General features: G+C 36.9%; 2 protein-coding genes and 1 long non-coding RNA gene across 10 annotated transcripts; 1 reads left to right on the plus strand and 2 right to left on the minus strand.

The window, feature by feature from the left end:
- Window positions 1–23674: 23674 nt before the first annotated feature.
- CEP44 (centrosomal protein 44) lies at window positions 23675–38938 on the minus strand. 7 transcript variants are annotated; one of them, XM_074822796.1, is made up of 11 exons: window positions 38808–38938; window positions 35353–35502; window positions 34613–34760; window positions 33489–33635; window positions 32297–32404; window positions 30726–30857; window positions 30166–30375; window positions 27104–27173; window positions 24939–25066; window positions 24640–24677; window positions 23675–23877 (listed from the first exon to the last, which is right to left on the minus strand). In XM_074822796.1, exons 2-11 carry the CDS (start codon window positions 35439–35441, stop codon window positions 23820–23822), a joined length of 1128 nt encoding a protein of 375 aa, XP_074678897.1. In that variant the 5' UTR covers window positions 35442–35502; window positions 38808–38938; the 3' UTR covers window positions 23675–23819. The 7 variants fall into 7 exon arrangements, with proteins under 7 accessions (XP_074678897.1, XP_074678899.1, XP_074678894.1 ...); XM_074822798.1 differs by lacking the exon at window positions 38808–38938 and adding an exon at window positions 38580–38702 and having other exon boundaries at window positions 30726–30854; XM_074822793.1 differs by lacking the exon at window positions 38808–38938 and adding an exon at window positions 38580–38702.
- On the plus strand, window positions 38766–57288 carry FBXO8 (F-box protein 8). Of its 2 annotated transcripts, none has more exons than XM_074822801.1 (6): window positions 38766–38988; window positions 43871–44207; window positions 46428–46554; window positions 53962–54080; window positions 55694–55890; window positions 56642–57288. In XM_074822801.1, the coding sequence occupies exons 2-6, from the start codon at window positions 43879–43881 to the stop codon at window positions 56827–56829; spliced, it is 960 nt and encodes a 319-aa protein (XP_074678902.1). In that variant the 5' UTR covers window positions 38766–38988; window positions 43871–43878; the 3' UTR covers window positions 56830–57288. The 2 variants fall into 2 exon arrangements, with proteins under 2 accessions (XP_074678902.1, XP_074678903.1); XM_074822802.1 differs by lacking the exon at window positions 38766–38988 and adding an exon at window positions 39167–39446.
- Window positions 57289–58826: 1538 nt separating this feature from the next.
- LOC141922834 (uncharacterized) lies at window positions 58827–64121 on the minus strand. Its single transcript, XR_012623106.1, has 2 exons — window positions 63902–64121; window positions 58827–59218 (listed from the first exon to the last, which is right to left on the minus strand). It is a non-coding gene; the product is annotated as an uncharacterized LOC141922834 (long non-coding RNA).
- Between the last annotated feature and the right edge of the window lie 7968 nt (window positions 64122–72089).

Genomic DNA, 72089 nt, shown 5'->3' on the forward strand with positions numbered 1-72089 from the left:
CAGCAGAGCTAGTTTGAACTTTATAAAGGCATATATTCAGCAAGAGGAAAGGAAGTGCAGTCTAACAAGAACAGCAGTTTCACAAGCCCCCACCAAACTGACTTTCACTACTGTCCTGCTCTGTCTCTGTACAGGCAAGGGACACTAGATTGCACAACAAAAAGATGTGTGGTTTTCAAGAGGTCTATGGGATAGAAAGTAGAGGACCCTGTAGCTGAGTTCCAGAAAGAAAATGAGCCATATTGAACACAGACAGATCAATTCAGTCAGCGCCACAAACTACAAAACTCCTTTGAACATACACCAGTATTGACTGCAGAAATGCTATTGATCAATTTAGCTGGAAAAAAAACCCCTGTGACTATTTGCTGGAGTGCTGCATTTCACTTCACGTGGATAGGGGAAAGGGGACAGAAAAAAGCAAGGAGACCAAAGTAGTTTTTCTGTCTGTACTCTTCAGTACAGAACTGGGGATGTATTCTCTATGCTGCTGACTGAGACAGTCAGATCACATGTCCTTGAAAAAGCTTCTAAAAAGATGCTTGTCTCTATAACTTATTTCACTGCCCAGCATTGTACTGGAAAGCACTGTAGGACATGTAGGCAGAACTTAAAAAAAGATTTGTCAGTTTGGTTTCATTTAAGTGTTCTAACTTAACAGAATCATGCTAGTGTGCCACGGAGATGGTCCTTCTACCATGAGTTTACAGTCCAACTATATTATTACAACCAACAAATGGAGATTAAGATCACAGTGAAGAATGTAACTCATTTTATTATCTCAAATCACCTATTAGATTGTAAGCTTGTTTTGATAGCATCTGCTTTCATTTTTGTATCCCCAAAATACATGAGGGAACAAAGCTTGGTACATTTAATGGGATCTGAGAACACTCCTAGAAGGAAAGGAATGCACATAAAATTATGATTTCTGGAGTCCTTATTTTTGTAACCAAATCAAAACTTCTCTGCACCCTATTTAAAGCCATCTTGCCCAGAAGTTTCTTCACACATCTAGAAAAATCTCTGTAAATACAATTCTCACATGTGGAATATGTCAGAGAACAACAAGCATCAATTTCTTTCAAAAACATTTTTGAAGAAAGATAAATGCCATTTCTTTTGCTCTCAAGTTTACACATAGGATCATGGTATTTTCAATAGGTATTTTATGTCTCAGAGTACCACACCTCAGACTCAAAACACTGCATAAAATTCATTTGCCAAATGGCATTTCCTCCTTTCTTCTCCAAATGCATTTTGTTTATATAGGAAAACAAACCAACAAACTCCTAGTCCTTTGGTGCTGTCCTCACCAAGCTGACATGCACCCTTCCACACCAGATTCTCACAAGCTGGAATGATTCCAGAGAGTCTCCAAGGACAAACTTTAGAAGGAGGCCCTAGTTAAAATATTGGCAGCACATAAATTTGTCTTTTTAATGGCAACCACTTTACATTGTTTAGCACATCTAGCAGGATTCAAACATGAATCTAATATAGTCACAAACTCCCAGAAAAGTCCTGTGAGGTGGAGGAAAAAAAAAAATGGTGAGAGATGAAATACATAGTCACTGCTAACAGGTCTTGAGCAAGCACTGCATGAGCAGGTGAAAAAAAATCTAGTGACTGTGAAGAGCTTGATGACAGCTCCAGGTCTGCTTCCCTTATTCAACTGTTTCCACTTATATTCACTTCTGCATCTGTTACATATTTAGGGGTGTTTTTATTAGTAGCTTTGGATCCATTGAAGCAGGTGAGCATGTGTTCAAAAGACAACTAAAAAAAAAAAAGAGAATTTAAGAAAACTGAAACAGTTCAGAGAAAAGGAGATGAACAAAGTATTCTTTCTGCAAATAAAGGCATCCACATTTTAATTGGGTCTATGTCATTTGAATGGAGACAAAATGAATAAAACAGTTTAATTTTAAAGTAAACCAGGGAAAAGTAATTTGATGCAAATAATCTCTCTTGGCAAGGACTGACCAATACGGGTAACTACAAATATACACACATTCCACATGCAAGTATCTATAACATAATGATCTTCCTTAAGCAGCTTTTCCCCATCTTCCCACCTTTCTACTTTAAGATACTATTTAAAACTCAGTTTATAATCTTACCTGTTTTCCTCCATATTTATGTGTTGACAGGGGTCCTAAATCAGGAAAGCACCTGGCATGCACTTGAGATCCAAGTGCATAGTGTCAGGGAGATGAGTTAATTCCCCACAAAATGCTTTTCCTAAATAGAAATTCTTTGACCAAGGGTGATGTATTTATGCTTTTGTTTTCAAGCTATTCTTGGGAGGAAAAGTGGCAGGAAGAGGAAAAAGAAAAAAAAAAAAAAAAGGAAAAAAACCAACTAACACAGACTTATCTCCAAAGTACATCTTTTGGTTATATATAAAGGGTTACAGGGGGTTTTTTACATATAACCTTCTTTTAATACCTCAACTGCTGATTAGGATAACATGCAGCTTTACGTTTGGGTCTATATGCAAAAGTATTAAAAAAATTATAACAATTAATTTCCTTTGTACTGCTGAGAGTACTTAATTCTGATAGGAACTGTGAAGGACTCCACACTCCAATAAATTACAATTTCATGTCTAAAGTTTAAAGGTGCTGCAGAACTGCTTAAGCACTTGACCAGCTCCTCCCTTAAAGGAACACAAAGGAATCCAAACATCTGCATTAAGGCATAGTTACATGATACGTTGTCTTGTCTTCAGTCAAAGCTAGTTTAAGATGTTCTCATGCCTTTCTTGCCTGACCACAGCCACTACTTCCTTCCTTTAACCTGCTCCCTGAAATAAGACAGTTATAGAAAACTCTTATAAAAAAAATAATCTTCTTTGGGGCTTAAATGTTTTGCCTACAGTAAGATACCTCCCTCTATGTGGGATCACAGATGAAAACACTCTCCAAATTACAAGTACCCACGTATTATTGGAAGGAAGACATTTTTCTCTTTTAAAACACACATGTTTATAAAGTAAGCCAGCGGAAATTGTCTGGGCCACAATGACATAAAACCCATGAAACTCTGGTCTAGCCATCAGGGAGCTCACAGAGAGACAGTTTACATTCCACTTGCTTTTCCCGAGACTGCTTACCTTATAACTATACGACAGTGCAATAAAGAGCGAAAAGTTTTGTGAAGCAGGAAAAAACCCCAATCTCCTTATGTGAGCTATTCTACAGATTGGTGGTTAGGACAATCCCCGAAAGTGAAGACATGTATTTGTATTCCCACTGCTGAGGAAACTACTACATGTCCTAAGCTGTAATACAAAAGGCAAGTCCTCCACTGATCTTGAAAGAAGATCAGTGCAGTAAGCGGGCTCCAAGAACACCTATCAGATCAAGTCCCAAGAAAATTAGTGTAAATGAGCTGGCTGGTTTTGGATTCTGAGTGGATGAAATGCTTCTCAGAACTTGTTAGGACTGGACACAAATGGATGTACAATTCTGTGGAGCTCTGGACTATCTGAATTTTAATTTTAATATTTATTTTGAATTCTCGTGGCCTTTGAGAGACAGCTTTGTACTGAGGCATCCTAATTTAAATTGATGTCAACTTTCTTCAAATTTGGTTTAATAGTTCTTTTATATCCTCCTGCCATTCTAATTTATAAGGCAACATCTTTGTTCATATCCCAAAAAGGAACTAAGACACACCTGATGTTACTAAAAAAAAAAGTAATGGATGCTTTCTTAAAAATAATCTTCATATGTAAGAGAACATATCATGATTTAATTTAATCGGTGAAAACAAATCAGTTCTTGAAGGATATAAGAATAATAAATACACACACAAAGAAGAGCAAGGCATCTATAAGCACAAAATTTTGAGAAATAACAGAAAATATTTCCCTCTGAAAATGTTTTATATTAGTCTTCAATCCTGCAAATTAGGCCGATGCTCATCATTTTGTCCAAGCTACAGTCACAGTGTGAAATTAAAAGTACAAACCATAAGAAGATGATACACATATGAAATTAACTTGCCACTCACTGCTTGCTAGCCTCACAAGAAGAATTAGATTTGTTTCCATTTTTTCTTACATATTTGGCAAATTTACAGATATCTCTGGAATGTTAAATCAGTCAGATTTAACAAAAACAAGTTTGCCAACTGTTGGTGGTGGAACAGCTAAAATATTCAAACTACAGATAGATATTCAGTCTATGGGGCCAGATCAGGTCTAACCCAAATCAAAACAGGCAAAGTATATATGGTAGGCAACACTGAGTCCACATTACCAACTGTTTCACCTTAAAGATCTAGTCTTACAGTGCTGCAACGCTTACCAAGACAGACATAGCCTTACAAATATTGCCCCTCCCCTCATCACAAGACTTAATTTTTGTTGTAACATACTTTCTGAGACCCATTCACTTTTCATTTCGTGACAATTGCCTCTGCCCAGGGCACCTGCACTCATCTTACATGTTCCAGTCCTAGACCAAATGACCAGGTAAAAGCCGCTACAAAATACTTGCCTCAGGCACAAAATCAGTCATCCTGCAATCCACTAATCAATATTTATTCAAAATTGAGTGTGAAATCATCAACAAACCACTTCTCTGAACTGTGACCAAATGAAGCTTTTCAATAGGTTTTGAATTGATGCCCTGAAGAGGGTAAAAATGAGCATTGAGGGTTTTTTTAAATGCAACAGGACCTGAAGATGTAAGTTTTTACAAAATGTTACAATATTACTGAAATATTTAATATTACAAAAAGCACGTAAAAAAAATTTCTTCAGTGAATAAGGCTTAAAACATATATCAACTCTTTAAGCTGGAAAGAGAACTAATGTCTGCAAAAGAATAAGACCTAACTCATAGCACAAACGAGACTAAGTGAAGAAAAGGATACAGGGAGGGGAAACAACAGAATGTATAAATTAGTCCTGGGGATTTAGGCAGGAGAAAAGAAGAGAGCATGATCTATTTAGAGACAGATTTGTCAACTTCTGTCAGTTTCCTCTAATACCTGAAGAAATTTGGTTTTCTGCAGAACATATTTAGGGAGGCAGACAAAAATAATGCAATATCATTATAAAAATAAATGAAAAATAAAATATATAGTTTTCATTTATTTTGTAGTGATATTTACCAGAAAAAGTTTTACCTTCTTCAAGGAAGTTACAAAAACAACTTTTGCTGACAGTCTTAATAGAACTTGCTTGCTCTTTTTGTGAAACCATAATTGACCACCTATACCCTTATGTGCAAAGCATTTCACACAGCTGTAGAAATACTGGAAACACTTGTTGCTTTCAAGTTCTTGAAGGTATTTTAAACAGGTATGTCTCAAAATCCCATTTCATAGAGAAAATGGGATAATCTCTTCTAGTCAAGCTAAGACATACATGTTTCTCATTCAGGAAGCAACCCCTCTCTCTTGGATAAAATATCCAAATACATGAATGGACACCTCTAAATGGTGTTGTTATGGTTAAACCTTCAACATTCTGCTGCATGGAAAGACTAACATTATATTCTTAACAGATGTAGTGTCAGAACGGTTTTATACTCTTCAGAGAAATTGCATAGTATGATTTATCACCCTAACTCAAGTGAAACGATACTGAATGGAGTGCTGTCAGTGATGAACAATTCCAGCAGATTGACATTTACTAAAGAAAGCAAAAGATGGCATCACTGCACTATTTTAAAGCTTGGAAAAGCAGCCTGGACTGCTGAAACCTGCCAGAATTTCTATAACCAGTGGCCTTCCGCTACCTACTTTAAGCAAGGGAATTACCAGTGTAGACTATGGAGCCTGAGGCCACACACAGTGTAATTTTCATCTTCTCTGGAGCAGGATTTAAATATCAGTATAGCTTTATGCAAACACAAATTTTCCAATTGATATAGCATTACTATACAAAAAACACTCAAAGTTGGATATTTTCAAATTCTTCCAACTTGAAACCTAGATTTCCAAAATATTGGGCCTGAATCTCTCTGCTACAAGAGAAAGCTAAGCACAAGGTAACTTCCAGTAAGAATGAGATATTTCAATTCTTTGAGAAATAAATCAGTTTCTAAGTCTCTGAGTGGTGTACATAATCTGTGAGGATTTAAAATCTCCACAAACTTATTCCAGTGAAATAACTTTCAGGAGGACTTGAGGTCTTGTTTTCAATACCAGATCAACAGAAAACAAAGTAGCAAGCCTATACTATTACTGTAATGATCCTCAAATGTCTTAAAACATGACTGATTTTTTTTCAAAAGGAGAAAAAGTAATTTCCTTCATTAAAGATCAAATATTTAAACTCATTCCCCCCCCCCCTTTTTTTTAACATTTTAACATTAATATTTGGGTTTTTGAAGTTCTAGTCAGCATTGCATTAACTGTTGTTCTAACAAGTGTTAATGCAGTTCCTGCCTTTCCTCTGAAGAGCTATAAAAACATAGTGCTTTCAGAATTTAGGTAAGGATATAAATCTTGGCTCCAGGTGTTTCTGAATCACTTTCCATAATCTGAAATGAAACTGGTCTTGACCAACTCTGAATAAAGTTTGAATGCAGTACAGGTTTGTACTAAGTTAAACTATCTTAAGAATGACTATGTAAAATAAACCAAAACTTACTGACTTATTTACTTTCTGGAAGGCATGTTAAATGAACTTTAAAACCAGATTTGAAAATCCAGCTGTAAAAGGGATATGCAGAAGTGATAAATGAGGGCTGAACACCATCCAAATCACATACTTAGTTGTAAGAACTACAGTAAGCAAGTAAAACTCCACCCTGAAGTAACAATTCAGTTTAAATTAGAACTTGCAGTTACTCTTCCAATTTAAGTCAATAGCTATTCTGTGGTTGCCATCTATCAGAAAAACATGCTTAGTGAAAGTATAAAACAGCTCAGTGTAACAAATATAAACAATGAACTTTTCAAACATCATTCCTGAGTGCAAAGTGCAAAACATCACTAACACAAATCCCAAGCCTGTACCCACTAATCATGTTTCTACTTTCAATGAGGTTCTGAATGTCTCCCCTATCCCCTCCCACTACTCCCTAGAAAATTCTCCCTCATTATCTTGACTGATTGCTTCGATTAGCAAGCAACTCAGTCACTCACATTATGTTCTATGTTTCAATTCCAGGAAGGTAAAGGTTCAGTGATATATTTCAGGTTTACTTAATTGGAAGGAAAATTAACTTCAGTGCTCTATGTACACAGTGCTGGGGTAGACTGCCTGAATAATGCTCATATGCTATTTGCACCAGCCAAGACCTTCCTTGTTCACAGATTACTTTCTCTATATATTTATAGACACATATATTTCTCTTTATATGTACCTCAGAAAAACAGATGAGTAAGGAAGAGTTTCACTAGAAATGCTGGGAGTGTAAGATTTGGAGCCAGTAAAACATCCATTATTAGGTAACTCATTGAATCAAAATAGTCCACTTTTAGAGTGATTATTTTCTGATCATTGCAATTTAGTTTCAATAGGTATTCAATGATATTTGCTTTAGTAAAACTAATGATTCTTCAAATTTTCCTTTTTTTAAGTACTTAAAAACAAACACTAATTTGGACTTTTCCTTTAAATTATATGAAATATTGTTTACATTTTATCTGCCTACACACTTTTGTTAGTTACAACTGGTTCTGTTGCATTTAGCCTATCAAATTCTAAATCTAGAGGTCAAATAATTTATTCATCCAATTTTCTCACTGTATTTCCAATTTTTATATCAGTTCAGGTTTTCTAGCTCTGGAAAATGGACTGGGGTGCATATGCATACATGAACAGGCAGCAGTACTTTCCGAAGTTTCCTCTTTCTTTACAATTCTGAAAACTAGTCAGCAAGATTGAGACTTGCTGTATGCTTGACATCCGTTATTCACATAATTCAATCATGGGTGTGTACCACAAGGTGAATAATGTCTTCCAAATCTATGGTAAATATGTAAAATATACTCTTGAGAAGATAATAAGAATACTACTAAACATTAAAGGGAGAAAAACACGTTGAAGTACTGCACATCAGTAATTTGGCTGGCTATTACCAGTCTGGTTATTCTTCTGAAGAGAAAAACAGAGGAGAAAAACAGAAAAAAGGATTGGGGGTAGGCTGTGTGTTGTTTTTTAAATTGTACATTAGATTAGGTAACAAAACTACATCAACATGTTTATTGTAGCCAATTTTGGGTCTTCAATCTGTTCTGTATTTAGAAATGGATTTACACACCCCTCAGCAATTACCAGAAATGGAACATTTTTAGTGAGAAAAAAGTAACATTTTTTCCACCGCTTAATATATAACTTTACTAACATGTGTGAGGAAGATAACAAAACTTACATGTTACTAAACTTGTTATGCATCAGCAAAGATATACTGCACCATCTACAGACACAGCCATTCAAAAAAGAATTTTGCCAGACACATCACAGTTATGAACTATTTTCTTTTCTGAATATAAGGAACACTTGCAGTAGCTCTTCTGTCATTAGCAATTCAGTCAGTAAATGCTAGCAATTTTTGAATAACAACCCAGTATAAGAGGTCACTGTTAAACTAAGGGCTGGTGTAGTTCAAGCTACTTCATCAATAGCAGAACATTGCAAAACCCCTCAGCACACAGAACTACAATTCATACATAGTTTAAATCTCATGTAGCTTTCAAGCACAAAAGCCATACAGAAAACCTAATTAAAATTACAGTGAAGTCAAAAGTCTGCATAAAATCCATAGAGGTTTTTAAAACACTTCTAGAGTTTGTTACAAAAAACAAGGGGAGAGAAGAGAAAAAAAAAAATACCCAAAGATATATCTTACAGCATACTTCAGGTTTTTAGCAGAAGTCATATTCACATATGCTAGGAAGGGTAAAGGTAACCTAAAACAATACCTGGAGATATGAAAATATGAACATAGGGTTAGAGGTATTGAAAAAAACAAAAACAAAACCAAAAATTCATCTATCTACAACACAGTCAGTCAACAAGTCCTAGGGCTACTTCTCCATCAGGGCCTCAGAACCAAGAACATGGCCCTGCTGTAGCCAAGTCACCTTCAAACACAGAATATCTTAGTGTGGATACACATGAAAAAAAATCCCTGAAATGATCAGGTATTACTCAGCATTATACAAGATTTTCCACACCAACTAACCACTCTCCACCTCAGAAACTTTCTACACCTTCTTGAGGGAGGTGACAGTTTTATGCAATACAGCTAACCCCGATTCTAGTTTCATCAGGATTTCTAACTACAAGGTTGAGAAAGTTAAGGACTCTGGTTGTATATACTCACGTTCCAAAAATTATCCTGCCTCATGATACCACGAGAGAGATTCGCTCTTTAAGCAATTAGCAATTTGAACTTAACAGTTTCTAGATAGCGTTTGAAACAGAACCAGAGACCCTTACAGGAAAGTTACAAAAGAGAAAACACAGGGTTTTTGCAATGTAAGTAATCCATAAAAGTCAAATTGTAAAAGTCAAACTGTAAAATGAGCTGTGTAAAAAAAAAACTTCAGGTTCAGCAATAGCTTTAACTATTAGGTATTTATTTTTAAGATTCTTAACAGTAACACCATTTAAAAGTAGAAAAAAAAAAAATGAGGAGACAAAGATCCTGTTTTCTGTAGGATTCAGACTTTTTTTTCCCCCCAAGACAGCACTAAGCTTCAGGTTATTACTAGTAGAATAGCAGTAATTATAAGATGCTGTCATGCACTATAAACAATTGTTAATGGCCCTACTTATGCTTTTTCCAAGTAAATGAACTATCCCATCTCTAGTAAACAGCATCAGTTAAACTCTCTGTTGAAGTGACAACGATTATCCACTATTTTGTTAAAAACAGCCCTTCACCTTTCCCCTTTTACTCCAGCTAGAAATGCAATGTGAAATCTTAGTTTTTCTTAGCTTTCAACTTTTAGATCACCCTGAACTTTGAAAAACCTCTGGAAGTATCCAAGTACCTAAACAGAAGGTGAATCTAAAGGAAACAAACCTGGCCCTTTGATAAGAGGTTGGATTAGCAAGTGTGCACATTAAAATAGAGAAGAGAGAAGCCTCAGGGAATATTATGGATAAATAGTGGAATATTTACCATTTTATAAAAGGGAGGAAGTGGGTTCTGCTGGCTCGCTACAGGACAGGGATATAGAAACAAGATCAGAAGGCTTCTGCTTATCTCAGAAATTATGAAGAAATTATTACAAGTAAAATCTAGCACAGCAAGTTGGAGCAGTTTTAAAGACATGATACATTCAGATGCAGAGCATTTTAAGAATCTGAAGATAAATAACAAAGTAGATTAATGAAGAAAAATTAAACAGACTGAATAAATTATATTGGACAGATTATTTCTAGAAAATTATATTGTCATAAATGTGACCTACCTATACAACAAAGAAGTGCTGAAGCCTCGCGTAAGCAGAAACAGTTTGTACCAGCTGTCCTTCATTACAGGTTTCTAGCCTAGCTGAGGGTTAGACCCTCAAGTCGCTGCTGACAGATGTTTGAATAATACTTTAGTTGGTTGCTTTTGCAAGAAAGGGCTGAAATGATTGCCTTTGCTGACAGGAATCTTAACAGTAACTTGAATTTGCAATGGTACCTGTTTCTCACAGGTCATCTGATACAATTTTAGCTATGTAACTAGCTTTGAATCTTCCTCAATTTCACCAGAGACTTCTGAGTAGCCTTAAGGCCTCAGGCAGACAAGTTGTTAAAGCTTAGTGCCAGACATAGGGACTCAGAAACCCGAAAGAAAGAGCAAAAAATGCATAATCTTTCATACTAAACAGACACTAAGGTTAAGTGAGCCGAGTGGTCAGTTTAAAGGTCTTTATCTTTTTAATGAGAGCTTAAATGTAAAATTGTTACCCCTAAATTAAAGTGGTTATTAAGTACCAAGCAATAAGTTATGTTACACCATTGACAGTATGAAATTAAGTTTCCTTTGAAGGGTGCTGCACTCAGTTTAAAGTTGCACTTTATGCAACTGTGTGAGGTACGTGCAAGAGGTACACCCAATTCCTAAGAATCCATCAAGTTTACCTATATTGTCTTTTTGCACTTTTTCCGTGAAAATGTCTAATTCTCTTCATGTCATATAAACATTAGATATGCAATACCCTCAAAGGACTCAAAAGGAGAAGAAGCAACCTTCTTCAGCATTTTCACTATAAAGGGATATTTAGATGAAATTTTCTGTTTAATACTATGCTTCCAATATTCTCCATTAAGGATCACGGTTCACATAGAGCTATCATGCCAAAAAGAACCCAATGTTTGACCTAAGAAAGGTAAAAATGAAATGAAAATTGTTTTGCCTGGATAAATCAGGGGGACCAGGTAAAGAAATAGAAATATATGGATATACAAGGCTGTGATTTGGAAAAGGTATTGAAGATAATAGACATTCCTGAATTTGGGGAATTTTTCTTTCAGACAATGCTCTGTAATTTCTAGAGTGACATCTTGTTAAGGGTCAGAAAACAAAAAGCTGAAGTAAACTTACAAGAAGGCTGTTAGGACAGAAGCAATGAGCTTTCTTCTCTCTTCTCCCAGATATGTATTCCAGACATTAAATGCAAGAAGCAGTTTCTGAAACTTCAACTTGAAATTTCAATTCTGAAACCTCAATAGCTTCAATTTGTAAAGAAGGAAAACATTAGCAGACGGAGTATGATGAAAGGAGAAGAAAGGGGAGTAAAACTGCCTTTAAAATAGTTCTAACATGATAAGGACTATATGACATACCTGCTAATAATGATAATAAGAGAGCTGGAACTAACTAGGCCTATCTAACATTAGGTACAATAACGTATTAGTCATTGATATCAGGAAAATCTTTCTTATCAAGGGAGTAGATACACATTTAGAGATGCAAGAAATGCAAAACAACAATTTCTATAGAGATTTGAAGGAAATATTCTTGGGTATCTTTTCTTAGAAGTTAGAAAAAATTAAATTATAGGGATTATATCTGCAACACAGGCTCAGTCTTACAAATAAGGGCCCACATGAAGCTTAAAAATGGAACATAAAATTGAAATTATCTTAAAAAGAAAACCCCATAATTTTGAAATATTCTCTATATTGCAGACATCCTTATAATTTTAAAGTTTAAGAACTTAAGCTTTTTATAATGACCTATATAATTTAACAAGTTTATCTGAAGGTAGATCTTTCTAAGCTATTAAGAATCTTTATGCAAGAGCTGATTTTGTCAGTTTATTGGGAAGTCCTTTAGTCTTTAATCTTTTCCCAAACACAAAGGCCTTGCTGCAAATTCGCACCATTGCTCCATTATTCAAAGCTGTTCTTATCTTTACTATGACTTACAGAACTGCAGCTAACCTTTTTCCTGACAAGACAACATTGGCTACTGTTATTTGAAAAAAGCAGCAAATGTCAATCTTTTATGAATAAAATGTAGCTTAAAGACTAAATTGTTTATATTATAGTAGACAAGTCTGTCTACATTTGCCAATAAACTACACTGAAATAGAAAATATATCATACTTTATATGCTTTATTTAGATGAACATGCTATAGGTTCTATTTGCAGTAAGAGTCAACTTTTTATTTTGTATAATGACTAACACTAGAGCAAAAAAAAAGAATGATCCTCTAGTAAACATAAAAAATGTAAATGTAAACCCATTATTTTTTTAAGAACATCTAACACTAGAGCAACAAAAAAGAATTATCCTGTAGTAAACATAAAAAAATGTAAATGTAAAGCCATTATTTTTGCATGAATAGTGGGCTTACTTTACATGGAACAGGATATTGTTCCTTGAATTACTCCAAATACAACTTCCATTTTTAACAGGAAAGCACTAACCCATTTTAAAATAGAAATCTTGAGTTCAAGTAAGTTCAAGCTTAGCAAAAAACTTATTAGTTTTAAGGCGTTATGGAAAAACTCAAAGGTAAGCAAGGATTACTCCTTACTTGATTTTACATTCCTGTTAAAAACCACTATTAAATAAATTATGTTTTGAACCTTTTTATTCATATTTTTAAACATATTTTTCCCTTTAGTTCCTACAGGAAAACACATAAAAATACACACAACAATCATTGTGGGATACGTAGGATATTACAAATGCATAACATGAACTACTGAGAACACCATCTAACTTTATATCCCACATTCAGTTAATGATGTAAATGCTTCTGTCCCAAGTTGTTAAGACTAGAGTTATCAAACTAGCCCATTTATCAGCAAGAGCAATTACAGCAACAGATTGCCGTGTTCTGGACAACTGACTTCCCAGGTCTGGTAGCCTGTGCTGACCTCAACATTACAGCCCTGGTAACAAGTCAGGACCTGCGCAACTCAATTTACTGATAACTTAAATCTGCTTACACAGGTTAGTTACAATTTTATTTAAATGGACATAGAGTGAAAAGACCAAAGATTACCTGAGCTAGTTTACGCTGCTGAGTACACAGCGTTTTAAGTGTCCAGATTAAAGCTCACTCAGGTAGACAACAAAAAACTTCCAATCATTCTTCCCCCCTCCAAACATGTGAGAAAAAAATGCAGAAGGCACTGCAAATGAAGAGCTAAATGAGTAATCCAGACAACTTAACCGAGGTAGACTTCCTTAAAGTTAGCTATGTGCTGAAGTGTGCTGCTGAGGGTCAGCACAGGTCTGACAGGTCTATTACCTAAAGCCCAAAAAACCCTTTCTGACATCTATGCAATTTTAAATAACCTGTCAAATTGTCTTCTCTCATTTACAGGTCTGTGACTTGTACAAGATTCAAGATATCAACTGCCACATTCCATCCTCACAATGACTAAAGGTCTATGAAATAATTTGCTGAGCAATATTACTGTCTTAGTACTGGGACAGTACATGTTAAAAGCCTGCAAGAAAACACAGAATTACACAGTAGATAAGGTTGGAGTAGAATAAAGTATACAAACAATGAGATCTGAAAATGAGAAGACATACAACAGATTCGCTGAGAAGCTGCAGTGATGTAGTTTGACTATCTGGTAAGCCAATCTGGTCCCCATTCTCCTGCTTTTCTCAGGGAACTCCTGCCATTCCTGCACAGGTGCTCAGCTATAGCAGTTCCCTGCAGGGTCAAAACACTAATTTTAAAGACAAAACATGGAACTCTGGAACAGTTCTCTTGAGGCAAGAAAAGGCTTAGGACAGTGAGTGAAAACTTGCAGTCAACAGTGAGGAAAGGACTAGGATCTTTAAGCAGTATGCATCTGTTACATCAGTTCAACCATACAGCCACAATCACCTAAGTAAGGAACGACTGGAACTCCTTTTGATGTATTTCAGAGGCTTGCAAATAATTCATTTTGTGTAGTAATTACTATTTTAGCAGTGAGCTTCTTACTATGCCACTGTTTGGTTTTCTTAACAATCTTTATTTTTCCTTTTTCACCCCATTACAAAATGAAATAGTTTAGAAAGCATTGGAAGATATTTAACAATTAATGAAAGTGACTGAACGGTACTAATTCACTGATCAAAGGAAAGTGTTTTGTGTGCTTTAGAGTTAGGAACAATGACAGCATTTATTGTTACACTTACTACTACAATGCTTTATTATTACATAGCCATGTAGTTATGGCTGTCTTCTTAAGACAGGAAAAGAAAAATATAGACATATACTGGAACACACAACTCCAGCTGGCCAGCAACACCTAAAAAAAGAAAAAAAAAAAAAGAAAAAAGAACACTGCTTTAGTTTTCATTGTACTCAATGTGACTGTGATACTCGGCCTAACCTCACATATATCCTAAAATGTTACAGCCCTCAAAAATATTCACAGCAGACCTAAAGAAGATTGGGAAGAGCCTCTCTGAGGAGATACTATAATAGGAGACAAAGTACCAAAGTATTCACTCACCTCAAAAATCATAAAAGAGGCAAATTAACCCGTGCAGTCAACCTAATAACTAGGAAGTCCCTGATAGTGAAAGGATTTTGAGTCCCCATAAAACTGAGGGTGATGTGCAATAAATATTGTAACGCAACAGTATCACAGCCTGGTACTGCCAAAGAGGATACCAACCCCAAGCTCGCTTCAGGGTACCCCCAACTGCTTACTCCCATTTTCTCCCTCCAGTGTTGACTTGACTTTGTGCCTAGCCAATCCAGTTGGACTGAAATTTTCTTCTTTCTTGCATCTGGTCTCTCTACAGCTGAAACCAGTTCACACTGTTCTGCATGCACAGCTTCCTGATAGATAAACCAGTTCATTAAGAGGGACAGACACAGGGTCAGGGCAGAACCTCATGGGAAAGTAGAGGACTGCTGGTTTTGGCTTATCAAAAATTATGTGCTTCCAAAAAGCTTCTGCAACAGTGGCTGTCTGATTAGCCGAGATATGCCCAAACAAGGCTAGAAAGCAGAAATCAACTCCATGCAGCAGAAAAACACCTGAGAACTCTGACACTCCATCTATGAGTCAGAAGGGACCTTGATCCTGAATAGCTGTCCATATGGCTGTCAGCAAAGGAGGAAAAACATATCAATAAAGAATTTATATTGAAATTTACATTAGTCAATATTAGCATAAATTAATATTAGCAACGAACATTGGACCATATGTTTTTGTAGACAAACAAAATTTCCATTCCATCACCCACAAGCCCTCAATACACCTCACCAACCATGCATGCACTGGACACAAATTCCTCCTTGATCTTGATGACTATGTTCTGACGCATGAGATTTTGATAATTTTGTTTTAATAGAGAGTTAAAAGTGTTCTGATGAAAACATGAAGAATGCAGAGGGGATTACCTAAATCTTGGAAGCAGAACAACATCCTAAAAAAGATTTTGAACAGAAACATCAATTCAGAGTCGAAGTCCAACCACCTCCCTCCAAAGGGATATAGCCTCATGCTTTTTCCACACATATAAAACAGAATTACGTCAAACATTTTCATTTTTAGACTACCGCTCGCCACTCTCCCAGTTTCACAGGGGTTCCAGGGTGGAAAGTTTGCTGAACTTCTGAGAAGTCTAGGAGTCCGAACTATTTCCTCTCTTTTGCACACCACCTTCGAAGATTAAGTCGAATAATCATGTCGCCTTGGTCATGAAAAGAGCTATTCCATTGTATTATCAGTAGGACCATCATACTACAGTGTATTTTTCCTACTCATTTGAGCCATTTTAATTTCAAATGGTTCTCAATATTAGTATTCTTTTAATTAAATACACCCCCTTTGTATTTCATGTTGCTTGATCATCAGACACATTACCTCATGAGCCTAACTTTTTAAGCATTATTTAAATACAGTATGTCCTGCTGACACCTGCTTTTGGTTCATGCAGAGCATTTTTCCTGCTTCCCTTGTAGTTGCATTTTTATCTCATCCAGAAGAGTCTCCTGCTATGTGGACCTTATTTCAATAACCAGGAAAGACCTCCACATTCTGGGCATAGATTTTTCAAGGCCATAAACATCTCTACTAGGACTCCAGTTTGCTCTTCACTCAAGACAGCTTCTGTCCTTAAGCAAGGAGTGATTCATGGGTCATGATGATTTATACAATTTGCTGCTAAGGTAAAACCGTACCTGTACAGCAAAACTCACAAACCTTTCCAGAACACCACAGCTTCTTGCTGCTCTAAACCAGTATTGGTCAGTACATATTTATGTCAATCTTTTAATCTTTTAAGTTGGGGGCAAGACCATCAGAAAGCTCACTAAAATCCAAGAGTGTATCAAAGCCATGCCTGTAACAAAATACTTTAACTCACGGCCAGAATCAAGAAATCAACTATGACATTACAGACATTAATCTCCTTTAGCACCCTCCCAATCACTTAGAACAATTGGGGGTTTTTTAATGCTAAAATACCATAATGATTGTATCCCTTCCCTCTGTAGAGGTAAGAGGATATTTTATACTGAAGACAATTTACGATCAGTGCATCAATGCAGTATTATGCGAGTTAAAGTCAGCTTCAAATGAAAAGTTTTAACAGTTTTTAATATGACATTCAATCACAAAATACTTAGAGCAATAAACTGTTTGCCGGTACATCTTCATGAAAAAGGTTGCATGTAATATAGAGAATGCAGAAACGTTACACAGTGATGTATGAAAAAACCTACTGAAAACTTGGGTCACTGGTCTTAAATTGTTATATCACAGCTTAAAAAGGAATTTGATAAAGTATTCAGGCTAGCAATCTCCCACCATATCAGCACCTATTTTTCTGTAGTTCACACAAAAGCACAACTACTTTATCTGAAATTATCACAGCTGTCAACTACTTTTATAACTACAAGAAGCTGAAGCTTAAGTTACTACTAATACGTAAACTCAAGTAAGTTCATGAACTTACCCTTTAGTTCCTTCTATAGATTCCAATGGAATGGTTTCAATTAAGGGAACTCTTAAAACCAGACTACATTTTTTTCCATTAGCTTTTTTCCTAAGTAATACTTAAAGTGGGCATAAACAATGAACCAAAGTGCATAATACTCTCAGGAGGAAAACAAGGAGGATCACTTAATTTTACAGTTGGAGAAAGCAGACAAAGAAGTTACTATAAATGACTTATGCAACAATAGAGAAATACAGACTCTTATGTAATCCCAGATCATAAGTCAGTATGATAGGAAAGGCACAGCACATTCAGCTTGACCGCCTATGAAACAAATGAACGTGCACCGCTAAAAATAACCGGAGAGTCTTCATGTATATTAAAACTCGCTTATACTGATAGTAATGAAATACTTCGAACTACATTAATTATATTGTCTAGTTTATCACTTTACAGTTAAACTAAGGTGGAGAGGAGGATTTGTTTCATATTTTTATAATAGTGTGATCATCTATATGAAATATTATTTTAAATGCCTTACGTGTACACACATGTCTATAACACAATAGGAAAGGTTTCCAAACATATTCCTTGAGGATTGGTTTTGCGTTTGCCTGTACATTCTATGGTCATTTTACATATCATCGGGGGAGAGATTTATTTCAAAGGTTTTTTTAAACATATGAAAAATATGCCTCTAAATCCACAAAAATTGGCCGGGGGGGGGGGGGGGGGGGGGGGGAATAAAATCAGAAGTACATGTAATAAATAGAGCTATTTTAAGACTTGAAAACTGACCCAATTCTAAAACGTAGATTCCCTTTAATCCTATTTTCCATGGGTTTTCAGACACACATTTGCCCTTTCATTCAGTCAATTCAAACATAAATTAAACAAACATGCAATAAACAAGTTTTCATTAACACATTCGTTGGGACTTTGCATAGAAACTTCTTCACCTCTAGCTCACTATGGGCTCAGAGAAAAAATCCTTCAGCAGTAAAACACTAACTTGACCCATTCTCTTTCCTGCTGCCCAGTTACTTGTTGACACCACAGCATGCTGCTCCAACTGAAAGGTCAGACATGTATGTACACAATGTCATAAGCTGGATCACAGAGCTGATGTGGATGGGAAAAAAACCCAACCAAAACCCCTCATAATGTATTTTCAGAAGAGTATATTTAAGTTACATCAGTTACAAAATGCAGTTCATAGCATAGTCCGATGGGAATGAACAGCAGTGGGAGGAAATCCCTTAAACTGCCAAAAACTTCAGCTTTGTGAAACTATTCTCAGCATTCATGGAAAGTATTCAAGGCTCTCTAACTACAGGTCTCTTAATCCCAGTTCATATTTCAACATGCACTCAATGAAGTGCAGCAACACTAGGTAAAATGACAATAGACATACAAGTGTGAAAGTTTATGAAGACCTTGCAGTATGTTTTAGAAATACAATTGTGTCTTTGATGCACGATATTCTTTGATATCACTTATGCTAAAAATTAATCATTATAAACCTAACATTGGCAAAATTATATTTCTGCTGATTCCAGAGCCTATAATCAAAAGTTATTTTGCTTTATGGCATATGAAGCTTCCTTTACAATAACTGGAAAGGTAAAAGGGAGGGGAAAACTAACACTCATTGCTGTATTAGAACATCAGTGCTACACACTACTGATTATTGTTGTTAACCTATAATTAGAGCAGTTTTCTCTCATGTAGTAAAAAGCCTTACTACTTCCAAATCAAGCATCTGCTCCGGATAGAGTCTAAAGGGGATTAGTTTTGTAACCACAGACATAGCATCTTTCTCTCTTAGATAAGGTTACATTGCATAAACAGAGCTACTAAGTTTACTACACCTCGTGAAATAAGCTGTAGGATGCTCAAGTGAAGGAATATCACAGAATCACCTAGGCTGGAAAAGACCTTGAAGATCATCCTAGACCAACCATCAGTTTTAGTATGACTTATTTTCCCCATTTGGAACATGCAAGTCGCAAGTGTTTTAATTAGGACCCTTGTATTGATTGCTTGTCTGACATAGTTGACAGACTGCATCATCCTAAGTACCCTAAAAAGAACACAACACAGACCTCTATTGCACAGAAATCTGCCTAGATACCACAGAAGCAATATACTATCATTAAACAATTTTTGCAGACTTAATACCTTTCCTGAAGAAGCATATTTTGCAGTCTGAGGACTATTAAGTGAACGACTTAGACTTTCACCACATGGAGTTAAAAAAAGATCCTAGAAAGAAACTGAAAAAGAACTATAGGTGGCATAAAGGTTTTGGAAAGGTAACTGTAATGCCAAATAAAGAATTTTAAGGTGGAATATATTACAACTTCAACTGTTCAAAATGATGGCTAACTTCCCGTGTCAAAACAACTAGCGGATAGAAAAAGTTGGTTTAACCCCTGATGACTAGTAAAGAATTTTAAGCATGTCTAATAAATCTAATTCCACAAATATTAGTAGCTTCTCATACATTTTGATCTTTCCTTTCTCCAGAAAAACTAACCTCTGCGAGACAAAAATGCACATCTCAAACTTCAGTGTTTCCATATCCTTGATTTTAGTTTTTCATTACTATAATAAAATAAAAATAGATACAATAGATCAAACAAAAAAGCCAACAAGCAAGGAAAGGGGGGTAAAAAAAAATTAACAAAATAGCCATTAGAAAAAATTTGGGTTTAGCATGAGCAATAGACTTATATGCTGGTTTTATTTCAGGCTGTAATAGCAACTTTAGCAACACATAAAATTTGCTGTGAAGCCATATGGGCACCAGACAGCTATCCCCACAACTCACCACATACTCTTGTTTAAGAAATTAAAAAGAATAGCTCATTTGAAGGAACTATCACCTATTTGATCTCCCACAAGGAGAGAAGAAAAATAGCCACTGTCATTGGATATAGTTAAATTGAAGTCACAACACTACATGCTACCAGCAGCTTAAGCTAATAAAAAAAAAAAAAAAAAAAAGAAATTTTATATGAAGTTTTTTTCACATTGGAATATTTCTTCAAAACTCTGTAATAAATATACTACAATACCAGAAAAAAAAAAAAAAAAAAAGGCAACAAAACTATTTTTATATTAGAATTCAAACAAGGTGGCTCTACTAATCACTGCTAGACTAACAGGGAAGGAAAAACAAGTAATCTCCCACCCTACAGAGTCTAGATTGCAGTTCCGCAAACTCCATGGAAGATTTTCTCCTTAATGGAACTGATTTCAAGACAACAAGTACTCTGTATCAGGCAAATTTAAAAGAAAGTAAAACTTCAAAAAACATTTTAAGTCCAGGTTTCTTCTGCACTATGTTTGCTGTTGGACTAGAAACTGAACTGAGCCTGACAGGTAATATGAGACTAAACCAGGATAGAAACACATAAAAGTCGTCCAAGAATAAGTATAAGAAAATTTGATATAATAGGAGACCCTTAGTAATTATGGCTTTGAGCTTTGAATACACTTTTGATGATGCAAAACAATTCCAAGTTAGGCATAAACACCAGGATATAAACTGAACTGAGCCTGTCTCATACTTAGGTACAACCAAACTTGAGTGATCTCAATACAGTTTAAGTATCAGATCTCAAACATCAAAAGTAACATCACAAAGAATATATTCTAGTGTCAAAACTGCAATAATTTTCTTAGCATTTATGGTTTGAGCACAAGAATTACACATATAGCAGTATATAAATAAACTTAAAATATAACTAAAAGAGGTTATCAGACTGCTTTTCAATATTACAGATTTGGGGTGAGAGTATTGTGTTTTCTATAGCAAGTTTTAATTACAGTAAATGAGTTAAAGCACATACTGATGTCAGAAAAGGGAGAATAAAAAAAAATCTTAATGGGAGTCCTGTAAGTTTTGACATATTTAGAATCTTGCTAAAAAAGTAAGTATATTTTTGTAGAAGCTTCAGTTTCAGCATTCCATTTTAATGCAATTGTGCTTCGTTATCCCACGTATAACTTTCAGTCATAAAAGGTGGAATTATTCTATTGATGTTTAAGGAAAGTTATCAAAACAATTCTTAACTATAAAATTAATATTTTAAAAAAAATAATTAAACTCAGTAACTCTAAGAAATGGCAGTAGTTTAATTAATGATACATAATCATAGAACATATATCTTCAACAACAGGAATTTTTTTCCAAGTCATTGGAGGGAGCTAGGCATGATAGAAACTATAGTGAGGAATATTGTCTGGATTTATTTAATTTGTGTTTCGGAAGGTATCTAACATTTCCTGTTACTCAGCAAGATCTACCCATGCAACTATTTGCACATGTAGAATGTCAACTCTGACTGTTGTGACAATGCTCGAAGTAGCATTGCATCAGTAATTATTCAAAAACTGTTGCTGTTTTCAGTCATGACATGCATTTCCCAGCATAGCACTGCTTTGATGAAATTTTCTTGTAACATATACCATTACTAGTACTCTTTCTGATGATAGAACTGATTTTTTTTTTAAAAAAAAAAACACCTCAAACATGTAAAAAGGGTTTGAACACACTATTTCTTTTTCAAAAGATGGTACTATCTTCCAAAACCCAATTTAATTTAAAAAAAAGAAAGCAAATGTGAGAGGAAGACCTTTTAAAAAACAGCTCCACTGCCCTAACAGCGAAACAGCCATGGCTTCAGTTTGATCAAAGCGAGACCATGGTTGGTCCCAAAAACAGGAGAAGCAAAGCCTTTAATTACAAAGGCTGAATCCCTCTGTGCGGAGAGAAGTACTGCATTTAAGTTTCTGGAAGAAGGAAACAGTCAAACTCTGGATTTTCAATTACTAGCGATGATATTAAATTGCACACTTACAGCAAGTGTTAGAAAAAGTTCTTTCTGTATCAATCAGACGCATTCGGTGATAAATCCTTGTAACTTCTATAATTTATATTGACTAACACTTCTCATCTTTGCCATAACATCTACAAACAAGATTCATTGTTCTGGTTCCTGCCAAGAACATTATCCAAGTATTATACAGAATAGTTATCTTACTTAACATAGAAGTCTCTTCACTTCCAAAGCAAAGAGGAAAAAATAAAGAGGGAATATTTCAAAATATTTGATCATTACTGGTTTAAAGCAATAACTACCTGTACAGGAATATATCTTCCTCCTTTTGTAATTACTTTCCACAAGGTGGTGCTGCAGTCCTATTTTAGAAAAAAATCACCTATGGTCTGTTGAATTGGTTTAACATTTAGAAGAAAATCTCATTTCATTTCATTGTTAGGATAATGAACCGTGATTTGCAAGGTCTATTTTCAATTAAGGAGCAAAACATGTTCACATCATCTAACGTTCCTTTTTCTAATTTTTTTTTTTCCCCCCTGAAGCAACTGGAAAAGTTCTATTCCAAAAGTCCAAAACCCCTTAACTAAAGTTATATTATAACGTAATGGATCACCGTTATGTTCTTCTGTTTGTACGTAAAATAAAGTCAATTTATATTCCATATGGTCATAGAAAAAAATCATAATTATTGTTAAAACATATACATCACTTTTTACAGCATAATGTCAAACAGCTGCTTTCGCCTTAATTTGCAAACTCTGCCAAAAAAATCCACTAGTTTTGTGATAGGAAACTCCAAAAATCTTTTTAACTGGAGTATTATAGCACAAAGCAACCTTGATATGATAGGCTATCAATTCACACAGAGCAATGAATAAGTAAATCTTATCAATCCTCACACAAGTCTTGCATCTACCTACATCTCTAAAGAGAAATTTTAATATGGCTTCAAATCATTGAAGTGTTGTGTATCTTTGTATACTGGATGGTGCCCATCTATGCTGCTGGTCTTAAAACATGTCGGGTTAGAGCACTAAAACGCTCAACACATGTCTTGCAGTCAAAGCCTGTGGACTTACTTGCACATTTTAGTGTTTAGGATCAAACTGACCCTCACTTTGTCAGTGTTACTGGAAGCCATAATGTGCTGGTGCTCTCCAGCTCAGCATGAAAATTTATATTTAAAAAAACAGCAAAAGAGGTACATATTTGAAATTGTGTATTTAAGTTTTCATTAAGACTTATTCAACAGTACAGATGGTAAGACGGTATGTACGAAAGCCTCTTGGGTATAATATGCAAGTCCCAGCTGGAATGTTTCCAACAGGATGTAAACCACAGTCCTCAAGCCTGCACTTTAAAAAACATATTACTTAGCACACTGCTAACAAATGTCAACACAAAAATACACTGCTGTAACGACTTCACTTTACAGAAGTGAACAGTTTTGAAAATGAAAAAATGGGGACGGGGGAGGGAAATCAATACACAGATACATGAGAAAATATTTATTAAAAGGAATAAAAGCACTGGTGATCATTACAAATCTGATATATTAAAAATTTAATGCTGTACAAACATACATATTAGTTCTGATATCTGTAAGTCTACAGAGACCAGGTCTGAAGATCTGCGCTTTCAGGTCTTCTCAGAGGTGTTGCTTGATGTTTTCAACAATTCTGATGTTTCTTCAATTCTGAAAATAAATTTTGTTTACACACACAGAGTAAGAAATAACTGAAATACTAACAAGAAGCACGAAACCTTAAGTTTCTTCTCATCCCCCCTTTTCCTCTGCAATTGGTTTGCATTTTAAATGCCTACCACATATCAATAAACCTTAAGTATACATAAAGAAAGAAGTAACCCACAAAATAAAATAAAAATCACAAAAAGGCTACAGTTTTTCAGGCCAGGCACTTACAGAATAAAAATCTCTTGCTAAAGAAACATTATACAGCAATACATTTCTCTTCAAGTGTAATACAAATATTTCTTACAAAAAAATTTTCATTACGAATCTCAGGACTAGTATCTAATACACCTTTAATGCAGTTATCGCAATGCTTAGGCTGAAATTGGTTTTATTTCTCCTTAAATAATAAAAAATAGAGTTAAGGTATTCTAGTTATTCTTCAGGAAGAAAAGTTGCAAGTACCAGGGAATTCCTATCAGAAGTAATACTCCTATTCCTTAACAACCAGATTCTAAACACTTTAATCTCTCATTAATACTATTAAGAATGCTTTCTGTTGCTTTTTCAAAAGCAAAACAGTGACTCATCCCACAAATAGCAAACTGTAAGAGGATTTATTATCCAGTGGAGTTATAAGGAAATGCCACACCTGATGTAGAGACCTTTGAGGTTTGGAACACATATGTATGTTCTCTATATGCCTTAGTCCAGCACAACTCCCTCCTGGGAAATGAATTCCTGCTGCCCCTTCCTATTACTTACATTTTACTTATCCTTTCCATTCTTTGTCTTGTTGTCTCCTACAATTTAAAAGCAACAAAGTTAGTGGACACTTCAAAGCTAACATTCTTCAGATGGACTTTCAACCTGAAAATTTTCATAGAGAAAATGTGACTTTAAGCACTGTTTACATATCAAAAGGATTTTTATGAGACATACCTAGATGTAGTTTTGCATCGTTTCCTTGTTTTTCACTAGTAGTATATACACCTAAACTAATGCTTACTTGTTCTCTTGACCTTAGAAAGGAAATCAACTAAGCATTTGCCAGTTTCACTTACCTTTGAAATGTCTGTCAGATTATGAGAATTAATGGTCATGGCTTTGGGAGATGGGTCTGTGGATAACAGTGAACTGTATCCAGACGACTGATGAAGACTCTCTGGCATCTCCTCTTTCTTCTCTGTATCTGTGGAGAAATACTCGGTGTTGTGTCACCTTTGCCTTTTTGCTCTCTTATTGCAAGGTCAGCTATCAAATAGCTTGATTTACAGTATGTAATAACAGAAGAGAATGCATTGTTTAGAGAGGGAAAAAGAAAAGCTACCAATGAGAGTCCAAAATAGGTTTCTCATTTTCTGCACAAGGTTAAGTGCAGTATACTATGTATAACATATAAGACAAATTCTAGAAAGATTACTAGGAATGATACCTTTATCCCAATTACAGTAAAATCAACACTTAAGAAAGTCTAATTACTGGGTCAAACATTTAATAGTAATATCAAATAGTTTAGATTATTTTTACTGTAAACTGCCTGTTCAGACATGTCTTAAATTTGTGCTAAGTAACGTCTTATAAGCAACAGAAATATAAACAAGATCATCACCTTCATTGCTTAGCTTAAAATTTGTATCAAGCTCTTGCTATTTCCCTAGCTCTCCTCCTATGGGGATAGGTTTAAGCAATCATTCAGCAGAAACAGACTTTTCTTTTACATTGGGGAAGCTTTCATACTCTGCAATTTTAGAGTAGTATTGTCAGGAAGAAATGTAGTATTTAGAAGAGAAAAAGTGTTCCCATACCCTTATTTTTTAGTAAGGCCACCATCTACGGATCATGCCTTTGGAACATGTTTAGCTACACTATTCTGTATTTAAAATCATATTAAATTATTTTTAATCAATTGAAATGAAAAGTTGTTTCTTCTGTACAGCTGTGATTCCCGAAGAGCATTACAACCAAAAGGAGCATGAAAGCATTCTTAGTACCGTACATCTCAGAAGAGTTAAGACTGGCCACATAATTTGTATGCCTAAAATTTCCTGAATCAGATTTAAAAAAAAACAGGAATAACAAATTCAGAAGAATTCTAGAAGTCTGAAAATATGAAAATTCTCTTCTAAAGACCATCAGCCTGCTTGCTGACTATGAAGTCCTCAAGTGTCACTAAACTTATGAAAGGAAGTAAACATGTTGCAAGCTTTCTAAGGTCTGTAAAAAGAAGGTCCCACTTCTGAGACTTCAAAATTCAAACAAGCTTTGACATAACCAAGAAACTGCCTCCCTAATTTCCACAGAAACTGGACTGCTGAGATTCCCTTTTAATTTCAGTGCAACAGCCCAACACTGGACAATGATGCCTAATACATGAGAATGGGAAATAGAATATCATCCTTACTACTGATGGTAAGAATAACAGCTGCCATAGGAGAAACAGGCCAAATTAATAAAGAGAATGATGCAAGGTAAGGGCTAAAGAGCTATCACTGAGGAAAAGATGAGAAATACTTATGGCCTGGGGAATGCATTTAATTTCTTTCCCACTTAAGGCTGTTTTATTCACTTCTTGTACATTATCAAAAATCAGGTTGGAAATGGAAGAAAAAGATTTTGTCTTGCTCTTGAAAATAAGAAAGTTTAGCAAAAATGCTAGTTGGATAGCTGTTAAGTGCTTCAAAAGAGATGAAACTGTAGAAACTGTTCAGCAGCAATTTGAAAAACAACACAGATTATGAATGAAAAAGCCCTGATTTGTTCTGAGCCCCATTATAAAAGTAAAAAACATCACAAATGTGACACTATTTTGATTATAACAACCCAGTGGCAGCAAATATTATTCCTTTTGTGCTTAAAAATAGCTTGTTTTTAAAACATTATGATAACTGCTTTAAAGTGCAGATAACATGTTTTTTTCACAGCTTTAGCTATAGAACCTTAAACAAACTTGCATCTTCGAGATTTTTAGTAGAGTTACTTGTAACTATTAATTGCTATGCTATATATTTTCATTATTGCTTTAAAAACTATTTCAGTAAATAAAACTTCTAAAGAATAAACTACAAACTTGAATTGACTAGCAGGTTAATTTCTAATTTGCAGCGTGCATTTAAATTCAGAGGCCACTAAATCACAATTGTCTACTTAAAAACCACTATTTTAGTCAAGGTCAGCAAGAAGTGTTTAGCATATGATGTTAATTCAAAAGAAAATCATTAATACTCACCAGGAGAAACTGGAATACTACTAGAAGTACATTCTTGACTTATATTGCTGAACTCTGTAGATAAGTCTCTCTGAAATACAAGTTTACTGCATTTTAGCCATACACCCTGTTTAAATCATCTTTTGACTGAACAAAAGTATATTTAAGTACTAATTATCTATGCAAGTGCTACACCATCCAGATATGTTGATACTGCACAAATGTCTCTACAGAACTAAAAAAATCCATAATTTGCATACACACATTGCACAAAAAACCCAGCCTATTTCATGGGAACTTTTTTAGTATCAATATTGCTGTTCATAAACAGATCAAAACCAAGTGCAAATATAGTGCATATAACTTAGATACAAGCAGAATGAACAATCAGACGGTTGTTGGTCTGTGCTAACAATTACATCTTGACATTGTCTGCTGCTATCTTAACAAAAATAAATGTACTTTCCATGTCTGATTGATATTCATAGATGCAATTCCTCAGTCCTAAAAAATTAGCCTATAGCTGAACTGAAATTCATTCCACTTCAACACTTAGAGAACTCAAAAGTCTATGTTAAACTAGTTTCCCAGGCTCCTAAATGAGAGGGCTTTTTTAAGAAAGGTTCTCAGTTTAACTCAATCTAGCTTAGAAAAGGTTGTTCAAAAACAATGAAACAAAATTAATATTGTATTAACAATAAATGGTTTTGAGTGCGATTTTCTAATTTCAAAATAAAAAAAAAATCCAACACTCAACATCTAGACTTTTTTCACCAATGAGTTATCGTTATGATTTGAAATCTCAGCCTTTGGTAAAGTATATCACTTTATATATATTGGAGTAACTATATCAGTTAACAAGGGAATATTATACCCAAATAAGTGAATGAGGGAAAAACAGTAGGTATTGTGTAGGAAGAAGCTGGAAAAAAACAAAACAGTAATAACTCTTTAAAAAAAGAAATCTGCACTGACTACTGCTCAATTCCTTTCATTGAAATGGATTTGGTATCTTTCAGACTTTCCCAGAGCTAAATGCACAGCTGCTGCTACTTTGGCAACAGTGCAAGACAGATCTTAGAGTGTTGCGGCTATGTTGGCTAAATGCCAAAACTTCCCTGAAACATGCAAGAAGAAAGGAGTAATTCTGAATTGCTTCTATATCTGTGAAGCACAACTTGGATGGAATTTTATGAAACAAAGAAGCAGCAATTCTCTGGCCCAGAGGATTATTTCTTGGCAGTTTTCAAATGCCTATTGCAAAAAAACTTAGGCTTTTGAAGACTTATTTTTAATATAAAAACCAGCTTATTTTGCTTTGAAAAAAGACAAGCAACAATGCCACACACAAATTACATTCAAACTTGTTTCTGCAGAGGACTCCTTTCAGTAACATGTAGTACAAGTTATAATTATCTTACTGGAAATTTTTGAATTATATTAATGTTAAGTTAATGCTAAATATTTTCCAAATACTATTCCAAACCTTTGAACAACTGCAACAAACATGTTAGTCAAGTAATAATAAACCAAATTTACAAAAATAAAAGAACAAGCCTAGTCTGAAACACAAGCTTTCCCGTGCTGCTACCATCATAAATGCAACTTATATCTCTTGAGGAGAATACACTTGAAACAGGAGCAAAACTGTCTACGGCTGTTCGGCTGAAGGCCTCTTGAGACTGCTTGCAGAAGAAAACGTTTTCATTGGTGGTGTTATTTGGAAATATACGTCCACTGATAATTAAATTACAATATCCATAAGAAATTGATTTCCAATGGTAAATCACTTGAGCCATTACTGACCTGAAATTGTGTTTAAAAAAAAAGTGATTGAGAATGTCAATCCTTATTTGAGCCTCTAGAAATAATGTGATCAGTCTGCACACTCCTCCATTTCAAGACTTTACCTAACTAATGCACGTTCAAAGCACACACAAAAAAAAACCCATGTCTCGTATACAAGTATTAGTGACATTTTCAAATAGGGCCAGCAACACACACAGAGCTCCTGGTTACAAATAAATTCAAAATTTTTACAACAGAGAAGAGTGCAACACTGATCAACTATTTTCCACAAGGGTTTTCAACTTCTGGAAAGCATCTGACAGTATCTGAAGGATACACAAGACACATAATGCAAATACACTTTGAAGTTAAACACGTGATCACAAAATTGATGCTACGGTTCACTGCATCTCAAAATACTTACATGTGTACATATATGAAATTATATGATGTGCATAAAAGGACCTTTCAACAGCATGAAAAATAACAGAGTCTTAATGCAACAGAATACTTGATTTGCTCTGACAAATATGCCAATTGTAGCCACATCGTAACTGTAGCACATTCACGCATGTAAGAATGCCATGAACATAATGGACAAGAAATCAGAAAGGGGGGGGGGGGGGGGGGAACATGCAAAAAGGAGAAACTAGGATAGAAATTCCAAAGAGCCACAAACTAAGAATAGGACTAAAATCAGAATTAACTTTTCCATTAACCTTGTATTTTCCATTGACCATGCCATCTCTTTTTGTCAATGTTAGTTATACAGAATGAAGACTTAATCTTCCAAAGGAAATAGTTGTATCTGATTAGAGTCTGGAGAACTAAAAAATAGATACTCAGCTGTATCAACAGCAACAACATATGCAGCCCGTAAAAGACATTCAGAAACCCTTAAATGTGTCACTAGCATGATGAAACTCTCAAATACAGAAACATTAAGGTTTCAAAGACAGCATAATTAAGCATCTTCAAAAGCTTCCTCCTACAAATTCACTAGGAAATAAAACTACACCCTGTCACTAGTAATAAAAATAGGCTTAGCTATACCTGCTGTTCCTGCAAGGAAATAATTTCCAGTGGAGAGCTTGGCTTCACAGAGCATGAGAAAACAACAGAACATAACAGTTAAGAAAAAAATACCATCAACTCCATAAACAGCACTTCCATTCAGATCATGCCTTTAAAAACAGTGGAAGAGCATACCTCAACAGGCAGGAAGAGCAGAAACGGGCTGACAACATTGTGTCTGGACAACTTTTCTTATAGAAGAAAATCAGACATTAACATACCTTTTTGGATTGCAACAGCAGTTCTGTTTCAAGAAGTAAAATTCGACTCAACAAGTTATTCCAGTCCTTCTCATCTATGATCACCTTTCCTTTCAGTCTCTCTTCTAAAACATGTAGTTTATCTTCCATCCAATCTAATTTATGAAGCTTTTCCTGGCAATCAGCAAGCTGACTCTTCAGGAACTCAATCTGAGAATTATCTCCTATGACCTGAAAATATGTGTTCAAATTTCAAAACAGATATAATTCAACACTTGATCAATGAAATTAAGTGGAATCTTCCTCAAGTTCAGTAATCACATTCTGCTACATTAGAAAGTTATTTTTCTTTCAGAATTGCCATAATACGCCTATTCATGGAACTTGGCTTTTAAAAGAAACTGTTGACAGAACTGGCTCTTGAAAAGACAGTACGATTTAACTGACTTTTTTTCAACTTTTTTAATATTAGATATACTTAAGGAGCATCCAGCTATCTTGTAAAAACCTTTATCCCTTTAGAAAAGCCCTGTAAGAAAAGTTAATATATGCAGACAGCATCTTAAAATAAAAGTTCTTACTTGTTCATATTTAACTTCCACAACATCATGATCTAGGCACAATTCTTCTTCATTATCTCCCTGTGCTGGAAGAGGCAGTGGATGAAGGTCACCACTAACTTCATTTCCTGAGTGCCGTTCTACTTGAGGCTTCTTTTGAATATGTTAAAAAAAAAAAAAAAAAAAAAAAAAAAAAATCACTGGTATTATTCATTACAAGAACATTTCAGTTCATCAGCCAAGTATCTGACACAAAAGACCTATCATTTTAGTGTTCATCAATTTATTTAAATCTGACAATCTTATCCTAACTGGTTGAAAAACAGAGAAAGCAACAGCAGGCAGTTTAATTCAAAAAAAAGTCAGAGACAGAACTGTAAAACAAACATGAACACACTTTACCATATGTACCTTGGCTCCCTTCCATAAACAGTAATGAAGGCATTAATGTTCTCTCTTATGGTAAGGGTTGTTAGATTTCTAAGTGTGGATTGTGATGTATGAATCTCACTGTATGTATTAACATACATGAAGACAGTCTCAAGATCAAAACCACCCCTCAAACATTCAGGGGAAAAAAAAAAAAAAATATTAGAACTCTCTCTTTTCCTTGACAAGTGACAGCAAAATAGCTATATACTTCATTTCCTTTGAATGCTTCCCTTAGAGAGAACAAAATATGAGACAAATTTTGTCTTTTTCTCCAAGTGGATCAAGTCCTATGATCACTATCTGACACAAAACAAAATTACCTAATGATTAAGAACCCACAATTACTAGTTTTGTGCAGCATCTTAACACTTACAGATTCCTAGATGTTCCAGTGAAGCTGAAACTCTCCTCTTCTAGGGAATTCTTAATACACCCACATATATCCCCACTCACTCTACCATTCAACAACCTGAAGTGTCAGATAAGTCATTCCAAATATTTTCTTTGTGAAGTTTTCCTCAGTGCTAAAAGCAGTATTTTCCTTCTAAATATAAATCATCAACATTTAATGAGCAGTCACAGTCCTAAAAATTGTACAATTTTACTTTGCATCCTTTCAGCAGAAAATATTAGGAAAGCTGTCTCCTCCACAAGCCAAGAGTAGCATAACACATAAAATCAAGAGTAGCTCACAAAACAAAAGCCAAGAGGAATGTTACATTAAGAAACCTTTGCTGAACAGATTCAGACAAAAAAAAGTGTTTTGAAAGCTACGTTGAAAACACCGCATGTTAGGCCAAGCACACGTCAATCTCCAAACAGGATGTATATACTTTTTCCAACTGCATCTTCATTTTCATTGCTGTCCCTCCAGTTGATATAATTCAAGCAGCAAACAACAGTACTACATTATTACCACCAAGACTTTGAGATCAACCACTCGGTAAAAAGAGAGAAGCGATATCCTCTGTATTTCAGCTATTATTTCAGTCAACCACACTTGGGGGGAAAAAAAAAATACCACAAACACCACCAACAACAAAAAAAAATGGTTTGATCAAGCATTAAAACCTAAATGAAAGCACATACTCCAGAAAAAGCCTGACATGCTACAAATGAGATTAACCTTTAGACATACAACATATAAACTATTTTCATACCTGTTTGGAATTCAGAGCACTGCCACTAGGATCAGCAAGGACATTAACGCAATTTGACAATACTTCACATTTAGAAGATCTGAGTTTTTTCCTCGTTTGGGATTTAACCTTCAAAGGGAAGAGGAGAAAATATTTCACTTCTAACACAGGAATCTTGGGGCGGCGGGGGGGGGGGGGGAGGGACAGACAGGACACATGACAGACACGGGACAGGAACGGGACAAAGACAACGGGACAGGAACGGGACAAAGACAACGGGACAGGAACGGGACAAAGACAGACACACAGTACAAAACACAGGGACAGGATGACACACCCCATTTTCTGCCATCATTAACAGGCAGGAATGTTTCATCACACACACATTTAAACCTCCGCAGTACAATACTGTCTAAAAAAAGAAAAATAAAGTATGACCCAAATTCACAGAGAAAACAGAACTGGAAATGAATGCCGTATTCATACGCTCACTAATGCCTATGTGAGGCTGCAACAAAGCCGGTTGTAAACAGAAAACACAACTTGCACTGGAGTTGAAAGACAAACAAATACAAAAAAATGTAGTTATGCCCCCAAAAGTGAGAAGTATACAGAAGTCCTAAAGACTGTTATAAATTCAAATGAAACAAAATCCTGTCAAATATGAAGACTGAAAATTCCTTTTATTAAAGCACAAATTGATACACAGCATACACCAATGCAAAAATAATGCCTGAACAATGTAAAACAAAAATGATTAATGAAAATAATCAGATTTGAGATGTATACCACAGAAACAGATATATACAAGTGTCATGTTTAAATTAAATGTTACCAGAACTTCCAACATAGAAGACGATATTGCTTTGGTTTTAAATCTTCATAGATTTAGGTCTGCAAAGTCTATCAAGTTACACAAACATTCACTATATCAAGAAGTGTAAAAGGAAATGTATCACTTACTGTAAAGATACCAAGTACTAGATTTATCTTTATTCTGATATTTTCTTTATACTACAAAGCATTGGCAGCTTTGTGTCTTTTGTATACCTGATAGCATTCAAGCATCTTACACTGGAGCTTTATACTAATTTTCCCCTTACTTTGACTATCAGCAATGCTGCATCTTCAAATAAACTGGTCTTCAGCTTCTACCTGCAGCATTAACATGTCAAAAGAGACTTTTATTATAAAGTTACCATTTAATCAGTACCTTATTCAAGTTACTTAATTCCTTATGTTTTTTCACCACACAGTTGATAATGTCACAAACAATCTGCATTTTTCTTTCCGCAAAGCCAAACTGAAGAAACTGCTGTTTTGTTAAAATTGGTTTATATTGAAACTGATCTCGAAGAAGCTGCAACAAAGTAAGAGTTTACTTCATTTTCAAAATCACCATGCAATTTATTGTAGAAACGGCACGCTCATGCTCTTATTTTTCTACAATCTTTTCTTTCACTCTGCACTTCAGCAGTTAAATGTTTTCTCATTTGGTTATTTATATATTCTCAGCTATTTCTTCTAACTAGACTTTCAATATACCTTTTCCAGAAACGTTTCATTCACATCACTCTTGTAAAGTTTAACTCAGTCTTAAGATTCATGAAATAAATGATTGCAGACATTAATATTAAAAAAGTTAAACAAAAACTTTCCGAAGTGAATGCACAATAAAAAATTGTATTAATCTCAGCAAATGCATCAGAGGGCTAAGTAAGGCTCCCACGGAGCTTCTTTGTGAAGGAGTCTGTCCTTAGATGGAAAACTAGTCTGAATAAGCTAGCATTCTTTAACACATCAAGTCACTCTTTATAAAATGTCCCAATGAATATTTTTAAGGATAGTCCAAATTACTTTCATTCAGTTAAGAATTTTATTCCAATTTATAAACTGTTAAGTATTTGACTTTATATATTAATATGGCATAGTGTTTTAAAATAGCTGTATTTCTTAATTGTGCTTTCACTACAATTATTGACATCTGCTGCAATTTTTTGCTGCTTATGATTTCTTCTAAGGTCACTTTTATAAAACTTATTGTGCAATAAATATTTTGGTATTCTTCACAACTAACATAAAACAATAATATTACTGTTTCTGCAATTGTCTCGAAATTGAGATTTGCCTAACAACATCCATCCTTATTTTCATGAAAATCTAAATAAAGACTTGCCACGCAGTGACTTACTACTCATCTTAAATCCTAACAGAATTACAATTTACTTTCATTGCCAAAAATTTTCACTTCCTAGTAAAACTCTTACCAGATGTTTAATTTTTATGAAACCATACTCAAAACTGTGTCTCTTCTGTGAAGAACATGAAGACAGGTACCTTATAAATAGCTTCAACGAAACGCAAGTCACTCTTTGCTGTGAGTTCCACATCGCACTTTACCAAAAGTTCTGCTACGTAAGTTGAAAAAGATGTAAAAGAATAGCTGATGATAGGTAAAAATGCAGCTGGATCACCCTTTACTAACCTATTGAGAAACAAAAGTATTTTACATAGCAGAAGGTAACAAAAACCTTTCAGTACATGAATTCAAATGCTTAACTTGAAAGGTGTTTTAATATAGCCAGCAAGTATCTCCTTCATTTTAAGGTTTTTTCCAGGCATATCTCATTCAGCAGTCTTTAGTGTTACCTGTAAAATGCTTAAAACGTTTTTTTGACCTTTATATAATTTTAACATTGTCAGGTCTAAAGTCCACCAGCATTTCCATAACATTCACCACTTTTTTTCTTTTTTAATCTTTACAGGATGAAATTTCCTTAAGAAAGTTTTGCTAGCATTTAAAGAAATTATAAAGGTGAGAGATTAATCAAAAGATAAAAACAGCAGAAGAAAGAAGATCAAGATAGTGATACATTTCAGGATTATTCTAAGGATTGCTCAGAAGAGCAAAACTGCATCCTTTTATCTTCCAGTTCACATGTATCAAACCTCAACTTCCCACAGACATATGCTCTGCTTATTCATCACTGGGTGTGATGCTAATATTTATACATATCTTGTTTACACATCTTGCTGTCATCATGTATTAGCATAAATTTATTCACACTGCCACTTACACTGTATAATCCACATCTCTTGGATAATTTAACAAGCGAAGTCCTTGCTCTATTTTTCTCAAACTTCCTTTTAGGTCTCCTGTTGTCATTGCTCCAAATGCTGTTCTTCTTTCAGATTATGAAATAAATGTAATATAGTACATTCTCCTCCTTTAAAAAAAAGTATACAAAAAATATAAAATGCAATAGAATTATCACTGAAAATCAAAGGGGTTTGCTTCTTTTTCCTAGACACTACTATTTCCAAAGTGTTACAATGCAGTACAGAGCTACAACTCGATACCAATTAGTATCAGTAATCATCTTCATTCATTCTGAATAGGATCAAGTAGTAATCCTCAATCCAGTCAACTATCAAAGATCTTTAAAGATAAAAGTATCTGAAAGCATATTAAGAATTTAGGGCAGGCTAAATCCACTCAAACTGAGTGAAAACAAATTTCTTCACAGTTTCAAAGGAGCAGAAAATCCAGAAGTAGTGAAAACTTCTTCAGTTTAGAATGCTTCTTATTCTTTTCTTCACCTGGCCCCAAGCTCACTGGCCAAAAGACCAATAAAAAGGCAAAACTAGCAACTCATTACAGACAATACTTCTCTATTTAGACAATCCATTAAATACACTTAAAATTGTTCAGGGAGGGAGGGGGTAACAGAGTGCCTCGATATTTCAAAATAGGTGCAAGTTTATTAGAATGACAACCAAAAGGTCCCTGTTTAAACTTCTGCATTGTAACACACAAGTTGAGAACACGCTTTTAATTTATTGTGGGCTTTGCTTCACAGAAGAGAATCATCTAAGAGCAAACTACAAAAAGGTGCCTTTCTCCCTGCAGAATTATTCTGCAAGTAAACTGAAGACTGCAAGAAAGGGGGGAGGAAAAAAAAAAAAAAGATAACGGAATCAGCAAAGCATGAAATCACCATCATCCAAATCAGTTTTGAGATCTATCAAAAGGATAAATAAGTACAGGAAGCCCACGCTTTTAATACATTTTACCAAACAGAACTGATTAGTAAATTCCCAAATGGAGGAAGAGGAGACTAGGGGGTGGGGAGGAATGCCGTAAGAGATCTAAAAATACTGGCAACTCTACCTGGCTGGCAGATAGTAAAATGAAACACCTGAAGCAGTACCTTCAAATATCAGAACTAATAATTACCTTAAAGAACCTTGTACCTCACTCCACTGCTTCAAAATATATTTATATTTAGAGATAGCCTATGAGTACTATTTACTGTATCTTCTAACCATTTGTTTATAAATAACCAATATTAGCTCTTCTCCAACACAAGACTTTAAAAGCACAGACTGGATGATAGCCTAGCTCTCAAGTCACAACTGGAAACAAATGGCTTGCACCTTAGCAAACTGCCAAACACAAAAAGTTGACACCTCACAAAAACAGCTCTCCTTCCTCACATCCTTGCGATCTGCTTGTGACTGGCTTAATCCTCTACAGTACTTCCCCCAAAAGCCTCAGTAAACGCAATGATTTCTGCTATAAAGCCTTAGAACAGAAATTTACTCTTCAATTTTCTGCTAGAACCTAGGAGACAACTGGCTGCTACTGTCTTCACTGAATTTTTCTTGCCAAAAAACAAGTAATTTGAAGTCTACCAATCCAAGCTGTGAAGAGGCATTGCCAGAAAGCCTATACTTGAAGAGATATTCTCAAGATACAGAATTTTATATCATTTTTCTTGCTGACACATGAGATTCAGAAGCCCAAACACTCCAAAGAGATTATGTCTCGCCTTGTCAGAAATCAACTCCAATGGGTACTCCAGTTTGCAGCTTTGTTACTTGGTCCTACTCCTTAAAGCAATGAGTCTTCTTGAAAGGAAATTCCTGATCACACACTTATAGTAAAAAAAAAAAAAAAAAAGAAGACAGTTCAAGCCTGCACTCACAATGGTCTGGGTTTATTTGTGCTTTTTTTCCTTCTTGCACCTCTGGTGTTTAAATCAGCCACCTTCAAGAAGATTAAGATCTTAACATGTGTTCTCCCCTTGTTAAAATATTTTCTTCCTATTTAATTATCAGATTCTTCTGCTTTAATCCTTAGGTTCTGGATTATTAGTCACATGAAATATAAGTACACAATACTCATTGTTAAAGGCTAGAGACAATTTAAAGTCAGCTGTTTGGAAACTGAGGCAACTATTTTTTTTGCATTACCTTACAAACTGATCCACCCTATGGTTTTGCCAATTTAACGAGATCTCAAGACAAGTCTCAAAGAATCTGACATAAAACTGAAGCTCTCATCTGCAGTGCAAATACTCATAGAAGACACTCTCACAGGAATTCATCTAATCCTATAGGCTATTTTCCAAAAGTATCAACAAGCCTTTCTAAACCTGACCTCTGGATGTAAAAATTGGCAACTATTGTCACTACAAACTGAATAGCTCAAAAGATTGTAAAAATAACATCATTAAGTTGGTAGAAAATACTTTTAACTCTTAGGAAAGTGGACACTGTAAAAAGTGACATATAGCTTTTGCCTGTAGGAATTCATGACAGCAGTTACAGAACATTAGCCATGCAGAATAAAATCAGGTATGATGAAGTTTTAAGAGGTAGCAGAACTGCAAGATGTTTACAGAACAACTTTCAAAACTGGATATGGCATTCAAAGAACTATTGTCAAAAAAAAAAAACCCACACCAAAAAACCCCCACAAGTTACCAAGTATCTTAATGCTGTAAACACCGTCTTTGAAATGTCTAACAAAAAGGAATCGATTTCTTCTAACCGTTTTTAGACTCTTCTGTTACGTGGGGCGGGGAGCGGGGGATCACACCATTATGCAGAGATACAAAAGCGTCAAGGACAAACACCGCCCTTCGCTATCGCGCCAGCTGCTAACACACACGCTTCAAGCACAGAGGACACTTGCGAACAAGACAACCGTACAGGGACCTGCGCGTCGCGGGCCGGTTGCTCTGGGCACCATTGACGCACTGGTGGAAAAAAAAAAAAGCGTGGCCCTGCCACGGGCGAGGCCGGCTGCGGTCCCGGGGCCGCGCCAGCGCGTTGAGGCAAACTCGCAATGCCGGGGCCGGCTCCGCACCCGCCCTTCCTCGCCCCTAGACCCGCCGGGGAGTGGGCCTCCCCCGCTCCGCCCCGGGGCTCGCCGGCCCTGAGGACAAAGAGGGCCCTGGGCTCGGCTGGCCCCTGAGGGGGAACAAACCTCTGCCCCGAGAGAGACCCTGGCGCTCACCGGCGCCAGCCGCCGTCCCCGCCGCGGGAACCCTCGATCCCGCCGGGCCGCCTGCCCCAGGACGGCGCGTGCCTCGCTGTCTCCCCTCAGAAGCCGGCGGCGGCGGCAGCTTCCCCCCGGCGGCGGGCGCAGACTGAATATGCCGCCACGAGAGCCAACGGCCGCTTCCGCTTCCCGCGCGTCCCTCCGCAGTGACGTCACTTCCAGCAACAACAGCAAACGTCAAACCTGCCAGGCGAGGAGACGGGGTGGTGGTGGCGACCTCCCTGCGTGTGCCGGAGGGGCCTCCCTGGCTCCCACCGCCTCTCCCGCCGCCGGGGGCTGCTCCTCCCCTTCCTGCCCGGCGAGGCTCACGCACCGACTCGGGCTGGGCTCGTCGCGGCGGCGGTTGGGACCCGAGCTCGCACAGGTACGGGCCCCGCGGGTTTCGCTCGGCGGGGCAGGCGGCTGCGGATGGACGGGCGGCGCATCCAATCGGGAGCCGGGGCCGTTGGGGCGGCCCAATGGTGCGCGGGGGCGGCACCCGCGGGGTCGGCACCCGCGGGGTCAGGCTCGCCGGTGTCCGCCGGGAGCGGGGCGGCCATGACCCCGCCTGCCGGGCCGAGGTCCCGGCTTCTCTTTGCGGGGAGAAGCGTGACTCGGGGAGGCGGCGAGCAGGGTGGCTGCGGAGCTCCTCGGGACGCGGGGCGGTGGGAGGGCAGCCGCGGCCCTCGGCGAAGGGGGCTCCCCGGGGCGCCCCCGTCAGCTGGGGCGGCCCTGGGCGTGAGGGACTGGCTGTGCCTCTGGAAGCGCCCGTCTAATCTCCTGGAGTCGGGTTTGAAAGGCCCGCACGTTCAGGGGATCAGCAGGCCTCGGTCACGAATGCAGGTGCGATAAAGGAAGCTTCAGCTTCGATAACGTCGAGGGAAGGAACATTTTCCTGTTCGGATAATTGTGGTCGCAGAGCAGCAGCTGTAGGGCTCGGTTAGCATAAAGTGGAAGGGGTTTCTATCGAGAGTGTATGTTGTGTTCTGTTTAATTAAAGCAGAAGCCAGTACCCATACAGCATTAATCTAGATTACATTTAGCTTTTGGTATCCTGTTCTGCTCTTCAACACTGCAAAATAATTTATTATGCAGTAACAAGGTAACATGAAGAAGATGTGATTAAAATTGAAATCAGACTCTGATAGATATCAGGCAGAGACAGAGAAGAGAAGCAATTAGTTATTTTCACTGTGATAGTTATTACAGCCAAGCTATCGAGAGGGTTCAGTTATTAGATAAAGTTACATAATTGGAAGTTTGGAAAAATACATTTGAGTGGCCTGCTGAATCTGGAGATTGAAAATGTATGTTCAAAATAATGTAAAAATATAGTTCTGGACACCATTACTTAAAGGGCTTTAGAAAAACAATGAGGTTACTCATCTTGTTTTATGAATGGGTTCCCAAAGCATTCATACTGGATTACTACAAAGCTGAAAGTAATTGTACGATGGAGAAAATAAGATCAATCGAACAAATGGCATATAAACTGGTGAATAGCTACACAGCCAAAAGCTTGTGGATTTCCGGCAGCTGGTTCTAGAATGGTTTGAATTGTGTCTCACTTTGTTTCTTCTTTTAAATTTCTTTAGTTGGTACTTAAAATAGCAAATATATAATTTTTATCACTTTTTTTACATTAAAAAAGACTTTTAAAGCAATTTCTGCAGTGATATATTCTGTATACGTAGAAGTGTGTTATACAAAGGCTAGTTTCTTGAATGACTTGGTATTTTTTTTCTCTCTTGGATCCACTTTCTAGTGTTAAGTAATTTAGAAGTGATTATGTTGTTGGTGACTTATAGCAGTTAGCTTTCGTGTGGGGAGAAAAACCACATGAGCTCCAACAAGAACTGTTGATAGTCTTGTTAGCTCAGTATTCCTCAATAGAATATATTTTGTGAACAGTCACTTCTAGCTGAATATTGCAATAAATAGATTAAAATAGCAACTAAAATTTGAGTATTTGATTTAGGGCTAAGTAGGAGAACTTCACCCTCTGTGACCACTGCTGAATTCTTTACAAGTAGTGCTTATAGGACAGAAAGACAGTCTGACTTTGAAGAGGTTTGAAAGCTACTATAAAAGTGCCAGATTATTACCTGATAGTGTAAAGTTCACTTGATAACTGACTGGGCACAACCTTTCTGTGAACTGTTTCTGATAATGCTGCTGGTCTCTCTCATCTTCCTGGTGTATTATGATTACAAAACTTGTCACAATACAATTCCTAATTATCTTCAGAGCCTTGAATTTCCTGTTACTCCTTTTTTTTTTTTTCACTTAATGCCTAAATAATGTAGTATTTTCAAAAGATGTTGGGAGTTGACAAATGTGTATAGAAATGTGGTTTTGTTATAATGATATAAACTAATGTCAGAAAATATGTCAAAAATACTAGCAAAATAAATTCTTTGATTTGTCTTACAAAAACTTACCTCGACAAACAGATTTCTGCAATTAACGGAACTTTCTCTCTACTTGACATACACAGCTTACATAGAATAGGTTCTCCCATTTCGTATTTTGTAAAATTTAAGGCTTAATATTGCAATGTTTCCACGTTTTGGTTTTTTTTTTTTTCTGTTTTCTATTGCTTTAGTGGTTAAGGACTTGAAATAATAATGAGGAGTTACAAGCCCTCAGTCCTAGTTCTCTCTGCCCCTGAGACTAGTATTTTGCTGTTTAGCTATTTTATCATTTCGTTTAGAGTCAATGCTATATTTTCAGGCAGATTTTGCTTTTGTTTTTACATGAAGAAAGTGTGCAGATTATATTTGAGTTGAATCTACATGTGTATGTATACATTTACCTCTTTCAAAGCCTAAATTTTTTCATAATTGAATTGAAAGATTGCTATTATTCAGTCATTCGGATCATTTGATACCTTCCAAGAGGGAACACAGCCTCTAAATTTGGCATCTGCATATTTGAAAGTGTAATGCGTTGTTGGCAGTGTTCAATTTACTCAGAGGGCTAAGGTCAAGAATTGTTTTAAGCCTCCCAATATATTTAGAGATATCTGTTTACTAAGTACTGTGCTTAAGTAATTAACAAGCTCATATACAGTGCCTAGCAAAATGTGAACTTTATCTTAATTGAATCCTCTAGCGTGGTGATAGTAGCCTTTTTTGAAACATTGTATTTGCTCAGAAATATTCCTTATCTGCTTTTTTCATGCCTTAGGAAAGCCTTGTCTCCTCCTTCCAGTCCTTGGCTGTTACTGCCTACCCCCACAAACTGGTTTTTAGCTTGGTTCATCACTGCACGTCACTGCTCAGCAGGGGCAATGGCAGCAGCAGCTGGAGCAGCAGGAGACTTGATGAGTTTATGCCTGTGGTCCCAAATGCCAATTCTGGCACACCTGCCGCTGATTCATTTAATAGCTCTAGATTTTGGCATAACAGTGCTTGGTGATCCTCCTTTGGGGTGAAGGTTCGTAACTTCCTTCTCCTTGGAGAGATTTAGTTATTCAAAAACAGAAAATGGTGGCACTGAGCAACTGTAGTTCTGGGAATGTCTCTTTAAAAAAAGTTACCAACTCTTATTTTAATGTAGCTAGGCAGTGAAAAATAAAGGCAGAGTTCTTCATCTTGTGAAGAAATACATTTTGTTTACAGCTAGAAGATTTATAAATTAATTGCAAACACCAGCATGGATTACCAAGGCCCACTTTCAACCTTGTGTTGCCACTTTTTAAATGGCAGATTGTGGCTTCATGACAGCTTCCTGTCATGAAGCAACTTTACCAGTAGCTGTAAGGACTTATAAAAAATTGATGCTGGTTTCAAGAAAATGGGAATACCTTCTTTATGCATACATTCTTGCAGCCAGCTCTGTATCCTATTTATGGTATAACTCAGTAAGCCTTTTTTTTTTTAATTTCCCTGGTAATTTGTAGCAGTTGATCATGGTTTAATCTGCCTCTGTATGATAAAAAAATTAAGCCAAATTTGTAACTGTTCAAGAAATGAGAATAAAAATAGCTATGAATTTATGTAAATTCTTGCGTATTACTAAATTTAATATAATACACGTGACTACAGTTTCTTCACAACTGTGGTTTTATCTAGAAATGAATCCTTGAACTTCCCCTGAACGGATGCCTATGTAGACAACTGCTTCACCAGCCAGCTGAACCTTTCTTTTGTCTATTTCCATCTTGGTTATGCTTTTTCTTCTGTAATTTCTCTTAATTTTTCTCCCATAATCACTCTTTTCTTTCTGCTTATGTAGAACAGTTGTCCTTCATGCTCAACCTTTAACAGTGTTAAAGCCCAAATTTTACTTCCCCATGCTAATAGAATATACATAATTTCAAATACATGTGAGATCCTACCAGACCAGGCCATAAGTGTTTCTTTTTTGAAAGTCAGCATTGGGAACCTGCATATTACTAGTATAATCACTGTGGTGATCTCTCATCGTAGCAAAGGTTGCAAAGTAAGATAGATCCCCATATATATACCAGTTGTGGTGGGATTAAGACAACATTCCCATGCTGAATTAGTATGATCTATCACCCTTTAGTTCTTCCTCTTGGTAAATAGAGGTGGTTTCTGAAATTTGAGTCGTGGCATTCAGAAATCTTGATAACTGACTAGCATTCAGGATCTGTTCTCTCATCTGCAGCAACATTTGACAAAAAATAGCAAACACAGTGATAGGTAAGATATAGAAGCCTTATCCTGAAGTTTTTGTGCTACTGTGCAAGAAAGCTTGAAAAGATATTTTGAGTGCTCAGAAACAAGAAACTGAATCCTTAATGCATTATCGTTGAAGTCGTTAAGCTTTATCTTAATGTCAGTCACAGTGTAACTTTGTGTGCTACCCACTACTCAGGACGTTTTTGTTTCTTCTTACGTTTTATAGCACTTCACTGACTCTAAATAAGCTATTTTTATTACATTTTAAAGGAAGTCTGAAGAGAATAATTCCAGATGTTCTGATGGTTAAGGCTTCTTGACTTGCATAAGACATAGATAATGTTTGATACTGTTTGCAGAAGCTTACTGTGAATTTTGTAACTCTTCAAGCATATAAATTTTTGAAAAAAATTTCTAGTTTTTTATTGGTTTTGTTTTCAGTATTTATTCAGTTGCTCTGGAGACAGATTACATTATCAGCGTAACTTTTTCACAAAACTCACTTTTTTTCTTATTCAGATCAGTCTTACAATTTTATTTTCACAGTGTGTGCTGAATCTGTCTTACAAATATTTATAAATAGCTGTCAACATTTAATTTGGATTTTATGTCCGGCAGGCTCGCAGATGGGTCAGGGACTCTGGAGAGTTGCTAGGAACCAGCAACTGCAACACCAAGGATACAGTGGACAAGGCTATCTTACCAGAGAACATGGTAGGAGGATAGCTGCTAACAATGTTTCCAATACAAGCCATCGCAAACAAGCCCAAGGAGGCATTGACATCTACCACCTGTTGAAGACAAGAAAATCTAAAGAACAAGAAGGATTCATTAACCTGGAAATGCTGCCACCAGAGCTTAGTTTTACCATTTTGTCATACCTGAATGCAACTGATCTATGTCTAGCCTCATGTGTCTGGCAGGATCTTGCTAATGATGAGCTTCTCTGGCAAGGGTAAGCAAAAAGAAAAAAATATATCACTTAGACATAGTAACAATAATTAGATTTCAAATCATGTCTCAATATGTGCTTTTTGTGATTCTAACCTTAGTAAAGGTTTCCTAAGTTAAATGAGATTTCACATAGGGGAAACATGAGTATAGTTTTAAAATGTGTTATTCTGGCTTTCTAATTACTGCCACTTATTAGTGGACATTGCTACATACACAAGTGTGCTTGGTACAAGTATACATGTGTATTACTACACACTTGTTGTTTGATATATTGTGGGAAATAAAGAAGGACTTGTCTTCAATTTTTTATTAGCTGAAAGTACATCTCAGATGTATGTATTATTACTTCTCTGAACTTCAAACAACTATCTAGCTTGAGCAAGCAAACCTATTCAGCTGAAGCTCCAGGTAGAAAGGGATGAGGACTCATCTACTATACTTGTCTTAGAGCAACTTAAGTGTGTTTTATGGAAGATGGTGATGGAAGGGAGAAAGACAAGGTCAGTTCTGCACATGCATCAAATGGAATTTCTGCAGTCTTAACAGTTGAAACACATTTATATAACATACGCAGAGTTTGTATGTTCAGGAAATAAAGGATCATTCTGTTAAAGAAGATAAGATCAAAATTTAATTAAAAATATTTTCTTTGATATTTGATGTTTTACAACACTAGGAAGGACTCATGAAATCATGCTTTAGAGTAGATGGTCAGCAGAACTTGTATCTTCCTTCACAACATATTCTTACCCCTTAACAGACAGTAAGTAGTATTAGTGTAATAGTTGGGTTATTGTTCAGGTCCTGCTTCTTTTCCTTTCATTGTGCCTTACATGTCTTCCTTCCCTCATCTGTTTGTTTCCCCCTCAGCTTCCCTTCCTATCATGCTTTATGAACCCAGCAATAGGATAATGCAATTATAACTTCTTAGTCATAATTGTTCTGCTGTTGAGGACTGTTGTCTTGGCAGGAAACAGGAATTCTAGTGAAGATCCTGCTAAGCTTCTAAGTTTATGTATATCAGTATGCATTGTATTATACTCAGTTCCTCGTATCAAAGCCACACTAAATACAAATAAACTCCCTGGACCAAAGCTTGAAGATACTAGAGCTTCTTAATTGTATGCAGTATATAGTTTTAACATACGGGGGAGGGGGGGGGGAGGGGGGAAGTATGTATTTTCCTCTGAGTTCATCCTGGGAAATAGCTCAGTCATTTTTAGTGAAATCTTCCCAAAAAATATTCCGAAATATACACTTTGGCAGTGAAAGTGTGTCCCAATTTAGCAAATTAATAAAAATCTCAATTTGCATAATCTCTGTAGACATCTTAGTCTTCAATATTCCACATGTGTTGGATGTGTTTGAGTTTAGGCTTTGGAAAGTCCTATGTCTGCAGTTCTGAACTCGGTTCAAATAAGACCCAGGTTCCTGCACTGAAAACAAAGTTCTCCCATGTCCTCAGTGGCTACCTCCTGGGTCCTAAGCATTGTGCCTAATTATTTGCAGAGTAGATGTGTTGAAGCAGAACTACCAGTTCAATAAGGAATCCAGACTCCAACAAATGGAGTGCCTAGGAAGTGAAAGTTCAAGGGAATTTCAGATGTTGTCATCAAGAAAACTGAGATGAGGGACAGAAACCGATGAAACTGAGATAATGGAGTCAAGGTGGGAAAGAAGCTGAGAAGTGATGGAAGATATAGAGGGATGGGGCTGGATCAAATAATTCGGACTGGTCAAGACTGAAAAAAGAACACTTGGGTGGCAAAGGATAGATGGGGAAAGCAGTAAGTTAAAGGCATAATCTTGTGTAGGTGTGGTATCCCACTCACTACACAACTGGGGCACAAGAGGAGAAACACAGTTTTTGAATGTCATACTGCTGCAGAACAACTTGTCACAGTTATCCAGTGTTCAGATACTAGTAGTGCCAGAGGTCTCGGCTTGTATGGATGTCATTATGATGCCACCTACTGGGATATGTTTTCAGATTGCACTCCAATACACCAAAACCTGTCTGAGAAGAAAAAATTAATCAAATAATTGAAGACTTGAGCATCACGCATGCAAAAGGCTTAATAACTCAGTGTTACAAGCAACCTATTTCTGACTTTTCTGTAGTTTGAGTATTTGGCTTTGCAGTGTTGATTACATTTTGCTTTTGTGTAATACATGAAATACAGAAAGGAATTTTGATAATAGACTAATTCTGTTTTCATAGGTTGTGCAAATCCACTTGGGGTCACTGTTCTATATACAATAAGAATCCGCCTCTAGGATTTTCTTTTAGAAAATTGTATATGCAGCTAGATGAGGGCAGTCTCACCTTTAATGCCAACCCTGATGAGGTAAGTGAACTGTTGCTGACAGTAATAAACAGTTAAAATAATTGTGATTGTTGTTTTATAATTATAGCCATATTAAAAGCCAAGTTTTAATAGGTGTTTGTTTTACTGTAGGAATGGTTAATACTAAGTTACAGCCCTATCCTGATCTTTTTTTGTGTATGGTACCTGTGCACATCATTTACATGGCTTGCCTCTTAAGTGCTCTGTACAGCAGTCTGACCTATGGATGCCAGAAATTCATAACCACGTATTGACTTAGTTAGGATCTATACCTCATTCCTGAAGAGAAAATGTTGAATTTTAAAAGGATAATAATACACTTACATAAAACAAAATGCTTCTGTAGAGTATTAGTTAGCTAAAGCAGAATGAAGTATAAAGTAACACCAATTACTTCTATGACAATTATGGTTTCTTGTAAGGGATTCTTAAATATTCCCACTATCAAGGTGCAAATCTTGAAATGTTATGAAAAAGATGTACTGCTGAACTATCCTAAAGATCAGTTTGATTTGATTTCTTCATAGTATATAGCAACACATATTTCTTTTCAAAAAATACCCCATGTCAAACTAAAATATTTACATTTATTAATTCATGTAGCTAACTGGAAAAGTCAGTTTCTGTTTTCACTCTGTCACCTTTCAAAGAAGAAAATTTTGAGAGTAGACAGCTTTTGCCTGGGAGATACGCAGTTAACGCCCAAGTGATAGTGTCTTTTGTGTACAAAACCAGGCTCCTGCTTCATGTTCCCTAGGAAAAGAAGGTACACAGTACTGAACAAAAAGTAGTGTTAACTTCCTACATATATTTATGCATATACAAGGAAGTGGTAGTTGAATAAATCCAAAGTAGGAAAAGGATTAAGGGACTTGAAAAGATATATTTCTAGGAGAAAATAGTTCACTCTGCTGATATCATACAGAAAACATGAACTTGTGACCATGGTGTGAAATAAATAAAGCAGTTGTATGAATCATTACAATAATGTGATTTTGTATAAATTCTCACTTTATCTCATATTCTGCTTGATGAAGAAACCCACAACTTTTATTAGTCACAAATTACAGTATTTTGTAATTTCTCTGGTAGAGGTCAGCCTTGACCTGTGATACACAGTGCTAAGACATCATATCAGCACCTTGGCACTTGAGTGATTAGCATTGATTCAGCAGGATTTCAGTGAATTTAGTAATAAATGTAAAGCTTTTCAAAGGAAACACAATATTTAGGTAACTTAAATGTGTTTTCAAGAATATGTCAAGTTTTAATTGGTAACAGCTTTGTCCACTCAAATTTTTCTGTGTCTTTCAATTTGTTTTAACATAATTTTTCACTATCTTAGTTTATAATATGCTGATATATTCCAACCTAATTTAAAGTAATCTTGGTAGGTTTAAAGCATTTGGAGACTTCACAAAACGCAGTGAATAAAAAATTTGTTATTTTTAAAGGAAATAACGATCTACAAATTAGAGCTACCTTATAGTATACCTGAATTAGGTATGAAATTTATTAGGCTACACTTACTTCTTCTGGGTTCATTACGTTTATATTGTACAATAGTAGTACAAACAGTCTGCTTCAGGCCTAGTGAGAGACGAGAACCTCAGGATATCTCCCAAGGGCTTCTGTTCCTCTCTCCCTGTGGAGCACCATAGCCTGGTAGGAATTATTCAGGGCCTGAGTTTCAGGAGAATTCACAAATATTATTGCTTTTATTGTTTACGACTGTGATATTGGCAGAATTATTATTATAAGGACACTGTGACTGGAATATATGATATGACATTCCACTATTACAAATTGTGTCTCCGAATTTCCTGCCAAACTCTGCTTTACATTTGATAACAGACGTGATCAAATTACTATAAAAATAGGAATACTTACAGCCACAGGAGCAAGATTCTCCAAAGGACACCGCCCATGTCATGAAAATGGGTAACCAGGCTCCACAGCAACAGCTCCAGAGCTAGCGGTGGCTCACGGGGTAGGGAAGAGCATCTACACACTTTGTGGTAGGATTCTCTGGTTAGCCATTGTTGTGTGCATGGTGTTGTGATATCTGCTGTAATTTAATGTATTGATTGTGTGCATGAGCTTGCATAATTCATAGCAGGTGCTCACATTCTGCTGAAAGGATGTGCCTAATCACATTACACGTAATCTGAAAAAAAACCCTCCGGTGCATGTTTGATTTCTCATTATTTTTTTGTTTGTTGTTTCTGGCGTTTTTTCCATGTGGCAGCACCATTGTAGCCAAGATTTTTGAACCTGGTTTTTGTTTCTTTGGGGAGAGCGGGTGGTTTAGTGTTAGTATAACACTTGAATATGAATATTACGTTGTTTAATCTGCCTACATGGTCTCTGCTGTATTTTATTCTAAAGAGTGTATGGTGTATGTGAAATGTTTCTCATGCAGTGCTCATTTCATCTCTCATATGCTTATGACTCAGAATTTGTAAGCAACCAGAAGTTATTTCCCACTGTTTTGTATAGTGTTTCTAAGTCCCTATAAAATATTTTGTCAAGTTTGTTATATGGAGCTATGCTATGTAGTTAAAATTGTCACTGAAGGTGGAAAAAAGAATCCTTTGGTCAGGAGAGATCGAATTTTTGCTTCATTCTTAATGATTCTAACTGATTCTGTTTAATAGCATTTATTTTTATGAATGTATTGGAATCTGGACTGTACCAAAACTCTCAGACTTAAGTGAGTTCAGGATTTCCTTTACATAGCATAATAACAGTAAAGTACATTAAGACAGTGCTTATACTAAGCCTGGCTTTCCACTCTTCTGATTGTCTCATTCATTGCTAACTGCCCTTAGTTTTTGTGAGGGAGGTCAGTTTTCTGCCCTTTTCTTGATTATAAATAAATTGTTATCCAATTGCATAAAGCTACCTTACCTGACTTTTAATTATAGATAGTCTGTAGATGATGGAATATTTACTGTGATGTATATTTCTAACCAAATTTTTTGAAAACTTAACCTGTTTCATAGTGATCTACTAAGCAAGCCAATTTTTAGAGGCATTGAGTTATCTGTCCTAAGAATATTAAAAGTATCTGTATGTTGTAGAGGGAAGAAGTTCTTTGTGTGATTTTTCTATAAGGTTGGAATGGAACACACAGCTGAAACCTTTTGAAAACTCTACATTAAAGTCAGAGAACTTTAATCTTCTAAATTATTAGTCATGAATTCTGTGTAACATTAACTTGTGACTTCTGCCATCATAATTCTGTATCACTGAGACTGTATTTTAAAGACATACAGTGAAAGAGACGCTGTTTGAAATGTATGTTCTATATTGTGTCCACATTTGTCACCAAATGACTTGATTCATAATTTAGGAGAAGAATCTTGAAAATTTCTATAACAAAATATGACATCACTACTGTGTATTTTGTTCCAGAAGATGTACCATGAAATATATTAAGATACTGTATTTCCCTAAAAAATAGGAATAATAATACCATACAGGTATTATTATTATTTAGTAATGTTAGAGTTACCTAGAAGCCCAAATTAGAGATTGAGGCTGTACTATGACAGGTACTGTATATACAGAGTAAAATGACAGTCACTGCCCCCAATATTTAGAGTTATCTATATAATTAAGCTAGTATTTAAACTTGAATTCCTATATTTCCTCAGTTTTCATTTAAGAATGTTTTAATTTGGCTGGTGATCAAAATCATCTATATTTAATCCAGTACAGGCTAGAAAGAAATCGGCATTTTATGTTTTTATATACGCATTTCCATTTTGGTAGGATTACGTATCTCACAGAATTATAAATCACCTGAAAATGTTAATGTTAATATGCTACTAGTGATTTCCTTTGTCACCTTTTAAAACTATTTAAGCTAAACAAATAGAGTGTGTGTGCAACCATTTATGTGAAATTTGAAATTTCAAATATTAAGTGAAATTTGTCTTTATTGACAAAGGTATTTGTCATATATTTTCATGCACTGCTTTTAACTAGGCATTAGGTAAAAAGCTTCATTGTCTCCCAACTCTGACTTTGCAAACAATTCCATTTAAATATTGAGAAATCATGTATATATGTAGAAAAACACCGATTCCAAAATTTCTATGCCATTAACTTAGAATTTGGTTTGGTTTGTATGCATATCTAAACAGAGATGTCAGAGGAAACTACAAAAGTTTTAATGTTGACTGCTGTACTGAAATGTTCTGAAAGTACTCTTATCAGAGAAGAAGATCAATGCAGAATTGAAACCAATAGTGAAAAAGAAAATTTTTCAATTTTAGATGTCCTGTATGGATATAAATGTGACTGGAAAGGCTCTTGGGACCAGGTTGAAAGCAAGCAAGGAGTGTCAGTGCTGTAATAGAATAGATTGACAAAACAAGCATCATGTGACTGGTAAAAAAGGAGCAACTGTAAAAAATAACATTGAAATACAACAAATGGCTTTTGTTGTTACTACTAGTCTGTAGTTATGATTGTTATTTGCATATGTAATTTAAATCAACACTTTCATACATTAAGATTTTATCCAGAGCTGTCTGAAACTTAGTGGTAACATTCTTGTCACCAAGGCAAAGTATCCTTAAGGCATCTTTCCTAATTCTCTAATGCTAAGAACATTATGGTGACAAGCAGGCTCCTCATATAGGTTAGGGAGACACAGAGCTGCTGGAAATATTGGCTGTCATACTGTTCACCTAACTACTCTTCCACTAAATCAGAAATAGAAGAACATACCGTGTCTGCTCATCCTGCAGTATTTCCTAAGTGTTAAAATTACCTCTTCAGGCCTAGTAGATAATGGCACAGATCTGCCTACCTGACTTCAGTGAAATGTTTTCTAAGAGAGTCACCCTGATAAATAATCTTAGTGTAGATTTTAATAGTGTGTAGAACTACTTATTTCAGCTAGTATACCTGCCACCAGCGACCATTTTGGCTACCAAAAGTGATTTATTTGAAGTGGGGGTTCTGAGGGGGATTCAAAGCAGTGTTTACAGTGTTACAGAAAGCAGATTCAACGACATGCCATAAATCTTGTAAATAAATTTCATTTGCTGTGAGCCAAAGTTTAAGAACTTTAAAGAGAAATCAGGTTTCTGTTATTGCAAAGTATTTGTGATGGCTTAGGAAGAAATAAAAAGCAACTAAAAAGGATGGCATGTGCTGAAATATATTTTATATATACCATGTTTATTTGTGAAGGAGTTGAGGAAAATGAATAATGAGACTGCAGTCACAGAGAAAGATATTGTCAGGCATTATGTGTGGTGGGAGGAAAGAGAGGGATTTAGAGACAGGGAACAAAAATGCTTTGCAAAGACTTGGTAGCCTATCAGGTAAAGATCCTACATTGAGTTGAAATCTAGTACATGAAAGAAATTACTTATGGCATTTACTGTCACAGAGAAACCAACCCCTTGTCTGTCTGAAACTAGGTGTTATTTTCATGCTGCCTCATCTATGATATGCCAGGTATTTTCTGGATATGTTGCAGAAGTGTGTGTTAAATAATTGCAGCAGGAATACTACTGAGACTTCCTTGCCAGCCTTCAGTATGCATTATCTTAAGCAAATATTTATTTCTGAAGCAAATTTGTAAGTCTCATTAAGTCAGGATATATGTAAAGGAGATGTCCTGCTGCTAGTCTTGTATAGCAAAAATAGTTGACGAATTAATACAGTTGGTGTTCCTTTTGATCTCATTTTTAGATTCCTATTTAGCTCTAATTCAAGAAAGTACTTAACCTTATGTTGTCCATCCATATTATGGACAAACTTAAATATTATCTAATTTGGACTTAAATGCAAGCTTATAGTGCAATACATGTTTCATTATGGCCCTAAATAAAGATTTTTTTTAAAATTGGGGCCAAAAATTGCTGGGTTTTTTTTTTTTTGTCTTACCTATGTAAAACTTTTATATTTTTTCTTTATTTTATAAAACATTTTTTAACAAAAAAAAAGTATGCTGATTAACTGAATATATAAGCAAAAACTATGAACTGGTAAAAAGCTAGATAATATTACAGGTGCTTGTTAGCTTTTCACTCGTTATCAATATCTTGAGCGTATATTCTAATTCCTTTTTTGCTTGCTATAACTGAGACTTTGCTTTACTAATCCACTTCATGAAACGGCTTTCCAAACCTGCACTCAGTCCCTTATTTCTTTTTTAACCAAAATTGAAGAGCACTGGGAAGTTAGTTTATACACTGAATGACAGGTTGCCCATACATCTTTATACATGTAATGTAAACTAAAAGGGAAGACTTGCAAAATATTGTAAAGCTCAGTATCAGAAGATTTATAAAAAAAGATTTCAGAAGGATTTTAAAGGTAATTTAGGTTGTGGCCTTGGTGCATTATTCTATAAAGAAATGCACTGTGCTGCACATCTTACATTACTTCAACATTATGGTATAGTCAAGTGATACTGTACTTAAATGTTGTAACACTTCCTTGTAACAAATGCTCAGAACCACTCCCAGCCTCTGCCAAATTGAATTGAAACCAGTTGGTTAGTTATTCTGAGGTTGAGATTTTTGTTCTTGAAAAATGTGAACATTTTTAAAATCTATTACCTTGGTTTTGATTTCTGAGATCATAAGGAAAATAGTTGTATGCTTTGGGATATTTCAATGAACAGAAAGAATCCACAATATCACTAAAATATTTTTAAATGAAATTTGGCATGTGTATTCTATAAGAAATGTCTGCTTGGCAAAGTGTGGAAAATTCTGGAAATCATGACTATAAAATATGTATAATTGTTCTACCTTTTAAAACTTTTTTTTATGTTAGGCACAGTGTTCTTATTTATGTGTATGCATATTTGTATATGTTGATATTTACTTATGCTTTGAAATCAGCGTGCTTGTGTTTATTTGCATTATTACACATTTAAACAAATGCATTTAATGCATCTATTTGAATGTGACACATCATATACATGTGAGAACATTAATGTTTTAGTGAAAGATATTAAAGATTTAACACATTATGGCTAAGATTTTCTTATTTACAAAAGTTATGAAATTAAAAGTTATGGTCCCCGCAGCGTTTTAAATACAATTACAAAAGTATGAAAATCAAAATACTAGTCTACACTGTAAGGAAATTATTAAAGAACCATCATGCTTGTTATGGGGTTCATAATTTTAAATTTCCTACTGTGAGTATATGTAAAATCTCAACCATAACAATAAATTGTTTCTTTGTGTTTGATTTATAATTTCAGAGTGTATTGTGCATGTTGAAATGTGATTTAGAGGAAGAGGAATCATTCTGAAAAACAAACCCAACTAATTAGTAGGATATGTTCCTACATTACCAAATACGATATTGTTCCTAAACTCATTGTGAAGATCAAACATATTCATACATACATGTATTTTTTCTCAGGGAGTCAACTACTTTATGTCCAAGGGCATACTAGATGATTCACCAAAAGAAATAGCTAAGTTTATCTTTTGCACAAGAACACTGAATTGGAAGAAGCTGAGAATCTACCTTGATGAAAGGTAATACGAATTTCTCTTGAGATATTTCCTATTCATTTTCAGTGTACAGCACCATTCAACAATGTTTTGCTTGTACTGATATAATTTTAAAGATGTAAAAATGCAAGAAAATGCAACTAAGTAATGCTGCTGCTAAATCTGAGTAGTTATTCAGTTCAAGTATTTATGTGACTTTCACTTTATAAGAACACCTAAAAATATCATCTGTAACTATTAAATCTCACATCCTGTTCTTTTTCTACATTATTGCAGTTCTGGGCATAAATTGTTTTGAAGTTATAGTGAGCATTTAAACTGCACGGGATAATCTTTGTGCTGTATGACATTCTGATTTTCTAGCTATTTTGCTGCTTTTCTTGACTTGAGGTTTCTTTTTTTCCTATCTAGTATGGGTGTTAATCAGAAAAAGCAGTTACCACTTTCCCAAGTGATGATAGCTTTTTAAGTAATGTGGAATCATCTAACCATTATTTGGTTGACTGATATTTCTCCTATGGAAGTTACACCCACCTCTGAAGATGCAGTGGAAGCATCCTCCTGGAGACAGCATGAGCTGCAGTAGGGAACACTTTCCCTGCTGTAGCATGCTTTTCTACCTCCACAGTGCTTTTTCTTGCCCTCCAGGACACCTTCAGGTTGAGGTAGTGCAGTATCAGGAGAGAAGCACCAACACATTCAGGAGAAGTCAAAAGAGCAGGAGAGTAATAACGGGACCTAAATAGCAATAGCAGAGGGACAGCAGTGCTTCTGTCAGGAATCCTCTCCTTCTCATGCTCCTCAGCCTGTATCACTAAAGGAATAAAAGGAGTCATTCTGTAGTGTTATCGCCACTGACAGTCCTGTGCTGTAAAACTTCAGAGTATCAATTTTTTTGGCAATAGAAAAAATACAAAACCATTTAATGGATGAGATTGCAAGTTAATATTAGCACTGCCTACTGCCATTCATCTTCCCTTCATAAACAGAGTGTAATCAGGCACTAAAAAGAAAAACTAGGTTTCTAAATGTTGAAATTCCCCTCTTAGTACTGAAATGTTTAATAGAATAAACATAGGAGAATATTCTTTGACTCACTGCAAATTTGCTTACAAATTTCCTTCAGATGTCTTTTACACATCTGTTCGTGCAGGCTAGTCTGAATCCTTTAGATGTTTCTGTGTTCAGTGGAAAACACTTGATAGCATCACACCCTGATGGACTTAGACTTTAAAGGTCTAACTTTAAGGTTGGTTTTAACAGGACATTCCTGTAACAGCTTCCTCTTAGGCACCAAAATGTGTGAGACACATTCCCTTCACTGTCTTTTATAATGGCTTTGTCAGACAGTTTAAAGGAAGAGAAACCTCTATGTAGACTATGATTGAATATGTGTATAAAGAAACTTAGAATTCTGATTAATGTATATTTTTCTAGTATTCAGCTACTATCATAAGTGTCTGAAGAACATGTGTTTATATTATCTTTGTGCTGTTAGTGATAATTTTCTGTCTTTCAGCAAAACACAAAGCTCATGAACTATTCTAAAGCTTTCATTTTTATTTTTAAAACCTACATTTCCATGTTTAAACAGTTAAAAGAAACTTCTCTAATTATGTGGAATTTTATTCTACCAGGAGAGATGTTTTGGATGACCTTGTGACACTGCACAACTTCAGAAATCAGTTCTTGCCAAATGCACTGAGAGAGTTCTTCAGACACATTCATGCTCCCGAGGAGCGTGGGGAGTACCTTGAGACTCTCATAACAAAGTTCTCTCACAGATTCTGTGCTTGTAACCCTGATTTGATGAGAGAGCTTGGCCTTAGCCCTGGTAAGCAAAAAAGAGCTTTGATTCAGTGGATCAGTCTTTATATTTCTGGATGATGCTACTGTTTATGATAGTTTTAAAATCAGCACCTATCTGAAAATACAAACACAACTTGGGAGGGTTCATCCCACTCAGGTTGAAAAAAAAACTAAAAATAACATACAGATTCTTTTCTTAGACCTATCTGATAAGTGGGGTTTATTTTCATGTTATCTTTCCTCCACTTTTGTCTGTGTTTAAGCTCTGTACTGTAAACTCTGTTCCCTCTTGCAAAGACTTACACACTTAACATTGTGGATAGTCCCACAGTAATGAGAGGGAATTTTGGGCCTTACTCAAGTTAACAAGCATTTCTAACTGGTTGGGGGGGAGCCAGTTTTCAGCAGTGGGACTGCTTACATATTTAAAGATAAGCTTTAGCAGGATGTTGGCCTTAGTTTATGAAAACTTCCAAGATTCTGTTTAAATGAATGTGCATAAAGCCCTTAGTGACTTTTGGATAAGGTAGAAATATTAAGAGTACAGGCTCATTTGGCAATGTGCTGACATTATTACTTTGAAAATTGCTATATTAAATTTTATTTCACTGGGATACCCTTTTGAGTTGTTATATATATGTGTGTGTGTGTATATATATATATATAAAATTATAAGCGCAGATAATGAAGACCATAAGGTTCTTGATCAGGGAACAGTAATTTTAATGATCACAGTTTCCTTTTTAAAATTTTTTTATTTATTCTCTCTTGTCTAGATGCAGTTTATGTACTGTGTTACTCTTTGATTCTACTTTCTATTGATCTAACAAGCCCTCATGTGAAGAACAAAATGTCAAAGAGGGAATTCATCCGAAATACACGACGTGCAGCACAGAATATTAGTGAAGATTTTGTAGGGCACCTTTATGACAACATCTACCTTATTGGCCATGTGGCTGCCTAAAAGCACAATTTGCTAGCACTTAAAACTTGTAATTTTCAAAAACTACATCAGTTCAAAAAATTAATTATTTTGTAGAAATGGGGGTTATTTTAGTGCTGGTCATTCTAACCTCTGTATGCAATCAAAGTTTGTGTGTATAAGTGTGTGTATGTGTAAACTACCTTTTCTATCTATTTACTGTGGGAACAGAAGGATTTGGAGATCTGTTTTTCATAATTTTTTAGTTTTGCACAAAACAATGCCATTAGTCTGACACAGCCATTTATGAATGTTAAACTGACATTACAGTCTAAGCTGACAAAGTGGTGAATTTGTGCGTTAGATCTGCTTGAAACTTTAATAAGTTCATTCTTTTTAGAATACCATGTAATGTGTATATATTTAACTAAAGAGATTTATAATCATGATTATTTTATTGTAAAATATTTTAACTAAAATTTCTCCTTTTATCTCTTAAAATAGCGTTGTACTTCTTTCTTTTGCATTTTCTTACAGTGCTGACTACCTCAGATACAGAAGTTACAGAAACATTATTCTGAATACTACAATAAAGTTTATTCTAGGAGATTACAGAACACTTGTAAAATACCTAAGCTGATATTTAATACTCTCTTGACTAACTTGAATTAGCACATTGGCAATCTGCCTTTCACTCAATTTTTGAAGAAGATTACAGCCTCTTATTTTAGGTGAACCCTGATGTCATACAGGGATAGCCTAGGGAAATTGTGCAGATTACATAGAGAGCGCTAACCTATATCACAGACGCTAGTTATTTGGATCATAGGACAACAACAATCATCTGTTCAGCACAGTGAACAAGGAACAATCTCAGCAGGGTACATGGTAGGGGTAGCTAATGTGTTGCTGCTTTCAGCTGCTTCCCTCGATCTAGAAGTGTCAATGATGGAAATGCCTAGGCAAGTATGTACCAGATGACTCATTGCTAAAGCTGTTAAAAACTAACTGTGCAAGATCAGAGCAGTGACTGTGCAGGATTGAAGAGCTGTTTCAGACTCAGATACTGAATTACCCTCTAAATCTGTCATAGAGCTAGATTTTAAATAGTTCTAAATGTATGAAAATACTTCAAAAATGGTTTTGGTCAGATTGTGTCTTACATCTTCTGAAGCCTGTAGGCTATTAGCAGTAAAATGGCCGTGCATGTGCAGGAATTGAATGAGGATTTGCCTGGTTTTTGTTCAGATAACTCATAGAGCAGTACTTTTCTTAAATTGACATAACATGTAGTTGAAATCAGAGCTGTTCCTGATTATGTTTGTTTACATAATACTCAGCTATTGCTAGCATCTGGATTCATCATGGTAACAAGTAGATTTATCCTTTGTCCCTACCACACCATGAGGTGAGGTAGGAAGATATTCTTAGTTCTATTTTACAGATTAATATGATTTTTTTATGTAGGAAGCCTATGGCAGAGCCAGGAGTTTAATGCAGGTCATACTCCTCACAGGCACGCACTTTGCCCACACTGCTGCTTTCCATTTGGCACCTAGGGGGTGTTACATTTGTCTTAGATATGAGTGATGACAATGACAGTCCACATAAGGGCTACATAAATGACAGGGATTAAAAAATGTAGCTACTGCTGCTATTTCAAGTGTTAGTACATTTTGTTTATAACTCTGGTCCACATGCAAAAATGCAGCCAGAAAAAGTTGTAATTTTTTATTACGTTACCTTTAATCACGTGTAAATGCAATTTGTGTTTGTGTAGCATACACAGCCAAAGCCAGGAGCCAGCAATACTGCAGCTATCTTCCAGACAAGTTTTATAATATTACTCCCCTCTCTTAGGATAACTTCTCATTACTTCACGCTGTGTCATTTCATGTATTTCAGAAAGCCCAAGGATGCATTCTGCAGTGGTCAATTGATCTCAAACACAAATAAAGAGTATATGGTACACTGGGGAGCTTTGAAGGCTTGGGTATCTGGTCCTGTTAAAAAAAAAAAAAAAAAAAAAAAAACAACAGCAAGTTGGAAAACTTTTAATATAATCTGTAAAACCAGCAATAAAGGGTAAGTATCTCTGCACTCCTCAAAGTGATCTTATATGAAGACTGCAGAATATGGCTTTCTAGAAAACACTTCTCAGAAGTTACACACTTAGAAGAATTCCGTGAATTTTGAAATTACAACTAATTTTATTGGGAAATGTTTTCTTCTCAAACCACAAATGCAGAGCAAGGCCAAATTCTCTTCTGACTAGTATTCATGTTGATATTAGTGATAATGGTTTTGATTTTGCACTGATACAAGAGTATGAATTGTTAATCTTCATTTCTCTTAACTTCCAGTTGTCCGCAGTTCCCATCTTCAAACAGCTACAGAACAAAGCCTCCGAGCAGACAGAACATGTATTTTTCTGGAATAGATGAGTACATCTATTAACAAGGTTTAGAAAGTTTCAAGGCCAGTGTAACAGCCAAGAATATAAATTACAGACAAGATGGTGTGGTTAAAGTTTCCATAAGACACAAGTCCAGGGGAAAAGAAAAAAAACCCTAATCACATACAGATAACAGCATCTGATCTTCAGAACAGGATTTTGAACAGTGTTAGATGGTTAGCACCCAACTCACACAGTACATTATATGTTACTAACTCAGAGTGGAACAGAAAACAGCAAACACAGCATGCCAAGTGTGAATTCCCTTAGAGGTAACCAAGAAACAAAACCTGACAATAGACATTTCTTCTATGCCTTTTTCTTTTGAAGTTTGAGTCTTTCCTCCAGAGTGGCAGAGAAGTAATTATTTGCATTTTAAAAATCTAGACTCTGCATGAAGTTAGGCAATTTTCTGTCTTAAAAAGAATCTTAAGCAGTTGTAACAATACTCTTGGAAAGTGAGAAAGATAAAGTATGAATTCTCTTAGTCATCCTCCAAAATCCATCCAAAACTTAAGTTTTGGGCAGTGTCTTCAATGCACTGCTGGTGTGTCCGTGTGCATTTTAAAAGAAAATAGTGATACTTCATTGATCCAGGTGTCACTAAATGATGTGGAAACAGCTACTTGATCAAGCAACTTAGATAGAGGATCCCAAGCCTAATTGCATGAGCATGATCATACTCATAACTGCAAAGTGATTCCCGAGTTACTGTGTTTCCACCACTGCATGTCCTCTGAATTTTAGCCTTCATGCTAACTGTATGCAGCACTGAAGGAAGAAATGAGCCTACAGCCCATCCCCCTGCAAACGCTAGTTATTCTGGTCCTAAAAGACACTGAAGTTGTGTTCTGAATGGCCATTTCTGAAATTTTGCTAACTTTAGCATACACAGGTGTGACAGAAGGACAACTGTTCTTTGTTCATGTAGGGGAAATGAGTGTACCTGTGTCCATATAAAGTGTCACATAATACAGCTCATTTTTGCCTGTATTAAATTCTGAGGCTCTCATTGCATTTATTCAAGGAATATGGCATATATTACATAGTCACGTGCTTTAGTTATAGACGGTGTCTGATACTCTACATATTTTCTCAAAACTATTTTTGTCTTGAATACTTTCCATTCATACTCTAAACAACAGATTTATACAGCTTTGGCTTTTCAAAATAAATCAAAGCTGCTTCAACATACAAAAGCCCAAACAATTGTAAGTTAGAGACATGTTTGTCAATTTTGAAGTGGGCAAAAAATTAGCATTCGGGAAAAAAAAAAATTCAATTTGTTCTCTTTAACCTTTTCCTCCCACCCCCCACACTGGAAAAAGAAAAATTATAAACAGTTTCAAAATACAGATTTAGGAAAATAAACTGTCTAGCTGGGCAAATAAATGTTGCTGTTTCCTCTTCGGTATGCTGCAGTTTATTAATGTTCCTTACATACACAAATTTATCAACAGGAATTACTCTTTTTTGAAGTGGTAATAGTTTTGTTCTCTGTGTAATGTTGTTATTGTGCAATCCAACAATTTTATAGTTCTGTTTTTAGAAAACAAGTTTTACATTATTTTAAGTACTTAAGCAAAATTGAGGTATTCCTATTTGATCATGTTAAAATGTCAGCATAACAATATTAAGCATTCAGAAAAGTCAGATTTACTTGCTTTATATTGGGATTGGGATTTTTTTTTCTTTTCACATATTTCCTGTAAGTATCAAAACTAATAAGCATTAAGGCTGATGACTTGTTCTCTGCCATTATAAAATCCACCATTCTAATCTCAAAAGCACTATTAAAACAGACAAAGGACAGATTTAAAGGATTTCCTGTGTCTCCCATAGGCACGTTATGGTTTCATTTAGCCTTAAAGAGAAATAATATATAAATTTTTATAATCTGCATATAATGGTGATTTTAGCAAGATAAAAGTTTATGTGATCTTCTAATATTATTTATCAGATGTTAAAAGTTAAGACTTATCAGAAGATGCGTGTAATTAAATCATAACCAGATAGCTAGGATTAGTTACAGAAATGAATGTGTATGTAAAAAGCTTCAAAAGAGATCACGTTGCTCCTTCATCACTTCAGTGCTTTTGCTGACAATGAAGTTAGTAAATTTGCAGTTTTCCTTTCTTACTCATATAAACAAGCTTAGAGAAGAGATGGCTTAGGAAATACTTACACAGAATACTTCCATTCCCTATGTGAAATTTTCTTGCATTATAAAGGAACTCTCTGTATTTGCTTTATAATTTTAAAAAGCAAATTCATTGAAAGAATGAAGAAGCTCTAATTTTCAGCTACATGGCTCACTCATAGCACCTAATACAGAAATGAGCAAAAAGCACTTCTCAGATTTCTAGCAATCCAACAAACGTATTATTTTTTAAGCTTAAAAGTACTAATTTTGAGTATGTGTACATGACAGAAATCAAGCATATTTATGTGAAAGCAGCATGGTCAGGATACCAGTTCTTTTCAGAAAGAGTATTCATTTGTAAAAGTTAGCTTTCTTCTTGGCAGTGTTGGAGAGGAATGTTGGATTTAATTTAAAATGATTAATGAGATTTTGTCAGACTCCCTGCCTTTAGCACCACTGCAGTTTGTCAGCACAACAACCTGGGAAACCGGGACGCCACTCTGTCGCCCAAAACAGTTTTCCAGGAAAAAATAAACCTGAGTAACTAGTGCCAGGTACATGTCAATGGTATTGTCTTTCAGCTGTTGAAAGTTTAACTCTTAAGTTGGGACATTTACACATTCTGAGGAAGTGAACCTCATTCGTTATTTCAACAGTCTGGTTTTGACAGCGGATACCAGTATAAACTTAAGTTTTCAGAGCAGGCATAGCCTTTATTATTAACCTATGGAAAAACCTATAATCCATGCAGATGAGAAATTCTTTAAAAGGAAAAAATCAAGGCTTGTTCAGGTAAATTTTTCTGGAGAAAGACCATCTATGCAACCTGTCTCATTTTTGGCTGTGTTCCATTAGGAGGATCTCACCCTCTGAGCCCTACACACGCAAATAGGCTGTCGAGTGGCAAGGAATGCTCTGTTGGACTCAAGGCAGACGCATCTGTATGCACACATATGCTAACAGCCAAAACCTAACAAGTTGGCAATACTTTTCATACGTAACCATGACATAAGAAAATGAGCAGTTCTTTTGAAATGTAAGGTAGATAATGAAACTTATTAACAATTTGTCTTTTCACTTTCCTTATGGAACTTTATTCTGTTGGACTACAGCTTGCACACTGTGTTCTCCTTACACGTGAAATACACAAAAACTGAAAAGAAGAATTTCATTTCAAAAGCAGCCTTCCCCTTCCAAGAAAACATATGTCTGCCTGTGCTGCACAAGTCTTTCTGCAGTCACATAACCCGGTATCAACAAACTGACCTTTCATTCACTCCTGTGGACCCCTTTATACATCAGTTCCACCCACTGACTCGGCCAAAAATCCTGTGAGGCTCCACAGGGATGTAGATGGTGAAAGAGACTTAGTACTGCTCTGCTACACCAGCCTTATGGGCTATGATGCCACAGGTATTATTTGCATGACTTAGCTTTTTTTCTTAGCTTTTTTTATGTGTTTAAAAAAGTATTTTCACAACTGCTCTTTCCCTGTATTCATATCCAGAATTCAGACTAATTGTCATAATTACATGTAATGCAACTGAATTGAAATATATTTTTATAACTGGAGAACTTCTTAAGTTTACCTGCCATCTGCAGCATTAATCATCTGCATGGCAAAACAAGCAAGGAAATCACAGAACTGTTTTAGAAGTGCTAGAGAAGTGCATCCCTTGGTGTGCTGCTTAGTGACAATCAAGATTCCTGTGGTTTTTCACATTAAATGTGACTTCTTATTTCTATATTCCACTTAGGAATTTATATCAATAAATGTATTTGTTACTGTTCCATGCTGTCTAAAGTCTGACAGTACCGCTTCTGATTTGTAGTAGCAAAAACTAGTTTTGTTGGGTGGTTTTTTTTTCCCTGACATAGTAACAGAATTTACAGTAGATACACAACATTCATCTATCACAGTAAAAATATGATAAAGCTTTAATCTTTTTTCCCTATGTATATATGTATGTATTTCCCTATGTTTAGATATGTAATAAAATACAGGAGTCACATAATTAACAATCAGCTTTTTAAAATAAATTTTTTCACCTTTTTAAAAATAAATGTATTAATACATTATTTCCTTTTCTTGGTATTAAGTGTTCACAATGGACATTGTGCTGCACAGCATATACTGAAAATCACAGCACTTAAAGGCCTAATTTGAAGATTTAAATGGTACATAGATATTGTGCTGACTTCCTACATAAAGTAGGTTTTATTTAAAATCATAAGGACTCTGAAATGTATTGAGAATTCTTTTAAATTAGTAATATTTAGTAATACTAAGTTAAATTGTTAAACATAAATCAAGGTTTATGATATGGGTCTAAAGATACAAATGAGTAAAACGGGAGGAAAGACAAAAAGAAAAATTTTCTTTGATAAGACCTTTCACAAAAGGTTTCATCAAAACTAAAATTTTGTTAGTTTTAATGCAGAATGAGGCAGAAGTTTTGAAGAGGTGAGATTAGTGGTTTCTGTAAGAGGATACCTGGTCCCAGCCATATTCATACCTCATCCTCCCTCTTTGCTGCGGTGACATAACAGCCTTCCTGCCCTGTCCAACAGGTCTCCTCTTCACAGTTGTCTGCAGCAAGACTGAGGAGAGTCTTCCTTTGCAGCCTGCTTTTCTCTTCCCCCCAAATTAGTAAATGAACTGTGTGTAATCTTGTTATTTTTAAAATACAAAGTGTTCTCTGTAATTTTTTAACACTGCTTAAATAACAGAAAGAAATGATCGGTTAAGATGTACTCTCAGTGAGTGTCAATATTTTTTAAGTACAGACAGTTGTTCTATTATACAAAAGAAACAGAAAAGGAAGCCCACATTGCCAATCATACAGCTTTATGTCAATAACTTTAATTTCATAATTATTCCAAAATAGTACTCAAATTAATCCCACAAATGCTGATTAACGATCTTTAGTCTATTTTGGAAGTTGTTCACTCCATACTTGAACTAAGCAGAATTTTACATAGAATATGAGAAAACATTTGGAGAGGCTTATCTGCATTATCCTTACAACACATCTAACAAGATACACCCTAGTAAAATTCTGGCCCCACCACTGTCAAAAGCAAGTCAGTAACTCACAGGAGTAGAATCAAGATGTCATTACAGCTTGAAAGAAGCAAAAGCTTAGAAGTGTCTTTAATGCCTTACCATCTGACAGACCCACGGTCTTAGCATACTGTTAAAGCTGGTAAATATCACTGTGTTACCAATTGCAACATAGCAGTATTCTCAAACCTTTTTTGGATAATCTATTCTCAATAGAGAAACAAAAACAGGTTGACTCTCTGGAGACTTTATGCTTACAAGTAGTGCAAGTACTACTGCTACTTAATACAAGTAATGCTTTAATCAAAAAACATTTAACCTCAGAGAAAAGAGACATAGTAAAATTCAGTGCCCATGATGCATAGGAGATCTGTAAAATAAATAGCAGAGTTCCACCTGTACAGGCATAGCAGAATATTGGTCTAAAAATAAAGGTGTCTCAGTTTTATTAAACTCAAATCTAATTTTCTCAAGCAGTGACTAAAGTGACCTTTTGGTTTCACCCCCTTTGTAGCCAATTCTCAGGGTACAGGTGTACCACATAATCTAGCAAAGGATTGTGTGTTCATAGGCTGGTGAATAGAAATCTGTCTGCTCTGGCTGGCACTTGTCACAAACAGTCTTTGGTGAGTCAGTAGCATTGACTTTAGCAGTAAGATCTTCCAGAAAAAGATCTGTCACTTGCCATATCATAAAGTTTAGAAGGTATGCTCAAAGGCTGAAAAAAGCCAGGTTGGTTGGTTGGGGTTTTTATACTGTCAGGTATGTGTATTGTATACTTCTCTCCCCTTTTCCTCCTTTTTCACTTTCTTCATTTTCAGAAAAGCTTGTTTATATAATTCTTAACAATCATTTATCTTGGAAAAGGAAGAAAAAAAAAAAAGACTGTGAATCTTTGAGGGTAAAAGAAATGTATGAGCTTTCACAGTTTTTCTGTAACATTAAAATACCGTTCCTGGGGTTGCCAGGAATTTTTGTGAATAAAGACTGTGAACTTCAGGTAAGCCCAAACTAAACCGCTGATACCTGAGAGCAGAAGAGAGTCACCTTCCAGTTAGCATCCCAGAAGGTTAGAATGTGGAATTGGTGTTACCATGCTTACAAAAATATCACTTACATTGAAGATATTAAATATTTATAAAATCTTCAGCTCGTATTTTAATTATTGTTATTTATTTCATGTACTATTTTAACTGGAAATGTCCCTCATCATGTCAGTTTTATCTTCTACAGATCAAGACAAGTTTCCGTGAAAGGGCTCCATAATACATTGCTATGGAAAACATCAGGTTCACAAGAATAAAGCTCTGACTGATGAAGCTCCCACTTACATGGTGACAAGCATAAATTATCATATAAAAATGAAAATGGCCTTTAAGCAAGAGAGTGATCTAATCCATTTTAAACACTAGTCCTTACATGGAGAGCTCTTAGATGTAAGCAGGTGAATAACCTGATCCCTATTCTGCTGACGATACACATCTTTAAACATGTGCTTTTAAGTTTCTGAGAAGCCAATGAAAATGAATTTCCATGCTATTTATGTCTGTAAGACCCAGCCAGTTTGGAAGGGCAGCACCAAAAACCACTCTCCTGACATGAGCAGTATTTGGCTCAGGCTCCTTATATGTTTTCTTTTAACAGATGACAACTATGTGAGTTGAAAGTGAGTTTAATATCAAGTTTCTTCTTCACAGGAAAACTTGCACAACAAATGCAGTAGAAAAATATTCTTGACAATGGCTCCATAGAGGCAACGCAGTCACAAGGTCTTTCCTGAGGAAAACCAACACTCCTGTCCCCAATTTTACAAGCTTGTTTGGCAGGTTTCACCAGTTGGGAAAATCTCCCCTTGATACACTCTGCAAAACATAGCTTATGCTCTCTTGGCATCATTCCCCCACCAGGTCAAAGCAGCCCAGGGCTTTCCTCTTATGTTGCCATGATCCAGAAGAACAGGCCACATCATGGCAACACAGGGAGCAACAACCCACCTTTTCTGCGGCACCCACCACTTCTCTGTTTCAGTGAAACTCCTAATTTACACCAGCTCAGAATCTGCCCTTCTCTTTTAAGTCCTGAAACTTGCTTTACTCCTACCTTGATATGTAACTATTCTCTCTGCATTACTGGGATGCCTCAGACCTGTTGTGCTCTTTGTGCTATGGATCCCTAGTTCACACGTGTCCTTCTGCAAGCAAAAGGCTCAGTCTCAGAAAGCGAGGGCACAGACTCCATGCTGTGCAGAGCTCTTTTGATAACAAGACCATAAAAAAAAAAAAAAAATACAGTGCATTTGCAAGGACCTATCCCTGGATACAAATATGTTTCAAATTAAAGTAAGACTAGAAATGACTGCAGCATAAAGAATACATTGCTGACTAGAAAATCTGGTAAACTCATGTCTTTTCCAGATATATCTACTTCATCGTATTTTAAAATGACCAGGTTTCTTGTTTTTCAGCCACATATTCTTGAAAATGTGTCCCTGACTGTAAGTATAAATTGGTTGGGTTTTTTTTAAGTCTTCAACTTGCTTAGGCGTTTTTTTTCTTTCTCTTTTCTAACATTACCCTTGCTGGTATTAAAACATACAAAGTAACATAACTTCTTAACAATACCTCCTACTTTTTCACTCTGATTTCCTGACTTGCTGGGATCCTTCTAGACACAGTTTCTCTTAGAAAGACTTATGGAAAAAAGATTTTAAAAGTGTAGATACTGCAAAGTTGACAGGGTTTATATGTATCTATTTATGCCTTGTATATATCCTAGGCTCCTGATCTGCTTGCTTGCCAGTCTAATTGATTGACTATGTCCTGAGAAGATGTTTATAAAAGCTGGCAGATCCCGTGTTTGTACAGATTTGCAAACACCCAAAGAAAACCAAGTGCCCAATGATCTCGCTCTTGCCTCTATTCCTGCAGCCTCAGATGGGAGTATTATTACGGCAGTGATTATAACTAATACCGCCCTTCCTCCTCCTCCTCCTCCTCCAACTCCCCGGGCTCCCAGCAGAGCCCCTGCAGCCGGATGGATTTGCGCAGTCGCTGCCCGCGGATCGTGACAAAGCAAAGCAGCCTTCAGGGATTGCGAGGGCGACACAAGAAAATTAATCAGCTTGTCCTTGCTCAGGCTCCGAGGAGGCGAGGAATGGTGGGGGGGTAGAACAGGGTCTTGGGTTTTTCCTCCCCTGTTTCAGAAGGGTCCCCTGTCACCACAGGGTGACAACCAGGTCACTTTACAGCCGCGTCACTTGGAGCAAAAATAAAGTAATAAAATAAAAAAAACAAGCTGCCCACAGATTGGGGAGCCTTACTCCAGTGCTTTATTTATTTTAAAGCCGAGCCGAGCTCCGCCCTGCCGGGCTCCACCTGCCAGGGCGCAGGGCCGGGAGGATCCCCCTGCCCTACCCCCCCCCCTCCCGGGGGTCTTTTCCATGTGGATCCCATTACCATCATTTGCTCCTAGTATAAGGGGGATTAAAGCGATTAGAATGAAAATAATTAAATGATCTTTCAATTTACCCCTTTGTGCTGGTTGCAAGTGGATAGGGACTCTGCCTAGAGTAACCGAGATAGGGTTTGTGATTTCTTTTTGAAGGGGTTTATTTTTAAAGGAAAGGAAAAAAAAGGAAGGGGGGGGGGGGGAACCCTCTCAACTGTCAACTGTTTTCCAAACACTAGATTAATGCTGGCCAGGCCTTTGTCGTAACGTGACCCTACTGTTTTCAAATGTGTTTTTCAACCCGTAATCGTTTGTTAAGTCTCAGCGTTGAATAATGAAAGCAAAATAAATACCAAGAATGCTCGGATGCTCTGTTTTTTTGTTGTTGTTTTGGAAGTGGGAAGGTGGAGAAAGTGTTTTGGGGTTTGTTTGTTTGGGGTTTTTTCCTGCGACAAACAATATCCCTATATTTCATCGTTTGGAATAAAGCCATAATCCTGACGAAAGGATTTAAACATGTAAAAATAACAGGCGGGTTTTAATCTGATGAAGGGATAATGTTTTCTTTAACCTCTTTTCTTTTTTAAGGAAAATGGTCTGAACAAGTGGCAAAACTGCTTACATATATATACCTACACTCACACTGTAGCCACGTGTTCATTTATGTACTTTTATGAATCTGTACCTCAGTCTTTACTGCTTTCGTTTGCACACATAAAATTAAGAGTTTAGAACCATGTCCCAGAAAAGGTAAAAATTCAAAGACTAATTAGTCACAAGTGCCTTCGCTTTTTTTTTTTTTTTTTTTTTAAGTAACATTACCATGAAAGGGAGTATTAATATATAAGGGAAATTCGCATAGTGGATGTTCAACGACAAAAGGAGCCTTCCCAGAGACGGTGGGAGCTGTGCTAATTGACCCCCCCTCTGCTTTCCCTAGCGGTGACCCCCAGTGCAGCGACTGGAGCGGGCCGGGAGGCGGTGGGAAGGCAGGACAGGAGGCAGGAGGCTGTCGGCAGCGCTGCCTTGCGACGAAACCTCCTCTCCTCCTCTGCCCAGAGACGCAAAGTCACTGGAACCAGTCTATAAATTTTAAACGGGTAGAGACGGCGATATAACCCACCCCTTCGCAACTGAATAGCACCGAACTGGATTGAAATTTTAAAACCCTGAAAAGTCCGGCGCGGAGGGAGGAGGACTGAGCCGCAGACATTCCGAAAATACGAAGTTTACAGCTGTAATGTTTCTGCTACCTGAAAGCACAGCGCCAGAGCAGGTTATTCCTTTTACTAATTACTTCGTTTGACAACAAGCAGATCAAAAAGAAAATCTTGTAGAAAGAACTTCAGGATCTGCAGGGGAGAATAACATTTCTGTGCTCCCTGCATACGCGAAAATCCTAACAAAAATAACGTGGATGCTCTGCTCTCAACGGCTCTGAGTGCGCACGCCTGCCCACAGGCAACACTTCGCTTTGGTTTGCATTAAAAGGTTCTTCTAAAGCTGAAAAATTGCCCTGTGGGGTGTTGTTATTTTTAAAAATAGATCTTTCAGGGTGAAGTTTAAGTATAGAAGTTCCTTTGATTCAGCGAGGAGGGAAAACCCCGTTTGTTGTCAGACGTTAATTTTCAGCTACTAGAGAAGTTACTGACTTTAAATATTTTTCTTTCCTCTATAAAAATTACTGGCCTGCTTTCATAGTTGCTAAAACCTTTATGCGGCAAATCGAAGCCTAAATCCCGGCATTCATTTGGCAGTAACTCTTTTAGTAAATACTCGTTCTTACCACGCCGTGCCCTTTGCCCGGTGGGTCTCGTCCACAAGCCAGGCAGCGTAATTTCTCCCCCTTGAAGTGGCCATTAATGCCAAACCTGCGGGTGCGAGCCGCTTCCCATCTCCCAATAAAACCCTTTACTGCGGCTCGACCGAGAGCGCCTTTTGCGAGTCCGCCGGTACTCGGCGGTGCCTGAGCGCCGGTTTGTCTAACACCCCCTTCCCCGATCTGATTACCGGCCGCTCCTCTTTTACTGTTTATGGACAATAAAAGCTCCCGCACACCCCGCTCGGGGCCGGGCAGGGCGCGGGGTAGCCGCGGAGCAGGTGGCCGCTCCGCGCAGTTTTCCTTTTTCCCCGTTTTAATGCAAAATAGACAAACCCTCGGCTTTACTCCCACCTCCCTCGACTCCTCCATTTCTTCACGGAAGGAATGCGAGGAGCTGAGGAGGAGGAGTGCCTTCCCCCGTGGCGTGGCCGCGGCCCGTTGGTATCGCCCACAGCGGCCGGCAGCACAGGAACCGCTGGGCCGGGCAGCGCTCCCCCCCTCGCCCCACCTCCCGCAGCAGCTCCGCCGGCGCTCAGCGGCCGCGGGGCTGGGGCAGAAGCCGCGCGGGAGGCGGAGGGGCCGCCGCGGAGGGCAGGCGGCGGCTGCCGGGCCAGGCGCTTCACGGCCCCGCGCGGTTTCCCCCGCCGGCGCGGAGCCGGCGGGGCCGGTGTCCCCGCGTAGGAGAGAGCTGCCGGGGGGCAGGACAGCGGCGCTCCTCGCCCTGCCAAACCCGCCTCGCCCCCGGCGGCTGCGTGCCGTTCGGAAAACGCCGGGAGGAGGGAAAAAGAGAGAACCAAAAAAACAAATTTAAAAAAAAAAAAACCAAACCACAAACACACCCCAAAACAAACCAAACCAAACACTCAAACCAAACCAAAACCCTCAAACCACCACCACCAAAAAAACCCCACAACCCAACCTATAGCGGCCAAACCAGAATTACCTTTGGCGGCCGGGGGGGATGCCGTTACTCTCCCTTCTGGCGGGACGGGCTCCCCTCGGAGATCCCCCGTCTCCTCCGGTAGCCGCTCCCTCTGTCACCTAGAATGACACGCGATCGCGTGTAACACGCAGCAGCTCCCCCACGCACACGCTCCCCCACGGCTGGGGCTCGGCGCCTCGCAGCCGTGCCCGGGGCTGGCCCCCCTCGCCCCCCCCCCGCTGCCATATAAGGCTCTCCGGGAAAGCCCCGGAGGACCCCCCGGTGCCAAGCATTGTCCCCGCCGCTCCGGGACACCCCACCCCACCTCAGCCCCTTCAACAGCGGGAAATCCTCCTTCCCCAACAATACCCTGGTGGTTTTGATGTTTGATTTTGGGGGGAGGTTGTTTCGGGTTGGTTTAGTTGTTGGTTTTGGTTTGGGGGTTTTTCTGAGGGGAGGCACTGGGGCTGGTCTCAGCGTGCCCCCTCCGACGTGCTGGGAAGAAGCCGTCCAGCCAGCTGCGGCTCCCTGGGCACCCCCCGAGCCGCGGGGAGCCCCAGCCCTGCCGAGGCGGGGTGAGGCGCTCGGCCGGAGCCCTCGGCTGCCCCCACAGCTCATTAAACCCGCTGCGCCACCCGCACCCTGCGGCCGGGGCGGCGGGGGGCCGCCTGCTGATCTTCGGAGTCAGGTCGGACGGAGTCCTCCCTGCCACGGACATCTCATTTAAAACTGCGTCCGGAGAAATACAAATAAGTAACTTCTTCGGGAGGAGGAAACAAAAAAAACACCCCAAAACGACCAACCTAATCCCAAAGCTAGCAGGGAGCTGCAAACACTAAATACGTGTTGGGACGGGAGAAAGAGCAAAAGTAAATAAATTTCGGTTACCTAATTGAAAGGCAGAAGCCAGCCCTTTGTGTACAGAGTGCTTCAGGGAGAGGAAAGCCAGAGCACGGGGGGCACGGGGGGAGCGGCAGGGCGCTCAGGGGCTCTCCGCGCCCGCGCCGTCGGCGGGAGATTTACCTCCGCCTGTAGCTCCAGCCCAGGCGTCTCCACCGCAAGAAGAAGGCAAAAAATTAAAAAAAAAAAAAAAAAAGGAGTGTTAGGAGGAGTCCAGTAACAAGGGAGAAAGGATGAGAGGCCCGGAAAGCTCCCCCAGCTACGGGGAGAGGGTGGTTCGTTGGGTGAGAGGGTGAAGAGGGACGCGGCGGCAGCAACGTGAGAGCGGGCACCCCAGCGGGGAACAGGCAAAAAAGGCTAGAAAGGTGCAACTAAAAGCCGGTGAAAGGAAATAACACTTTTTTTCTTCTTCTTCTTCTTTTTTTTTTTTTTTTTTTTTCATCTGCAAATAGCCTTTGCTGCTCGAGGAGTGCAGCAGGACTAACGGGTGAAAAAAGCTTTGACAGGGTTTTTTGGTTTTCTTTTTAAACTGTTTTGGCAAGTGTATTC

This window comes from Strix aluco, chromosome 4 (assembly GCF_031877795.1).
Source record: "Strix aluco isolate bStrAlu1 chromosome 4, bStrAlu1.hap1, whole genome shotgun sequence".
NCBI classification, from domain to species: domain Eukaryota; kingdom Metazoa; phylum Chordata; class Aves; order Strigiformes; family Strigidae; genus Strix; species Strix aluco.

Bases quoted from the DNA above. Each gene is read 5' to 3' on its own strand.
- CEP44 (XM_074822796.1), bottom strand. From the start codon at position 35,441: ATGACAACAGGAGACCTAAAAGGAAGTTTGAGAAAAATAGAGCAAGGA. The intron at 32,405-33,488 runs GTACTGATTAAA...TTCCCTTTGAAG, and splicing joins AATTAAGTAACTTGAATAAG to GTTAAATCCCAAACGAGGAA. The intron at 30,858-32,296 runs GTATGAAAATAG...CATATTCAAAAG, and splicing joins GTGCTCTGAATTCCAAACAG to AAGCCTCAAGTAGAACGGCA.
- FBXO8 (XM_074822801.1), top strand. From the start codon at position 43,879: ATGGGTCAGGGACTCTGGAGAGTTGCTAGGAACCAGCAACTGCAACAC. The intron at 54,081-55,693 runs GTAATACGAATT...TTATTCTACCAG, and splicing joins AGAATCTACCTTGATGAAAG to GAGAGATGTTTTGGATGACC. The intron at 55,891-56,641 runs GTAAGCAAAAAA...TCTCTTGTCTAG, and splicing joins AGAGCTTGGCCTTAGCCCTG to ATGCAGTTTATGTACTGTGT.